The sequence below is a fragment of the Calidris pugnax genome, unplaced genomic scaffold, assembly GCF_001431845.1.
Source record: "Calidris pugnax isolate Ruff unplaced genomic scaffold, ASM143184v1 scaffold44, whole genome shotgun sequence".
NCBI classification, from domain to species: domain Eukaryota; kingdom Metazoa; phylum Chordata; class Aves; order Charadriiformes; family Scolopacidae; genus Calidris; species Calidris pugnax.
Window position 1 is genome coordinate 9,183,294 of NW_015094506.1, and position 72,089 is coordinate 9,255,382.

Genomic DNA, 72,089 nt, shown 5'->3' on the forward strand with positions numbered 1-72,089 from the left:
TTGAGAATTGCATCTGGAATTCAAGGGGGTCTCCATTCTCGTTCAGGTTTAAGAGAATAAAATCTTTGTCTAAGAGACTAACCTACAGACTGATCCAAACGGTTTTTTGCAAGAAATGATGTTACCTGTCTGGAGCAAGAAACACCATATATCAGACCCCTTTCAAGATGCAAGTGCAGAGAAAGAAAAGCATTCTAATCACAATGCTGACACTTAAAATCACCAAGGCAGGCAGCTTTTGCTCCAGAAAGCACGGGAGCGAGAGGGACAGCGTGGTGTACCAGAGCTGCTATTCCACAAACTCTGTTTTAGCTCCTGCAGGAGCCCTGGGACTGCCCCTGCCGCAAGAGCTGACCTGCCCTCTCCAGCCTGGTGCTGCCTTACAGCTGCCTCTCGGGTGCTGACACCGGGGCGTGAGCAGCCGTGCAGTCAGCTGGATCAGGTGATTGATCTGCCTGAAAACTAGCCCTACCAGGGAAAGAAAAGGAAGATTAAGTTTCAGTTGATCAGCAAGCTTTAGAAGTCATTGCTACAACAAAGAGGAGGCAGGACTGGCCGCTTTCAGTGGCATCGCTGGCCCAGGTCAGCTAAGCTGCTTCAAAGGTTCTTGCTTGCTCCTTCATGCACACAACCACCATGGCATGACCCTGCGTCAGGTGGTTCTCCATAACCATTTGCATACACACCCTTTTGAGAGGTATTTAGTTTAGTGGAGGGCAGCTTAGCCTGCAACTCAGAGTTAGATTACCGAGCAGCTGCCCAGAAGGTCTCCAGCGAAATGGGTGGAAACTGCTTCTTCCTTGCATTTTGCAGAGAGAACAATACATCACCCCATATTTGGGGCCTGAAAATATTTGATGTAATCGGTCAACAGTATCATTGGGATGACTGAAGATGATTAAATTGATAGAGAGAGACAAAGTGAACTGCTCCCGCACAGCCAGGCTCTGGCAGAATCTATTGATTTACAGCAAACAAAACAATACGGGAAACAATATTCAGGCAACCTTGAAGGTTTATTTTAGTTGCCACTTTATTTCAACAAAATGGATGTTATTGAAAGCTATAATTCTCACAAATTATAAATTGACCACACACACACACTATATATAAATATAAACATACCAAAATTAATCTTAAAGATTATGATAGAAGGTGTAAATATATCAGGCAAACAATAGGAGAGGTAGCAAAATTAAGGCTGATCATAAATTCAGGATTATTACCTTATGATGCTGTGTTTAATTGTACAACTAACTTTTCCTTTTTTTTTTTTTTTAATAGGACTCCTAGCTCATTAAGTGTAGGGGAAGACTGTCACTGAGTAACAGATTATTTCATCCAAATTACTTTGTTCTCAGGCACCTTTAGCCTGCACAGCGATAGGCAGACAATAGTAAAGATGGGAAAGATGTCCAGTGGAGAAGAGGGATGACATAGTGATGATACCTGGGTCAACCACCACATATTAAAAGGGTTTGTGCTATTACTCTTCAATATCAAAAGTCCTCCTCGGCAGGTAAAATAAAAACCACCAGACCCTGTTTCCACCTTTAGTCAATGAGACATCCCAAGAGAGAGACAAGAACATAAAGTCCTGTAGACAGTCAGACACTGAGGTATGGCAAATTATGCCAGGAAATTAAGAATACAAAGAAATGAATAGCCTTAGACCAGTTAGGTATATACAAATGCATGTATGATGACAAACAGTGAGAGATACAAATAGTTTGCTTGTGAGAGAGGATTGCCCCCAGATTCTGCTGAAGTGGGTGACTCAGTTGTCCCAGGTGAAGGCAACAGGAGCCAAGGGCTTTTTTCCCTGATGAACCACTGATATCTCACTCACCATTTGTGGCCAGGGGCATAAGCAGGCTGGGTAAGCCAGACCTTCTCTGGGAACTACCTCGTTTGCTGTCCCTGACACATGATCAGCACCACAGCTGCCAGAAAATTCAAAGGGGGGTGAAAAAAAAAAAAAAAAAAGTCTTTCGTTTTTAATCACTCCACACTGTTTACCTTCGTATGACCTACTGTAACCTGATATGGTGTAAAAAAACCTAAGTCAAAACTATGTACCTTCCAGAAATTTTATCATACACAGTTTGGCTTCATCCAAAATTCAAACAGTAATGGGAACTGATTTTCCATGTCACAGCTTGCTCACTCTGGGTACATGTGAGAGAACATACATACATCTCATGAAAAATACGAGGGAGAGAAAAAAAATCTAGATTTATAATTAGGTACTGATTTATATATTATATTATGATAAATTCTTCTAGTGCTCTTCCAAAGGAGAATATAGTAAATATTGTTAAAACAGTCCACAGTGAATATATCCAAAATATGCTCCCTGTATGTTACCAGCTAGATTACATGCGAACTCATGCATTTTAAAGAGCAAAAATACAGGTTTCTCCACTGTTACACCTTTATTTCAAAACCTGTACTATAAATTAGCCGATAAGGCAGCTGTTGACAAGAAAGAATAATGATTAACTTTATTCATAGATGACCACTGATCAAAATAAGCTTATAAATATCTCCCATTTCCTGCAATAATTTGCAATTTGATGGATCTTACTTATATAAAGTTTCACAAATAGGAAGCCTACAGCAAAAATTGAAACTGCAATACCAGTAAAGGAAATTTGTTTCATAAGCTGAAGGTAGTCCCCAGAAATGCAATGATGGCATTTTTTCTCTCACTTTTTTACTCCACTGAGGTGGTGGTAACACTTTTGCCAGTTAATCAACACTCTTGTATCATGCACTACTTGAAATACAAAGACATAATGTCTGGATTCTCTAAGTGGAATTCTGAAACTCTGAAGAAAGTATTTCAATTATCATACTTGCATTTTCGAAGACCAAAATGTAACAACAACAAGCACATGCTGTGTGTCCTGATCCTACAAACCCTTACTCCAGAAGCAATTGCTGCCTGTGTATGCAGAAACAAGGTGTGAAAAAGACCAAAGATATACACACCCTTCAACAGAATTTGTTTAATCGTTGTGCTACCAAATTAAAATTTTTAATAAGATTAAAGAACAAGCTATTTTTTTCTTACATTTGTAGAAACAAATAGTGAGCACTGAAATACCGTCATAGTCAAAATAAAGTACTTCTGATGAGTATATTTAAATGTTTTTCTAAGACATTTTTCTTTCAAAAACATTTCAAAAACAAGGTTTTTTTCCTTGCTAATGCTTAAATTAATATAGGGATATATCTCAGAAGGACCTAATTCCAAGTGTGCAGGACTGGTTTAACAATTTCTTACTCTACAAAGTAGCCAGTATACGAACATGGGACTATTACAAAGCACCTTTACAAGAAGAACATCCAGGTTAGTTCTGTAACAAGCATCTCAGACCATTTTTAGCAATAGCTACTAATAACTGTTACTCTTAAAAACCCTGAAGCAGTAGCACTATTGTGAACTAACCCCAAGGAACTGCCTCTGCAAATTCTGCTATCAATCTGATGCTGAAAAGCAGCTCAGTAGTTCCAGAAACCTTTGTAAATTCCATCTCTTTGAGAATTTTTTCCAGTAGCAATTATCATCGACAGTGTGTACTGGGAAAAATCTGTCACAGCTGTAGATTCAAATTCAAAAATTCACCTCAGGAAGACTAAAAATTGGCTCAATGGGCTCAATTAAAATACTAAGGCTCACTCTAGCCTATTATTGAAAATAAGCTATGAAAAACTCAGGCTTCAGGAAATGCTACCTTTTTCTTCAAGTACACTAGCTTAAAAATACCTACAATTGAAGAATTATTTTTGCTCCACATGTGCTTAGCTATACTGAATTCTATTACAGCAAGCTATTCCTTACATTTTTAAAAAGCAAGTTTAGGGGCTTTTTAAGCAATACATTTATAATACTATCAAGTACTGAGATCAACAATTGATCTGACTTTCCCCTCTATAGACTAGTAAATGTATGGTAGGCAATTTAGTAGAAGCCATATTAACATCCAGCTCCATATAGTTTTATTTATTTATTATTACTCTATCTTAAAACAAACAGACAAAAAACCCACCACCAACCAAAGCAAAAAAATATTTTGCTTCTACTACTGTGTATTCAGTATCACATTTACTTGGTGTATGTACAAGATGAATGACTACCAGCAATTTTAATGCAACAAAATTATTACTGCTCATATTATAAAAGCCACTTTATATTCTCCATTACCTCTTACTGAAAGAAATTCTAATAAACATGAAACACTAAGCACCATTAAGAACCACACAAGTAGTACATGTCTACTTGTAACAAATGTCTGATATTACTTGAATACAAGGAACTTGCCTAAGAAACTGGGAATTTCCTACAGCCAAACCACAGTTTATTTGACTGCAAATACATTTACAGTTAGTAATAATGAAGCCGCAGGCCAACAGCATAAGAAATTGTATTCCTGACTTTCTAATATCTGTACAGAATAAATAAATTCATAATTGATCAATTATATATTCAAGTGGGGAAGCACAACGCTAGCCTTTCATTGTCAATTGACATACAGTCTCATCACCAGAGAGCACAAATGAAATGCTAATGGCAGAGAAGATGAATGCCAATTTCCTTCACTTTGCTCCAAGTTTCAGTGGCTCTCTACAATAAAAGATAGCTGTTTGTGGAGACTGGCTTGTTCCATACCATTAACTCAGAACAAAACATATTTTTAGTGGGACAGCAGTGTTTACTTGTAAGAACTGATGAATTGTACACCACCATTTATCACTTGTAGACAAAGACATTCAGGCACAATTTTGGACATAAATCAAGGTACATGCTCCTAAATAAAAAAGGGATTGCTTAAGTCCCTAAAACTGCATAGATTGAGGTCAGATTGGCCATAGCAACCAAGAATGGTACTTAGGCCTCCAGTAAGACTTAGCAACCAATAAATGAGCTCAGATCTCTTTTCATCTCCACTGGTGTGAAAGCCAAAATTAAAAAGATTAGATCACGCTGCACCCATCACAATAGACTTCACAGTGAAAAAGTCATTTCTAGCCTTTGATTCACATCAAATAAATAACATTCATCCCTTCCATAATGAACAACTTTCAAAGTAAATTGAATCTCCATAGTGCTGCTTTCCCTCGCTGCACTATATTTACATAACAATATATCACAGGAAGCTCAGAGTGGGTCTTGCAAATGGAAGACTGAGTATAACGCATCTTTAGCGCTGATTACACTATATTGAGCTTTAAAATGCTTACCGTTTAAACATAATGCACTGCAGTTTATAATAAATGATAAACAGTGCCTTACATACTGCAGTATGAAACTTTCTCATTATTTCGATATGGAAATTTCATAGTAAACAGCTCCCTCCCCCTTTCCTTTCCAGTCCTTCCATTTGAGGATATTCAGCAAATTCTACTTTCCAGGAGCGCTGCTGATACTATCTGTCTAGCGTTTCCAGGAAAAGGGATAGGACATTATTTCATTTTTACTGCCTCTTTTCGCACTGTAGCGATTCTCTATTATATATATTTTTGAGTGCTCCACCAATTCTTTTTAACATTCTAAACGCATCAGTAACTTAGTACTCCAATCGCACACAAAGCATTAGGTATTGCTGTTTTGCCTCTCCCTAGAGCAGTAGTTATTTGTAAATAGGTGAAGCTGATCACAGCTGCTGGAATCTAACACCGTTCTAACACATGAAATCAGAAAACATATCCAGCAAAATGTATGTGTTGTATTGTCACTGTACACCCTGTATTTCCCACACTCAATTTGTCATTATTAAAAATGGATCTTCATTCTCTTCATACTGCAGGTTGCATAAACTGGCATTTAAAGTAAAGCGTTTGAAAGCAATATATTGAAACAAAAATTCTACACCTACATTAAAAACACGCAGAAATAATTTCAGCCCTCTGCAGCAACAACTCATGTAGATTATACTATTTGAACTCAGCAGGGAACCTCATTAATTTTTAAAACTCTCTGACCCCAGTGTAGTTAAGGGTGTAAAAATAATTACAAATTAGGGTTGAGGGAGCACTGTTTAAATATTGCATGTGCTATCAGCTACACGACATTTTATCAGATATGGATATTTATTATATCTAAGCATAATTTTAACATAGCCAAAATGAAGCTTCACGGTTAATTTTAAAAATGCAAATGTTAGAAACATTATATTTTCAGGAACGTAACTATAGTAGCCACCACTTCCCTGGAAAAACCCTGCCTGCTTTCTGCAAACATTCTCGTAACACAAAGCATGGCAATTACAGATTTAAAGCTAGTAACAGCCTGGATACGGCAGTAAACTAAAATATTCTATAACAAGGCACGTTTGCAACCTAACAATTTCTAACTTATTTAGAAGGCTATAAAATACTTGGCTGAGGGTATAAATATTCTCTCTTACCTAAAACTTGTCAGAAGAAAGATCCTTCTCCATTGTTGTCACCTCCAGTGCCCCCTCTTGCCACCATGGAGATTGGTTCTGCTATGTTTATTGCTCTGTGCCTCAGTTACAGCCGTGACACTAATCTGCCTGCACAGACCAGCAAAGGGGTGCGTGTGAGTGTCTGTGTGTGTGCGTGTGTGTGTGTGCGTGCGTGTGTGAGAAACGAGAGCCTGCTGACTTCAGGACTGGGAACCTAAACCTCAGGCCAAGTCAAGGCTGAATGAAAATGATCAAAGCTCTGTCCCTCATCAACAGAGTAGACAAGATTTCTCTCCCCCCTCCCCTCCTCACCCTCCCAATGAGAAGTAGGGCTGTCATTAGGGATTCCCACTAAAAAGCCTCTAACAGAGGCAGACCTTCTCCAGATTGCTAGTGCCTGCCCAGCAGTCCGTGCAGAATACAGGTAGCTATTGTTCCTGAGACAGATATGTAGCCAGCCACTCAGACTCTGACAGATCTCAACAAACCAGTGAGCCTGCCTTCAGTTTAACTCTTTATTTGCTAGCGCTTTACTTTTTACAAAGATCTCCTTTTGCTCTGAAGAGGGAGGGGCAGGCAAGGGAAAAAAAAATAATCAGGAAATTGTTCTGATTTTGTTAAGAAAAATGTTTTTGGTTTCACGTACATAGGTAGTAATCCTATGCAAATTTAGGAGTATTGATTTTCATTTTGAAATCTCTTTTAGTCTGGTGTTGGACCACAGAGCAATAGCACACTTCAGGAGTAAAACAGGATTCCAATTCTGTAAGGTAAACAATTCCTGCTCTGCCTTCTGCCAAATTCTCATAATTCGTGAGGAAATAAAACAGTTTTAATAGCTACCATGCATCTTTGCTCAAATATTCTAGTTATTAAGAAACAGAGCAATTTAGTGCAAATGCATCAGCAGTTTTTCCACCAGAAATCAGTTTTCAGCGTTGACTGGAAATTAAGTTAGCGTCTCCGACAGAAAACTGAGCTAGAGCAAGTAGACGGTTAGCCCATTAGTTGGCATAAGATGCAGCAAATACTCATTTCAGTCTTGCAGCAATTTTATATTTCGATAAGGAGATTTTACTTGCACAAAAGGAGGTTTTTCATTTTATATGTCATGGAGCTTAAGAATTTATTCACAAAGACACAGTCAATGAAGCTGTTAGAGAAAATATCCTGACATTTATGCTCTGTGTTTGACTTTTAGGAAGTAATGTGTTATTATATGAAAAGCTAATGATTCTGCATTCTGTATAAATATTGTATAAGTTCAGCCCAGCTGTAGACTTCAGCTTTAAAATACGTTTTTCCCTTTTTCTGTTTAAGTGGGTCTTAACTTCATTTCAAGCCGGTTGGAGTAGGATGAGTATGTGCATGGGTATACTTCCATTAGGGTGAGTGGGTTGGATTATTTTAAGGCACTTTTAAGGTGTAAAGGTAGAAGATTACAAGAAAACTTTTCACAAGGCCATAAAATCAGATTTATAAAAATGCAGGGTTTAAAAAAAATAGTCAGACTGCTAAGACTAGTGCAAATTAGAGACATGACATGAAAAACAGTATTTTAACCTGGCAGAACCTATCCAACTCAGAGAAGCTGCCCTACCCATTACATAAATAATCATTTTATCAACAACTTCAAAGCAACGTGTTAAAAAACACTGCATGTGACTTGTTTTGAAAGTTCCCAATAGTCACTTTATAGCATTTCAAAGCAAACTTTTCTACATGTTTGAGAATTTAATTACACTCCTACAAAAATCCCAGCCGTCCAGCGCCTTTCAAAATTCTTCCAGTGCAGCGAGGAAAGAAGCAGACAAACAGGAAAGCAAATCAGTGCCATTCAGTGTTACACACCCTGTGTGGCAGAATACCTCTAGACTACCCGATGTGTTTTAAAGAACCAAGATTCTACATTCACAAACCCTGTTGCTGTTTAATTCCGGAGTACCTTATTCATGTCATTTGGAAAATCAGTCCTAAGGACAGAGACATCCATTGCACTGTACTTTTTGTCATCAGCGTATGTAAATGCATAGCACTATGTAGGAAAAAAAGCTTTTGATTATAAATATATTTACAAATTAATAGTGTTAGTACATAAAAAGATGCATTTATTACAAATTCTGAACCATTCTGCACTGGTTTCCCTTCTGTTTTGAGCAAACTGGTAACAAACTGTTGCCAATAAATTGAATTAAAAATTTCTGGGGAAATTTATGCCAGGCAGGTCCTCTGCTGTTAATGCAGAGCGTGGAGGAGCTGTGCCAGTCCCTTGCAGGTGACAATGCGGCCATGAAGTCATAACACCAAAGGGCTGTGGAGTACATGTTACTGCCTGTAAATGTCTACCCCACCCAGCACCCGTATACCACTGTAAAATGGAGACCACTGATACTGCACTGTGGAAAGAGTGGTCTGAAGTGCCGCCGAGGACCACGTGACAAGCTCCTGAGCACAGTCATATTTGATTTCAGCCTCTGGTTAGGCCTCACTCAAGGTAATACTCTGGGACATTTCACCCTGAACCAAGCCTCCCACACGACTTCCAGCGCCGAGTTATCCTGGTACATCCTCAACGGCTACTGGCTCGGGATCTACACAAACAGGCACACCATTCACAAACAACACAGCATTAAAAAAGTTTATGGGAGGATGAAATAACAACATTCTGCAGTGAGATCATGTCAGAGCTGAGCACCATATGGGAAGACAGAGAAGCTGGCACTTGCTTCCTCAGAAACCCTCCCTGCTTTGAATGGAGCAATCATCAGGCCACATCCATGAGGTAAAAAACTTTCATCAGGTTTTGACACCAGAGTGGAGAGATGTTTTCTGCCCAAAGACTTTCTGCACTCTCTGGAGGTCACCTTTGAAAGAGAAGATGGCCACTCTTCCTAACCAAGTCTACCCCAAGTCACCGGTAATTGATGCCTTGCTATAAAGTACAAATTATGGGATTTTTGTAAAGGGTGATGTTTGTTTATACTGATTTGCACTACTGTTGGGGCTTTTTTGTTGTTTTTTGGTTTTTTTTGAAACAACAAAAACCACACAATCACAGAGGGGGAAGTAAAAGAGGGCAGCTAAGGGGGAGGAAAAGAAAGGCTTTTTTACCTTTTTTTTCTTTTCAAATTGTAACTCATCTAATAAAAGCAGGCATTATGGGCACAACATTGGATAACTAGTCTCACATACCGTAGGATATTTGAACAGTTTGAATTGATTTCCCAAAAGGAGAGCATAAAGAAAGCCATGTATAACAACCGTGCGTCTGAGAAATTTGCTTGAGAACAGACTGCTGGAGTCATTTCTTTCAGCTAAACCACGTAGCCCCACTTTGGTGAACAAAGCCACATACCGGTATCATGTATCCATTTTCCTTTGGAGATTCCATTTTAATGATTCTTTAGTAAATACTTTTGTATTCAGAAATTATTCATAGCATATATAATAAAAGCCCAGTGTTTCAGTAACTAACTGTGTTACAGAGGTAAAATGGACATAATGTATTCAACTATGTAACCTCAATTAACCTTTTGCCTCAGTTTGTAGACAAACCCATCTATAAAGAGTGAGCTCTCCCTGTGATCAAAAATCAGTTTTACAACTTCACATTGTTTGCGTCTAGTTCCCTATATAAAAGAATAGAACATGAGGAGATCTTTATAAGCTGCAATTCAAACTCACTGTTATTCTTGATCTTCATTTCTTTAATATAAAAGCTACTGTAAAACGTCATATGAGAAAGCACGGATTTTTTTTTAAACAAAAGATATTTATTTAAAATGTGGTAACTATCTCAGAAAATACTTATCCATCTCAGAAAATACTTAAAAACATAAGATAGCAAACATAAATATAGAAAAATATTTAGGCTGGAGCCAGTGCCTATTTTGCTTAGGATGTAGGCAAGTACAGCACGCAGTTTAGAAAAGAACTTACGATTAACATATGTTCAACTATGTTGATATACTGTGATATAAAACAACCAGGAACTACAGTTGGTAAAGTATCCCTAGCCTTCGCAAAATTTGATATATATACTATTCATGAAACAGCTTTTCTTTAAAATGCTGTGCTAAAGAGCGCAACTTTTTTTTCCCCTCAACTCTTTCACAGAAACATAATTAGGGTATTGCATTCTCCACTAGATGCTTTGTGAAAGCAAATGTCAGGGATTACGACTCAGCAAGATAATTACAAAAATTCTACAAAATAACATAGGAAACCAGCATCAGAGGTACATTTCACCAGTTCATGTTGCTCTTGCAGATTACACTTTTGATACATGATCTGTTGGGAAAAATGAGTAGAAGTTGACAATATGTTGGTTTTTTTTCCTCCCCCAATTACTTTAGAACTAACATCAGGAGACCAAACCCCTGTTCAAATAAATGCTTTTCTTTTTGTAAGGCTTCAGACTCTGAATCCCAAATACATACTTTACAAAACCTCCCTCCATTCAACACCGAGACGAAACACTTACCTAGCTAACTGGTAGCATCTGAGTTACAGCAACAGGGCATATTCACACGTTGTTGAGTAAATTAAACCATCTCTTTTTGAAAAGTTTACTTTTAAAATCAATGTTGTATACGCAGTTCCATACCAAGACAAGAGATAAGGAAATATCTTTTTCTATTTATTCTAGTTTTAAAAAAACAAACCCAAAGAACATAAAACAACCCCAAAAAACCCCTAAAACCACCCCTAACCCCCAAAACAATACACCCCAAAATGCAATGACCACGAATAGAATTTTTCCCCTTGGTTCCTTAAGAACAGTGGTTTAAGTAGCCAGATTACATTACAGATATTCCAGTTTGAAAATTTGCTTGTTAGCAGGAATTTATATTTATCAATTGTTTTCATCAGCCGAGATGGATTTGGACCTACCACTTTAAGTCCTGATCCACAGGAACTGCTGGTTTCAAAGGGCCGTAAGTAAAGTAGCTGGATGGAGAAAAACCAGTCAGGACTGCCCCTGTAGCTTCAACCTGCCGTGCATAGTTTTCTTCCTTGGAATCTTTTGATAAAAAGTCAGAATACAACATGATTTATTAATGTAGCAAAGTCATTACAATTCAGAGCTAAAAATGTTATTGGACTTCCCTCCAGCTAGTGCTGTTTAAGGAAGCCTTTAAAAAGCAATTTAATTCCATTCCACAAAGTCAAATTTTCTCCACAGATAATTGGTTTTCATTATATGTATAAAAAGCTGAAATGAAGTCAATATGTCAAACTATATCTTTTTTAGGATTTATATTTATTACTGAAAGACTGACCTGCTTTTGCAAGAATTGTACTGTCTCTTTTTTGCTACTGTTCACCTGAAATCTTTTAATAACGTAAGAACACACTATAGTAGCATTCACCAGTGTACCATGAAATCTGAATATAATCAAGAATTCTTCTGGCCTCTCACATTTATAGCCAAATAATTTCATGCTGTCATCTGTCATAGATTAAATCTTCATATATAAACTTATTCAATATGAGTTAAAACATCCACACTATTTTGAGAGCTTGAAACACTTAGTTGGAAAGTACTTGCCTGGCTTGGGTCACTATCAGTATATTTTAAAACTGCCACACTAAAACAAATTAAATCCTAAAGCGTGTTACTGTGTGTATATATACATATATATATAATATACAATAGTATGTATTACCACTGGGCACATTTATATTCAAAGGACCTAGGAACAACAGTGCTCCTTTGAACATCTTCAAACATCAAACTTGCAAAGCTTACACGCTAATTACAAATTACAGCAACAGCAACAAAATGAAGAAATCTAAAAGCTATCAACGTTGGAAATGCAAAAACAGGCATTAAATTTTTACATAATTAAACAACTTTACAAAAAACTCACACTCATTCAAGCCCTAATCCTGTTTATAGCAGATACATATAACTAAAAATAATGTTCAAGCTAAAGCAAGCAAATGCAATAAAAATACTTACCAGATACCTCATCTTGCTTAGAATGCATGTCTTTTTCTTTTTTTCTTTTTCTTTCTTTTTCTTTTTTTAATAAGACAAGGAGATTCAATTTAAAAGCTGTGTTAGCTACTGTCCTCCTGTTCCTGCAGCTCTTCAGTTGTAGGTACAGAGGAGCTTGGCTGGTATTGTTTTGAGATAAAGAGAGTGGCCTGTGCGAGCCAAGATATTCTGTACTGTCTGAGAATCTCTGCAGTGCTCTTAAACTCCTCCACCGAGACAGGTATTTGTTGCTGTCTGTTGTCCAAACAGGTTCATCAGAGCTCTTACAGTCATCTTCATTTTTCAGTCGTGGAGGCCCTATGTGCTGAGAGGAGAGAGGTTTCTTTCTCTCAGTATTTATTTGCTTTTGGATTGGAGGAACAGGCTCAGAGATTTTCAATTTGAGATCAAAGACAGGCGCATGCAATGGGACGAAACATAGTTTTCTCAATTGTGCTCAGAATAGTAGTCCCTGAGTTCCCACATGCAACGTTCCCAACTCCATAAGCTTCACGGGGAAAAAAAGATGGATAGTTATATATATATACACACACAGGCACACAGAGACGCGCGCGCACACACACACACACTTTAAATATATTAGTTTTCCCCCTTGCAGCACTGCAGTCTCTCTATTGTCGAATAATAACTGTATCTGAAAAGAAAGCACTTAATAAGGCTAAGGTCAGACTGCTTAGACTTGGCATTTGCTGCGATAACAAATCAGAAATGATAGCATCGTACAGATTTATGAATTTTTTGCCCCCGCAGTCACAAACATCAGACGTTTACTTTATAAAGAAAGCTTTTAGATTCTTCCTGCAGTTTCCATAGTGATTTCATTTTTTCCCTTTTATCACAGATTGGCTGAAGTACTGCTACCCTTTGTGCTTTAAAAGGCTTGTGCTACCAACTGTCGATATAAAGGCACTGTAGCTAAAGCACACATGCAACACACACTGTCAAAAATAATTGAAATAGATAAATGCTGGCTAAAAAATGTTTCAGTATTTTTTCTGCTTGTCCTGAAGAGTACAGTAGAATAGTATTTCATCTGAATAAATGTAATTAACTTGAGCCAACCACACTGCTGCTCTGTTTCCTATAACCTATGATACTTCTATCACTCGTCACACATAAAATAATCTCTTCACAAAAAGCTTTAAATACAGCTTACATCATGCAAAATGCCTGTGCTCATTAAATATAAATTAAAGCATTTCCATTAATTTTTTGAATCTTTTAAAGACAACACTTCTGCCAATGATATTTCTCCTCTTTCTAGTAAGTTTATTCTTTTAGAGAACATAATGGTTTAAGGAACAATTACACTGTTTCTGGCAAAGCAAACAATGCTCTCTCTTGCTGGAAAGATAACCACCTTTCAAAGTAAGCCTAAGGGATTAGTTTCTATTTAACCCCTTGCTAAACAAATGAGACCGTCAACTCCTGAACAAAACAGAACTCAGCTAAGTAAACACTTTTTAATTCAGTTATCATGCCTTTAAAAATGTACTCTTTAGACTGTAGAATGCAAGCACAGTATTTCACTACCCCTCTTTCAACCAGCTTAATAGAAAGTGGGTGCATGGTTAACCCCAGCCAGTTGCTCCAGTCTCATGAGAGCTTCTATTCTTCTAAGTCAGAGAAAGTCTAACTTATTCAAAATCCTGAATTCCTCTCATGTAGTGATAAATATATTACAAAAAAAAAAAAAACCTCTTAGAGCTGGAAATTTTCCAGGTGACTATAAAAATAATGAGATTCCTTATTTTCACACAAAGTTGGCAGAGTTAATGCAAAATTCACAGGGACAAATATTTTAAAATCCTACAGAACACAGTACCGTCAAACAGATATTTTAATTTAGGAAAAAAAAATAAAATTAGACAACTTTCTTTTGGATGCATTTTTGAAAATTAATGATTTATTTACAAACAGATTATCTATGGAAACTATCAAACTCCCTATTTTATTGTCATCTGGTTATGAGGGGAATTATACAATTGGGTTTTGCTGTTGCGATATTAAAATAAGTCATTAGGCATTCACATCCACTAAACAGGCAGTAACTGTGAGCATAAAGTATGTTAATACTGACTGTCAATAAAGTTTATTGGAGAAAAGAGTTTGCAGTATGGTGTAAGTCAAGGACTAAATATGTAAATTGAATACCAATAGAGATTTAAAATAAAAAGGTGACAGTTATTAAGATCACGTTGATTTCTGACATACTCCACAGGTGGTCCTGGCAGGTACAACCGATGCTGCCCTGGGACAAGAGGTGGGGGTAGCCGAGCTCCCGAAGGGTCCTGTTACCCCTAGGGTAAGCAGCCAACAAACCCATTTGTAGCAAACCTGACAGAATAAGGACCTACTCTTTGTACCTGTTTTCCACCACAGCCATCTCAAGGGTCCTTTAATGAGCCAATTAAGAACTGTATGCAAGTAATCAATGTCATTAAACTTATGATGATAAATATTGCCTTTGTGCAGATTTTTGTTGCCATTTTTTATTGTGCAGATTTTTATTTTATAACCCATGCTAAACATTAGTGATTAGAACCCCAAGTTTCCCTTTTTTAAACATTATAGTTATTTTAAAAGCCTGCATGTACATATACCTCAACATAAACCTGAATCAATTTCTATGCAACAAGGGGAAAACATTGTTGTTGTTTAAAAATAACTCATCAATAAAAAAATATGAAAAGGTTTTGTCCTAGAAGAGTAAGGATGAGAAATCTGTCTTTTACAATACAAAAATCATTGAAGCCAGTTTCATCCTACCTAGAAACACTAAATCGTGTTCTCACAGGACTTTCTTTCCAAACTTTACATATATAAGATGTTCAAACACTTCCTGCAAAATTCACAAGGCAACTGACTTTCTGGGGATTGTATAAAACTGTTGAATTTATCCACTGTCTTTCTCTGAGCCAGGGAACCCTCAGGAAATTATTTTTACAGAAGGAAAACACAAACCAAATATTTTTTTAACCATTAGGGACTAAACAGGGCATTTGAAATGAAGAGCTGACTAACAATCTAAGTTAAAAAAGAGTTTCATGCTCCTTTACACATGGCTCTGCATATTCTCCTTGGAGAAAACTCTTAAATACGGCAGGAATGTGCTAACTAAAGGAAGTAAATATTTGTTGCTATATGCTTTTTAGCTAAATCTATTCTAGTATAAACGATTCTTCAGTCATGCAGCTGATGGGTGCCCAGGACATTCACTCGTTCTCTTCATCAAATAAGAAAAATAGGTCAAGCTCAGAGTGTGACAGTTCTTACCTCCCACAGACCTCACTCTGCAGGTAGACCTCACGCAGACACTGTTAGTCTTTTAGCTTAGGCAGAAGAAGCTAATACTTTCAGATCTCATGGTTATCCATTAAAATATGTTTAAAAAAAAAAAATTAAAAGACAATTCTCCTTCCTCAACTCTTCTTCAGCAGTGAGACTTCTCCTCATCCTCCAGACTTAGGAGGAAGGGGCAGGGGGAACAGACTAGGTAGCCAAAGAAACAAACTACAAAATGATTGGTTTCCCCATATCACCCTACAAACTACCCCACAAAAGAAATGAAAAGTACTGTTCCAGTGTCATTCCTGGACACATAGTGAGGAACCATATTCCCCTTTAAAAGAGAAAAGACACATCCTTTGTTTCACTCACCTTATGTTTTCTTAATTTTTCCTTCTGGGGAAAAAAAAATGCTACTTCCTTAGATTTCCCAAGATTCTCCTCTACACCAAGTGCATTTATTCACAGACTGAAAATCTGCAACTTACCATGAGACATGAGCTACAAAATGTTTTAAAATTTGCAGTCCTAGTTCAATCCACCAAAAACTCTGCAGCCTTAAATTGTAGAATATCTGTTGCTGGAGGGACCTATAAGGATCATCAAGTCTGACTCCCTGCTCTCAGGACTACCTAAACTAAACCAATATGACTAAAATGATCATTCAGATGCTCCTGAAACTCCAACAGGCTTAGTGCTGTGACCACCTGCCTGGGGAGCTTCTTCCAGTGACCGATCACCCTGTCAGTGAAGAACTTTTTCCTAATGTCTAATCTGAACTTACTCTGATACATCTTCATTCCATTTCCTCATGTCCAAATGAACTTCTGACTTATTGACCCACCAGCTCTAGTCAGTAGTTTATTTACTGCCAGCCAGTGTCAAAGCCAGTGACTTACGTAGCATCAGGAATTCCCTATCTAAGGTATCAGTCACTTCCTGAGATAGAACAACCAAAGCTCTCCACTGAGATCTTGAAATATGTATTTGGGAAAAAAAGGCAGCCTTTTAGACTATCTTTAAGATCACAAAGATGTTTCTCTTGTACAGTAAGTGGAATCTTAGAAGTCAGTTTCTTCCTAACAATAAAAGGAATTACCAAAGTACAGGAAGTGCTATCTGAGGTGCCAGAATAGTCATTGGGGCCTGAAGCTAAACCCTCACTTTACTTGGGCCAGCATTAGAGAACACAGTTCTTCGCTGCTTTGTTTTCAGTGATGTCTCAACTTGCTAAAATATGCAGATATAAAGCTGTTCGCTGGAAATCTTCCTTAACGAATGAAAGCATCAGATGCATCTAGAAGAGTGCCAGCTCTGAATCAAAGGCATAACTAATTGTCTATGCCAGTTCAGTTGAAAATTTGCACACAGATTTTTTCCCATTAGATAGATGGAAAGACATAACTGTACTACACAGAAAATGCTCACACATGTTTTATCCATTCATTATAAAAAGCCCATTTTCAGACATTCCAAAATTTTGCTAAAAAACAACTAACCCAAATTCCACTACTGGAGAGCCTAACGACTGCACCAGGGCACAAGGGTACCTTCTCATCATTGGAAATCAACAACTAATCATAGAACCATAGAATCGTCTAAGTTGGAAGGGACCTTAAAGATCATCTAGTCCAACCATCAACCTAACTCTGACAAAAAAATAAATAAGAAATAAACAATAAAAAAATCACTAAACCATATTCCTGAGGCTCATGTCAACCCATCTTTTGAATGACTCCAGGGATGGTGCCTCAACCACTTCCCTAGGCAGCCCATTCCAATGCTGGATAACCCTTTCTGTGAAGAATTTTTTCCTAATATCCAATCTAAACCTCCCCTGGTGCAACTTGAGGCCATTTCCCCTTGTCCTTTCTCCTGAGACTTGGGAGACGAGACCGACCCCCACCTCTCTACACCTGCCCTTCAGGTAGTTATAGAGCACAATAAGTCTCCCTTATCTAATCATCAAGAGGTAATTTCTTTTTAAGCCATATCTATTTGCACATTACATGAGAGTGTGCTTATGCATGACTACTTCTGTACATGCATCTACCACAGCTGTGAATGCAACTATCTGTAGTTACTACAATGCATGCAATAAAAACAACAATAATCCATTTTGGCGTAACAGCAAGTATACACACATTAAACCCTTGCCTCAATAACAACTGAGCATTTTCTAAAAGGGCATCCAGCAATACAACCCATGCCTATCACATTGTCTGGTCCTCTGCCCTTTTTCATGGCTGAGAAGAATGTCTGAAGTATTAAGATGAAGAGATCTGGGTTTTATTATTTTGTTTTCTATATATTGCAGTGTATTTACACAGGCAAGGTCAAAAACATCCGTACCAATGAAAGCAGGGATTAAAACGAGATTTATGATGATTCTTAGCTCCTGGGAGAATCCCAGAATCTTGACATGGTCCTGTGTCCTACAGAGATGACTTTTAACACTACCAAAGAAGCTTATATTGCAGCAAAAGAATGACTCTTTCAACTGCACCTTGGAGCTTTAGGCAACCTTTAGATTGGAAGACTCCATGATAGGAACTTGCTTGGAATCCCTGACTGAAGTAAGGTTCATTTTAATTACATACCATAATAGCAAGAAGTGGCCTCAAGAAGAAGTACAAGAACAGTATTTAGAGAAAAAGGAAAATCACAGAGACATGGCTAACTTTACAGTAAACATAGATAAATTATCTGCAGTTTCTGGTGTCAAGCTCCTTCTGGAGTCCTCTAAACTTTGCAGAACACATATTATTCCTTGTTTCTATGCTGCATCTTATAATTCTAGTGATGAAATTTTTCAGTAATATCTCTTAATTTAAAAAAAAAAAAAGCAGGTCTCAAACAAGAAGAGAAAACAAAGAACTGCAATGGTCATGTTTCAAGGAATGCTGAAAAAGGGATCTTGGACCTAGTCTTTTATGATTGATACCAATCAGATTAAAAATGATGTGGCACAAAGCCAGGCACTCCAAAACCTAACATTTTACTCTTTGTGCTCTCATCCTAGAAAAACTGAATACATTTTTACTGCGTATTTGTTTTTACATATGAAATGTTGAAAGAATGCCCAATGAGTGTGATTTATACTGGAGCCTGAAGAAAATAATTTAAGAAAATATCTGAAAAAAATATTTTACATATGTTAACACAATAACAAGCATGTATTCTTCAGAAGGGGAAGACCTGTACAACATTTGCATTTCAAAGACTATATCATTCAAGAAAACTCTGATTGATTATGTGCAGAGCTCTACTAGTTTTATGCAAGTACAAGTTAGCTTTTTATTAGGATGAATCATAAGTGTTTTCAAGAAGTACTCTGTTAAATCCCTTATTAAATTCAGGAGAGGCTTCGGGAAAATCTAAGGTAACCAATACTGAACCTTACCCCATAAAGCTGCGAATTAAGATCCAAACTTGGTCATTTTAGAATGCAACAGATCTTTTAAAATAATACTCAGCATTTATTACCTACTAATTAAGCTTCAACATGCCTGTGAGGCAGGCAAGTAAAACCTCATTTTACAGACAAGAACATTTTGAGTAGACAGAAAGGTTATGTATATTGTCACTGATTAAAGAGAAAAATCTCTGACCCATAGTTGGAATTCTTTGAGCAAATTGTCAGCACACATCCACACTGTCAAGTTTCTCCTTCAACAACTTAAACAGTCTGCATTAAACATGGAACAAGGAAAAGTTAGACAAATACAGAAATATGAACATATTCTCAGGCCAAAAAAAACACTCCGGAGAAATAGTATTAGAAGTGGTAAACAGCATGACCTGGCCTACTTCCACTTCCTCAAGTTCAAGGAAATACAAAGTGGAAGGGAACTGGGGAGACATAAAAAAAAGTCTTTATAATTATGAAAATGCTGAATCCTGTCTAGATCTATCTGAGAGCTCGAGGACAATTTTATTATTAGGGTTCTGTGATTACCTGCAGGTCAGGAATGGTAGACAAGTGCCCACGGAGGCAATGCTGGATTCTACTGAGTAGAAAAACATCCCTCAGGGAACTAGTTTGCTCTTTTCTGAAGCAAAGCGGAAAGCACTTGCTGTTCTCTTGGATAGAAAGAGCGATCTATTTGCGGTGTTTGCTCCCATCTGAAGGAGTGACTTGATTACTAAGTCTTTCCAAACTCAGCTGTATGAAGAGCTGCTCCTGTTGTTAACTTCATCTGGATGTACCCTGTCTAGCACACAGACTGCTGCAGAAGTGATGAGCAGGTGAATGTGCCACTTTCAATGACAGATGGCCTCTCAGCTGAAGAATCTGAAAAACACTCCATTGTGGCAATTTATGTAACACACCCACAGTGGTGCTGTGCTGGAAAGAAAAGATTTAAATGTTAGTATGACAACTCTGTTTAAGTTCTTTTATACATAACCAGATCTCCACTTGCATGCAAAGCTAAACATAGTAAGATTAGCTAAATTCTCCAACATGTTTTGGAGGCATCATTTTGCAGAAAAATTGCAAGAACTAGAGTTTCAGAAAACATCAGCAATCATCTCTAACTCTGCTTTCAGCCACCCCCATCTCCCAAAGCAATCTTATACTCAGCCTGGCAAAACAGGACTACTAGAATTGGAAATAAACAAATATCCCTCAAATACACAAGGTATCTCAGGTCTTACAAGTCCAGGTTGCACAGTATCCAAGCATCTCAAAATAGTGCCTTGAAAGTTGGGATTGCACTACCTGAGAAGTGTGAAGACTAGACAAAGCCTTGGAGTCTTCTTAAAATGAAAGAGACTTAACCTGCAAAGAATCTATTGACATTCTGTTGGTTTTCTCAGCTAAGGTAAAGTGGTATTTCTTTCAATTTATTCACACGCGCTTAGGATTTAGAATCAAGAAGGTGTAGTCTGGGTTTTTTTCCTAAAGAAAATTATATCTTTTAATAATCTATGCTTTCTTCTGCTAAAGATATGGAAAACCTCATTTACTATGACTTAAATTTATTGAGTTGTTGTCTTATTTACTAAATATGTCAGGCAAAGTAAAGTGATGAAATGGCAACGTTTTGCATGGACTAATAAAGCTCAAAGCAAAAGCATACGTATTTACATACTGGTTTTGATTAAATCAAATCACAGGAAGGAAGCATGCTAAAATTTACTTGCCACCTCCTTAGGGCTGCTGTCATTGTGTCTCTTGCCTCCCTCTTACATTTGTCAGGAGAGCAAAATAACCACAGATGATCTTGTATAAAGGCCGTACTGAATGAAGAAAACTTGAAAGTTTACAATTCTAGCATGCTAAAAGGCAAATTAACATAATTTAAGACCAAGATCATTTTAATTTTCTCATATACATTTTTTTAACTGACACCTGCTCTGTTGCCTCGTTTGGTGGAAGCACTATGAAAGACAGCAGCAGGGTACTGAAAACATAATCAAAGCTTTAAGAGAATTTGAAATAACTGGCCTGCCTAGGCAAAGTTCATAGAGTTTGTAAAATAAACATCAGGTAGTTTGCTGATATCAGGAGGCAGAGGGATCTTCCATAACTCCACAGAGGATTGATCCCTTATTTTGGTCAGAGTCAATACAGAGTAACAGGGAGCAACACTGACCACTGGAAGGAGGGAAGGAACAGCATGACACGGTGCTCAGTCCCTGTCTGGGTCATACTAAGACAGTATTCCCTCAATACAAGGAAGATCTCTTCTAACCTACACTTTGTGATATTTCAAGGCTATAATTTGAAACGTGGTTCATTTTTTCCGAGTCTGACAGAGCCTGACTCAAACTGTTGCTTATGTCTCTAAACCAGTAATGATTCAAAATCTTCTCTCAACATTACTCGAAAAAAAGCCTAAATGAGATTACTGCACTTCTGTGCTGATACTTGTATATTCTGAAGAAGATTAATGCCTCAGCTTTATATTACATTTGCATTCTATGTACTCATTCCATGGAAATAATGCATTAAATAGTTAGCATATAATTTGAGTGCATATCAGCAAAGTGTGCATCCTACTCTCAACATTGGCTTCCCACATTAACATTGTTGCTAGACACTGAAAAGATTAACTACGTAAGTGAAGTATACTCATTAGCCTTAAAGTGATCATAACAGATCTACACCGTATCTTCAAATTGCTTTTCAAAGCCTGGTTTCTATTTTTATAATCAATTTCCTAACGGAACTACATTCGTCATTATGAAAACAAATCATGTAAGTCATATACACATTTTTGTCTCCTTGTGACAGACATTGATTGAGAAAGGAACAACTAGTTTCAACCTCCAGTAAACAGCTGGTATCCTTAGATAAGAAAATCTCTGCACGCGGCCAAGCTTCCAATATTGTGAAAAAATGATGCAGTAGGAAGAAAAAGACAACAGAAGCCCCAAGTGCTTACATGAGACAACATAATTTATAACCAATATTCATAACAAAACTTAATTATCACATTCCTTTTTATATTCTGCCACTAAAGTGCAACTACAGCTTCCTTTGGCATCACTGGATTTGTTCCTGGGAAAATAAAATGCATCACAACAAGAAATATCTGACTTTTGGTATGAGAAGATCAGAGGAGAATGGTTGAAGGATAAACTTATGCAATAATTAAGCTTTGATATATGATAGTTCACCCTTCATGACTCATTCACAAGATATGCATGGTCTGAAAATTCAGAGCCAAGCTCGATGCCACTACGATTTTAGCAAGTATCTTAGGGTGGAACTGGAGTGTCTGATTGTCATTTTAGCATAAATACTATAGGAGCAATACAAATACATTTCTCTGCTTAGAAATCTTATCAGTGTATTTAGTGATTTTATTTAAAGACATACCTTTTATAAAACAATGACTCAGATATCAAATTCAGCAAATACATTAAACAAGGGCAAATAAACACTAGAACTTGAACAGAAATAATTATTGTTCAAAGTCACATTCTGGCTGATTCATAGGGATGGCATATAAAAGGCCTATCAACCAGCTCGCAGTGACCATACATTCATTTCTTTCAAAATAAATTCAAAATACTACTTAGTGACAAAAGGGTAGAAAGTAGAGCATTTCTTTGTGAATAAAAACCCTATCCTCTTTTTGTAAGGAAAAGAAAAGGAGATGCAGGAGATGTTAAATGCCCTGCTTTAAAAACAACCAAAAAAATACTTTACATATCATTTGCCAATGTAAAAGGAAAACTGAAGGACATTTCACATACACTTAATCTAGATTAGGCCATCACAATTCTGCCTAAATAAGGGACAGAGTACTATAATCTCCTTGTTGGCTCCCCCCTTGCTCCAGGATGCCAGTTAAAAAGAAATCACCAAAGAAGCTGTTGTCCCTTCTATGCAGCGCACCATACTCTTGGCAAGCTAGGCAGGAACAAAAAAGCATGCACGGTCCTCCTTCAATTAAGCACTCAGGGCAGACAAAGTGGCCTTCAGCTTCCATAATTAAAGAAGAAAAAGGCAATTGGCTTTCAGGCCATAAACTTTTGCTGAAAGAGCAGCTAAGATATGAAAGAAGCAGGAAGAACTAAAGATCCAGATAACAAAGCTTCTAAGTAGAAAGGAAAAAAAAAAAAGAAACAAAAAAGGGGAACAAAGAAAAATCATGCATATCAATAACTATCAAGCAGGGCATTTTTCTTTTGTTTTTTCTTTAACTCCTTGCTCCTTTCCACCAAATGCAATTTATTTTGATTTTTAAATAAGCATAATCACTTTTCAGAGACTGTAGATTATTTTCTGTTTTAAAGCAAAAATTTAAGCTATTGAGCCATACACATCAACAATAATAAATCATACCTCCAATATTTTCAGTCAACGATACTCAGCATGATCCCAAACGTGTTTTTGATTAGACTGTATCTCATGTTATTCTGGAGGCCCTTATTCATTGGTATATATTGTAGTAAGATGGATGCCGGTTCGTAATGGCTGGCTGCAAGATATGTTTTCCATACTCTTCAGGATGATGAACATCTTTCCACTAGAACTATCCAGGAAAACCCATACACATAAAACAGCAGGAGGCGAAAGTTGGTTACTACTTCTGTAACTGAAGAAAAAAAAAATAAAAATCACAATCTCCTTTTCTTTGGGTTATTTATGAAATAAGCTGTTGATTTCACATACTATTAATCCAAAAAGGACCAGCTGTTGGGTCTGACATTTTTTTAAGGGGCCATGAAGAGATGGAAAGAAAGAGAAAGAGATTAAAGTCCTATGGAGTCATAATTTTTCTTTACCTATGCAGTAGCAGAGATCTTTAAAGAGAAGCTGCCTTTACAGACTCCCTATGATGATACACCAGTAGACTCATTTGGTCCAACACCTCATCTGGAAAACACCTAAAGCTCGCTGCTGCTGTTGTCCTGCACAGAAATTCAAAGGATGTTACCAGACTAAAAAGCCAGCATAAAGAAACTTATCCTTCATCTCCTATGCCTGATCCAACCAGAAGCATCTGCTCACACTGTCTGCCAGTCTGTTCTGCAGACCTAGTAAAAAATGTACAGCTGAAGAGACAGACTTAATTTCAAATGCATTAAATCATAGCCAGACTGCTATTTGGCATAATGAGAAAGAGCTTGCCCGCTCCTTTTCTGTTTATGTATAAAAATGCATTTGTATTTCCTCTTATTATTTGGACTGACTGACCTTGAGGGTTTGCATTTTTTTGTTTTGTTTCTGTTCCTTTTTAATGTGCATGCTAGATAAAAAACCACCACCAAAACTGTACACCATGACAGGGGAGAAGACTTGGATGAGTTCTCTAGTTTGTTAAAATAGTATGTCTTAGTTGTGTTGTCCATGATGGGCTGAATTTCTCTTTTACCGTGCTCCTTTCCAGCACATGTAAAAGGAATTGATTAATTGCTTTCAGTAAGTGACATTTATATGACATTCCCATAAGCATTTTAACATGTGTTCCCACAGTATTCCAATCCTTGGAAGTATTGCATGATTGCAGTGGCACTGCAGCTGGAAGACTGAGCAAAGCTTCTTCCAGAACATTATCTTTCTGAGGAATGGGAGCACATCACCTGTGAAGGCCACCTTCTGTCTGATATCTAACACCAGCTAACGCTACAGAAGGCCTTTTCCTGACGTGAACACAACGTATGCACAATATTGTTGAAACCAAAATGATAATAAATGCCTACAAGGATATGGGTCTCTTCATTCCTTAATGTTTAATGATCTTTATGAATGGTCATGGTTCCAGAAACCTCGTGTGGGAGAAAAGCTGCACCTCATGAATTAAGAATGCCACCACAGAGAAGTGGTGTGTGTCTAGGTGTGGGCACTTGCAGGCCATAACCAGAACTATAACCATGTATCTATATTACACAAAGATATATATACACACATACACCCATTTTGTTACAGCTCCTCAGAGTACCAACAGCCAATAAAATAGCCATGCAGCGTGAATTTGGAATGACTTGTCTCTGTTTTCACTGAGACCTCCTCCTCTGAAATGGAAAAACACTTCAAGAATTCTAAATCACACCAGCCAAAGCAAAGGAAGGAAAGTTGTAGCCAAAGTGTTTACCATGAAAGCTGTAGCTAATGTGTTTATCACAAAAGCAAGACAGTTATGAGTAACTCAGTATACAAGAAAGATGGAAATGAGCAGCAGTTGCCAAAGACTTGCAAACTGATGTAGAGTCAAAAAGAAGGATTAATGCAAGTGAATGTCATCACAAAGAGCTGTAACTTTTTGTTTGGAATAGTGACATCTCTTCCCCTGCTCTGCATGTACACGGTGGCAGATCGGGGAAGGCTGCTCTGAAAATAATTTCTAAATTATATTGTTTTACTTGCAGAATCCGTAGGGTAGAAAATAGTCTGATTGAGTTTATAATCCCTGGAGACATGCATTTAAATTCAAGTCAAAGGTTATTCCCTTGGCTTTAAAGTTTTCCATTGCTACATCTGAAAGGAGAAAGTTTTGACAACTGAAATTTAGATCTTTGAGAAAAGAATAAAAAGACAGTGAATAAATGTCCCTGAATATAACACTGCAGGGGTCCTCCTCACATACTGAAAGATACCCAAATAACAGTTCTAGATCTGTCCTTTTCTAATATTTTGTCTGGTTTAAAAAGGGAAATTCACATCTTTAGCTCAGTTTCAGGAAATAAGATGGATCACATTAAGAATATTGAAAGGAATCAAAAGTAACCATCCCACCTGATAAACTTGGGGGACAAAAAGAGTCCCAAGGGCACATTTTTTAACAGCTTGACCTTCAATTAGACAACCTTCTTTCATCCTTTGGAATCACTTTGTTGAAATATATTCTCTTCCATAAGCAACATTAATAATGCTACATCACTGTCTGTTTGCTATTCTTTTTCCAATGGAATCAAAGGAGAAAAACACTTCTCTCCCCTTTCTGGCACCCTTTAACAAAAATCAACAAATACAGGTCTCCTCCTCCTCAATTAGCTACTGTTGGCCTTCATATCCATGAGGGAAGGAAGTAAGGTCTCTCAATTAATCACTCCATATGTTAAATGACACAGCTTCCCAACTCCTACAGAAAACAGATGACAAAAGAAAGGTGAAATATTCAGGCTGTTTATTACAGTTCATGAAGCCTAAGACAGGAGAGGAAAATTTACTGTTTCAGGGAGCAGCAAAATTGTCAAATATTGGATGGGAGGTTTTCTTTTGTAATACAAGCAGAAGTTTTAGAGTTATAATAAGACTGTTACAAGACTCGAGAATCTTAAGGCATTCTCAGAAGTTGACTCTTCTCCAGCTCAGTTTTGCTTTCACCTCTAGTTTCAAGTATCCCACACAAGGCATCACCTCTTCCCTTTCCCCTGACAGCATTAGTCACTAAGATCAGAATTGCCATCAGATCTGCAATGCTCAGATCCACGCTTGCTCTGCTGGTGACAGAAGTCTCACTGTATGGGTTTCAAAGGTGGCTGATAGAATCAAATGTTCCTGGGAAAAATTCTCCACTTGTGCCAATTCCATGTGCCCTGGTTCCATTGCCACACTATTTCTCAGCAGAAAAGGCAGTATCTATTTACATAGATACACACTCTCTGTAGAGATAGGTTACATCAGAGCCCTGAGTGAGGTACAGAGGCACCCCACAGCCTTTCCTCCCACCTGTCCTGGGCTGTAGATGCCTGTGCTCAAGGCTAGCTCTGATAATGGTGCCACTGGATAACCTTGGACTGGCTGCTGGAAAAAGAGCTGCAAGAAACAAACCTGCCTCTGCCCCTTAGCTCAGGAGCTGTATTTCAGCTCCAGTCCTTGGCCCTTTCCTGTGCTATGCTGTAGGTACACCTGTGTCTCGCTGATCCCCACCCACTGGTCCTGGCTTCACCTCACCTCCACCAGCCCTGGTCTCTCAACAAGGTTCCTGGCCTGGGTCAAGGATGTTCACCGTGAGCAGAAGCTACAACAAGAAGCAGACGCAGCAGCAGAGGGCAGCACACTCAATGCTGAAGACACATCTTCAGTCCTCAAAAAGTGCAGAAAAATCTAGAGACGCACTTTAAAAAGCCCTGCTGCGTGAGCTCGCAGTCTAGCTTTGCACCAGCCAGCACAAGTCACAAGCAGAAATACACAGAACATAGTTGAACCGAGCGACAGTTTTGGTTTATAAACTTCAGCTCTGTAATTTCTATTAAGTATGTTGGTAAATCATAATTTGATGTGAGTGATGAAAAAAAGGACTGTTGCATAGAAGGGTAAAGATAGGTGAGCTGTGTGTGATAAGGCTGAGGTGCAGACCTGAGTGAAGCACAGAATATTGAATGACTTAGCTGCTGATTTCTTTGCTTTTTGTGTTTTGCATAGGAGGGATACAATCTAGCATATTTCACTCACGCTTGATGACTTTTCAGATGTGCTGTTTTGTATTTACATTTCAAAACATATACACAGTTAAAATTAAGGTTACATCAATATCATCGACAATCAAGACTCAGGAAATGAAAAGCTACTTCTACTAATTGAACTTAGCCAAGCTGTGCATCCCATCCTTTAATCATTGCCATTAGCACTGTTTAGCTATTGACAGCGTACAGGAGGCAATGTATACCTTGCAAGAAAGGCAATTTCTTCCATGCAGAGCAAAACAAATGGTAATATAATGAGCATTAGAAATCACCAAAAAACATTTTTTAAAAATCTATTTGTCTAAAGCAGCTGAGCTGGTGTTACCATGAGAACATTCACTTTTTCATTTCCTGACTTCAGAGTGTCAAAAAAAATTTACCTTTATTAGAAAAACTAATCCAAATGTTATGAGCTCTCCCAGTTTTATTTGTTTGTCTTACATAATGCAGACAAGCATCACCACAGATGACTAGACTCCTAGCCTCCAACTTCTGGCTCGGCTCAAACAACACATAAAAACAGATATCTCCCCAGTTTTTCTAAATAATTAAGATGGGGATTGCAACCAGAGAGAAAACACCTGCATCGTCATACCTTTATAAAATGAGTCAAATATTCTGTTCTTTCCAAAAGAATTTGAAGGAAAAAGGGATGAGACTTCTGCTCTTGCTTTAGGTTCAGCTTCTACTGTATCACTAAAAGAAACAAATAAGTGATTTAAAAACAAGCTATACTATCAGTGTCCAAGTTCCACCAGAATTTTGCTCATTCATTACAAGAAGTTTTCTATGAATCACTACAGTACAGCCAATCTGGGGCGGTACAATTACTTAGTAATAGGCAGCAGTGAAAGCCAGCCTGCCCACCTATTTATATCACACTTATCATAACAGCATACATTTTCCTTGGAACTATAACTTACTATGAGTGATTCCCACTTCCTATACCACATGACAAGGAAACATTAGAGGTTACATTTAATTTTTATCGCTTTTTTAAGCAAGTTTCATAGCTAAACAGGTTTATGCAGTCAATACTATCTGCTCTGTCAGCCTGCTTACTACCCTCATTCATCACTTTCTGAACTGTTAGTTTTGCTGAAATCTAACTTGGGGATGGAGAAGTTAAACACACTGCTCCCATAGGTATTGTCAAAAGAGACTTCTGGTGAAAGGGAGAGACCTCCAACTCACACCCCAAAAGAGGGTAAGGCTGTGGCATGAATGTAGGCACCAGAGAAGCCACCATGTGAAAGAGCTCAGGCACAAGACCCATGAAAAGTTTCAATTGGTGTTTGTATCTTTCCAAGGCCCCAAGGTAAAATTAGCCACGAGATCAAATCAGTAGAAGAGATTTCATTAGCACCAGTGCTCAAGGAACTAATCGCTTTTATTATTTTTACAAGATGTATGAAGAAGAGAAATGGTCTTTTCACATAAGAAATGCTCTATCTAGTAGTGAGAAAAAAGGAAGTAAATGGTAAAATGGTGGTATTGTAAACAACTTTGTATTTCTTTTGTATGTGCTGAAAAGAAATAAATTATGTCATACAGTTGACTTTGTAATGATTTTTCATTAAACAGCAAGAAAGGATATTGCCAGCCTATTCTCTCTTTCTTTCCAATTCCTGTTTGCCAAAAAAAGCAGAATGAAAAAAAGCAAAGGCGGCATTCATTAGTACACAACTTAATAATAGCCTTCTATGCATTGAATGGGGACTGCTACTTGCATTAGTATGGACGACTAAGGGGAATGCATAGCTGAAGGAAAATAATTTTTTTTAAAAAAAGTTGTTGCAAAGTATACAGTGAGAACTACGGTAAAAGCATAAGAATCCCATATTCTACACAAGAAGAGAAATATTTTTTTTTTTTATTATTTTAGTCCCGTATCATTAACAATTGTGTTAATTGTTAAAAGGAATGCTGTTGCCCCAGCACCCATGTGGTAGCACGTGGATCACACAGATTTTTAAGGTAATCACAGAGGAAACGAAACGTTCAAGGAAGTTAACAACTCTGCACCTGAGTTTTGTGGACATTGAAAAATGGCAAATTCCAAGGAAGATTTCAGTGATCCAATCTAATACGCAGCTTCTCACGTTTATTCCACCAGTACAAGCCCTCTCCAAAGACAGAAAAAACAGTATATATAGGAATATCCCCATTGATGATTTATAGCATCTTCAATTACATGCATTTGGAGGATGGGATTTTTCAAGCTTAAGTTATAACTGCACCCGTACGATATATCAAGGAATCTCATAGAAAGCAAATCAAACTTCCAGATGAAGAACAATACTGCCTGTCAACAAAAACAGACTTGACAGAATTTATAGATGCACAAAACGTTGCAGAAAACAGAGGACAGACCTAAACTAGAAAACAAGCTTTTAAAAAAATTAACGTTAATTTCAGCAGTTTTAAATGGTGCTGTGAAATACTATTCTCCTCTCTTTAGCGACTAGTATTACATCTATTTTAAGTCATTGAAAGAAATTTGCTTAACGTATAATCACAACAGAGCATACACCCAGCACTGTTTTGTCTTCAGAGAGCAAGAGAATAAATGGAGCAGGCAGGCTGCAGAGCAGACACTATGCTTCCTTCAAGCTTATTAAACTTCTATAGTGAAAAACAGTGCTTTAGCACACAGCAGACTAACCTTAACAAGCATCATTTCCAAGGTGTGCTATTTCTTTGTAAAACTGTGTCTGTTCTCCAGGAAGCTCCACACCAAGTTGCTGCTGTTGCTCACATCCAACTCCTGCGCATTGTTCACATCAGCAGTTCCTCAGTTAGGGTCCATGCGCTGTAAGACAGGGCGTACTTACAAATAGGGTCACCAGCCCATGGGATATTCAACTGCTGCAGGTGAATCACAACCTAGATACATGTCATGAGCCCCTGAGAGTGAAACTTTGGGAACAGCTGTTATGGTCATAAAAATGAGAGCAGTAGTCAGGAGGGCTGTGGGCCTAATGCACCAGCAGCAGGCGGTACGCAGTTCCTTGACTAAAAAAGGCAAAGAAGATAAAAGAGGTAAAGCCCTGTAGAATATGGCTCATTTCCTCAGAAGGCTCACTTTTATTTTCTTAAACCATGTGTCTAAAAATTGAAAAAAATATGTTTGTATCAACTCTGCCACAACAGTCTGTAAAAAATGAAATTCAGTTTTCTTCTGTCCACTTTCCCCTCCACTGACTTGATTTAGACAGACTGATCTGCCTTACTCATATGGGACTACCATGGCACAAACCTTGTCTTCCCTGGGAAGGAAAACCAACTCCATCAACAGTGATATGGTTCAAAAGGCAATTCAAGGTATTGTGCAAAAGCACCTCCAAACCACAGCCCTTCAAAACCCCACACCATCATTTAGACATCATAACACTTCAGTTATTCATGAGCAAAGAAACCAACACAGTGTATATACGTGGAGGGGGTATCGTCGTCCCCAGCCTGTTAAAACAAGGAGGCTGCAGGACCCGTCCCTCCCAGTGTCAGGCACAAACCATAATGCAAATGGTCCCTTCAGACACCTGGGAACTGCCATAACTTCACTCTAAAAGCTGTTGAGATGACAGTGGCAGGGAGAGAGAAGGCAAGTCCACCCAAAGTTTACCTAGCTGACTTTGGAAGCAAGATTGAAGCAATATTCAGAGTGATTTGAGACTGACTCAACGCAAAATAGAAGGATGCATCAGGAGTGCAATATGCTAATAGAGCATCCCTTTTATTTGTATGCAGATGCACAGAATTATAGGCATAAAGACATTGGAAAGCACCTGAAAGAATGTATTTTCTCCCTATAAAATATTTATGGCTGATCTAATCTTACATTAAATGTTTCTTAATAATGGCAAACATTTGAATCATTATAGTGAGTGAATTGCTAGGGAATGCCATGAACTAAATGCTTAAAACGTAGAAATTACCTTTAAGTCATCTTATTTGAATGAAATTATAAAACAGAAGATGTTCTATTCATTATTTTATGTAGGTTTTATTATAATAAACAATGCGTTTTGGTTTATATAACAAAAGTATCCTAATTAGATCTTTCTTAAATAGATACAAGTTTATTAGTTAATGTATCCCGGGTAAACCATTCCAGCTAATGCAGCTATCACAGCTAATGCCGTGTTTTAATTCTTGCCAGTTGCTAGAGGAGTTATATATATGCACAGCATGGAAGCTTATACTTATGCTTCTTTGACTGCACATAACAAACAAAGGACATTCAAGTAAAGACAGACGGTAGAAAATTAAGGATTTTAAATCTCAAACTAACCTACATTTTCAGTAAGAAAAAAAAAACATGGCATGATAAATAAAAGAAGTACTTTTGCATTTCCTGGTTTTAGTAGGCAATTTGATTTATATCTCTCAAGTAAGACACAAGGAATACTTTGTTTTTTAAAACTGGCACGTTACTTAGAAGCCAGAATTGTTTATTTAATTGTGATAATTGTCTTTTAATATTCTAATGCATGCTAAAACATTAGAAGCTTTTCCTTGCCTTTTCTCTTTCCCAAGAATGACTTTCCTTACGAAAGAGATAAATTTGTCCAAACTCCCTTCCTTCCAACTCCTTTCTGCCAACACAGTTTAAGTTAAAGAAAACCAGTGAGAAAAAGAAGAGGAGGAGAAGCATTTTGTTTTAAAGTGTCATCACTTATGTTACAAATTCACAGGTATCAAAGTAAATGAAGAAGACCAACGAATTATAGATGAGATCAGCCAGTAATCAATCCCCACTCCCACTCCAAGAAAAAGCTGTAGTTCTCTTCAAAAACACTGATCTAAATACTGAACGTGGTTCTACATTTCCTTATTATGAGCACTGTATCTTTTTGTCTTTTAACACTGCTTTGGCCTGATTTCTGAAGAAATAAGGCTTAATGAGATCACATTTTTTCCAGATACAGTGATTCTATTAACTTGCTGGCCAAAATCCACCAAATCTGGGTGCAGGATAGTGATCTCAAGTCTAAACAGTAGTAGACGTATTTTATGATTTCAATAGCTTAGTGTGGTAAGTACACTCAGTGCACCTTGGCATACAAGCCAACATCTCCTCAAATGCACAGCCTGCTGAAAACCAACAGTAAGCCCTGTCAAAAAATCCCAAGGAGAAGATTTTGTGTTGAACTACTTCTGTTTTCTCCTTGATCTTCCTTTTAGTGGAAAACAGCTTTCCTGAAATTTTGACAATAAAGAAAATGGTGAAAGAGTAGTTCTTCCACCGGAATTTTAAAGACAAAAATTTTAAAGACAAAAATTCACCTGGGCACTCTGGAATCTCCATTGGAGTTCTAACATGTCTCGTTATCACATTTCATGATATAAGTATTATATTTATCACTTATTCATGATATAAGTATTATATACATAAAACTATATTTTACATATATGAAGACGTATATATACATGTGATATATTGAATGCATAAATATGTTGAATACATGCATACATACTAATATGCATATATACATATATATATATATACACACATGCACATAAATATGCACCAGTTGAAACATTTCATTTCTTAACCAACAGATCTTCTGTTTGTACTATAACATAAGAGTTTAGCATTTCTAGAAACAATCAGATTTTTGAAACCTCTGTGAAAGGAAGCTTAAACCCCAAAAAAACCACAGAGCACTATTATGGGTTCTTGGAAAATTGAAAACAAAACCACATGCCAAATGGATTTTCCTTGTGAAAATACACACACATAAGTTTGATACGCACAAAACCCCCGGAACTTGAATAGTTCACAACCCAAAATATACACGGGGAAATGTAATCCACATAAGTGTGTAAAAGCCACAGACCCAAATAGATAAGGGAAAGCAAAATTAGTACTGTTCCTCATCACGTTATACCTTTAAATTGTCACTCACCAGTTTCAGAAGCAAGCACTTCATTGCCAGTTTAAGGATAGTTACTTTTCTGCATTGCATATAGATATAACGTAATACTGTTCAGCTCTCTCAAGCCATTGGCCTCAGGTAGGCAACTCCCTTCTTCCCCCTCTTGATATACTGTAATCTCACTCTGTGTCCTCTCTATTTAATTGTAGCCTATACAAAAGATGGACTGTCTCAGCTACTACAGCATAGGAAAATATAAGAATTTGAAGAAAAAACAGGTAACAATATGAATCATATTCTATTTAGATATAAAATATGAATACATAAAGTAATATAAAGATTTTCAAAATCCAGGTTACAGTAGCAGAAGCAGTTACATAACAAGATACTTGGCCAACAAGTTTTGCACCTTTTCATTTTTTTACATTATTATTTTTATATAAAAATCATTGTCCTCTGAAGACTTCAAACTCCTATTCAAGCAAATGACACCATGTTGTATGTGTAGACTACACAGATTTCATTCTCTAAGGTGTAGTGTACACCTGACATATCTGATAATCAGCAAAACTATTTATTTTACACAAAGTATTGAGATTATTCAATGGTGGTCTGAAAGATTTTATGTAGGCAACTATAAAAACATTTTTATTAGAATTTAATCAAATATTTCAGTTTTGAAATGAGGATATGAGGAGAGGTTTAGGATGAGGAAAATATGAAAAAAATATACACAATTTTAAAGACTGATATCAGGAAAATCTTACATGAGTAATATAAAATGTAAATTTCTGTAGAATTAGGTAAACACTATGACTACCTCTTTGGATTCAGGACCCATTTATGAGATGTGGTTTGTTGTAAAAGGATAAAGAATAATAGAGAACATGCTAAAATAGAAACCTTTGCTCAGTGTTTAATCTCCTCAGCTTCCTCCTCCTTATAATTGCACAGTACAACACACCCAAATAATGATAGGAGGTATTATCGCTTTTAGTATAAGGGGTTATAATTTAGCAACATGAACACTCTGTTAAAATTCAAGAAATTTAATTTGTGGTATACCTAAATAAAAAAATCTCTGCTTATGAAAATAGCATTAGCAACCATACTACCCAATTATGAATCATGGGTTACACATTTTAAATAGATTCCCAAGGGTAACAGTGCTGGTATAGGAAAAACTATCACCATGAAAAATATGATCTTTCATTTGTCCCTAAAAAAAAGTCAGAAAATTATTTTTTTTGTGTGTGTGTTAAAGCAAAATGAACACGTGGTATGAGTACATTTACCTTTCCGTGGGCAATCCATTTCTTCCTCTTTTTCTTTATATGGAGAAGTCTAAAGCAATATTCCACCTTGATCCCTCTGTCTATTTTGATCACTTTTTCCTAGACAGAAAAATAGCAGAAGTAATGAACCGAAAAAAAAATCACAGATCTCAAATTAAACACCAGAGACCTATTTAAAATAAAAAAGTTATCCATTTATCACTACAAATTTGGCACTACTGTGCCAATATGGACTAGAATTTCAAACCCTGTGGTCAATGAAGCATAAAATAGATTGTCAGAAATACTGTCTGATATATGAATCCACTGAAAAAAAAATGCTTGAAAATACCTAAGATAATTTAAGAGACTCCAAATTGGTTGAATATACCTCTAAAAAGTCTCTACACCCCTTTCTTAGTTCATAAAGCACTTTCTCCTAGGCGACCATTTCATAGAAGTAGTAAAAATAAGCTTCCAATTTCTACATTTCAAAATGCTGTACCTTTTTGTGGTAAGCCAAAGCACTTCTTATCTGGAAACTGTTTACCCTGTGATACAAACTAATAGCAAAATAGTAAGCTTTCCCTCACACTGAAGCCAGCTTCTCAGAAAATTCAGGAGGCCCTCTGTCACAAAGCCCATGGTGTGCTAACCATGTTGTATGAAGTAGAACATTAGTGCAGAAAAACACAACTTCTTGTCACGAAGAGACACACTGAAATGAATTTTTTTGTGGCACTAACTCAAAATAGAATTAAAAGAGGACTTAAAAAAAAAATATCATATTCCTTATATGCCAGTTGAAAATAATCATCCCTCAGCACACATCTGAATTTTGGTCAGCCTGAATTCTACCATTCTGTATTAAAGCTCATTAAGGATAAAGCTAGCTACTCCAATTCACGATGATTCTCTTACCAGCTTGGCTAGATAACCTCCTTAGGCCTACTTCCAGGGTACCTGCATAAAACCAGTTAAATGAAGTGCTGTGTACCCCTCTTATTTGCCATTTTGGCTGAGATGGTTTTGGCTCTGCTGACACTGTTCCATGGCTGGGCTACTCTTTTGTTTGCGATAATCCTTTCGTTATTAAACAAGGATGTTGCAGAACTAAAAAAAATCCAACCCCAAAATAAGAGCAATTGTGTAAAGAAGGAAAAGGGTAACAAATATCTACCTAGCATTATGCATTCACTTCTACCAATAATGATTAAAAATAGAGAGTGTTTAGCAAGCTTTGAGTTCCTTTTTATCCTCACAGTTCATTAAAAATGATCACAAGCTAATCTGTTGATACACTAAATAAGGACAAAGAAAATCTATATATTCTCACTGTATTTTTCTCCTTTAAGAATAAATAGAATGGAACAGAATAAGATAAAAAGATTGAAGCATGCATGGAATTATCTTTTAATAAGCCCAAATTCATAAGGAACAAAATAGCAGCTGCACTCATATTGAAAAATTTCAGTGTAGACTCAGAATACACAACTATGGCTTCTTTCAAAACACTGACAGTCTCCAGCACAGAATTCCTGAATTTTGTAAACAATCTCTCACCTTTGTTTCAGCCAGTGGAGATGAAGGGCTGGTGAGTGAAACATACAACCAGGCTGCAAAGAAATTGGTGTCACTGTCACAGAAAGATGGCAATAATCCAGGATTGAACGAACCCTGCCTCTTGACACCAGCACATCGAGGGAAGTGTTATTTGCAGCTGGAAATGGGGTCTGTCTGACTGCTTACAGAAAAATAGCTGATGGTCAGGCAGGAGGATGGTAAATTAAATGATTTGCCCCTTTCATCGTGCAGTTACCAGAAGGCACTCCACACGTCAAGCTTTTTTTTTCATATTTCCCCCACTTCTACCCCAATGCATTCAGTCCCTGTAATCACACAATCCCGACAATGCTGTGGTCCAAACCATTTCCCAGATAAGGAATCAGGAAAGATTGGGTTTGGGGTTTTATTTCTTCACTGAGCCCAACTGGTGAAGATCTGGTAGCTTTCTGCATTATTTACGGTGATGCAGAGGTAGGGTTGTAGGAAACAAGATTAATGTTGATTTGAAAGTCTGAGAGGCAAGCCAGGAATGAGTATCCCACTGCAGCTTGCAGCCCATACTCAGTGGCAAAGGCATCCAATAATTCTCAGCAGTAAGCCCCAGGACTGTAAATATAATGGCAATCTGAAATCTTCATGAGTTTCCATTTAGTATTCTTACATCGTGAGTAGAAACACGATATTTACCAGTGATTGATATCCAAGGAACATAATCTGTCTTAAAGCAGGTTATTTATTTATACATGAAGAGTCCTGCAGCCCTGCCTGGAGACGGAGCGGATGCCCTGTGAAATGGAACTGACACGTTTGTATGCGCCGTACTCGGTGCCAAACTGTGACCTTCTATCTAAAATTCCTTAGGTGGTGCATCTTCACTCAATCTTATGGACAAAGCAATGGCTTACTGATGTTAGTAAAAGAGTGCAGCCAAGAACTTCTGTCTCCTCCTCCTAGTTCAGATTCCTTCACGGCTGGGATTCTTCTTGCACACAAAAACAACCGGCAGCATTTAAAACATATCTTCTCGGTTCTCGCTGCTGTTATCTGCAAACAAATCAAACCATGAACTCAGGAACACCATGCAGATGAGCATGCTCAAAGGCAACTCTTACTCTTTTGCTTGAACAGGAGATGAAAGCATATTAGCAGCGTAGTGCAATGTTCATTATTTGTATGAAAGGAAAGGTGAGGGAAGGTAATTTATGAATATCTGTAGCCAACAGCATTTCAAAATTATTGGCTGCTAAGAGGGTAACTGGGTCCATTCCGAATAGTAAAACTTTGTTATTTAAAATGTTATGACTTTTAGATTAAGGGACAATTCCTCAGTAAGTTCCTAAGCAAACTGCACTAGTGGCAAGGATTCACCCTGAGTTTTCTATTCCTTTGATGAAAGCATCTAACACAGAATTCCCACGCATCCCTTCTCAACATACGAAAGGGCAATATCCACAGAGATGTTGTTGAGGGTTATTTGTTAATGTTTATAAAAAATACTTCAATGATGAAAATAATTATATAAATTCATATTCATATATGCCATGTTATCCTTCCATTCAAAGTTCAGAAAGTTGCAGATCTGAAAGGCAGGAAAGTCTTTTCTTTCTGCATCACAGTAATTCCTGGGAGAATCACAGCAATAATTAAAATAAATAAATAAATAAATGATTTAATCTTGAAATATCTCAGACTTCAGAAACATGCCAGTCTACCTGAACTCACATTAATATATTTGGCACCTATGAAATTACCATCAAGCTCCTTCAGGGCATGCTGCTGTATGGGGTGTCTTTATATGCACATCTTCAGGCAAGGACTTGATCTCCCTGTGATTGATAGAGGCACTTACCGCAACAGAATCATAATCAAGACCGGGGTCCTCTGGAGAAATGAGAACAAATAATAATGACAGTAATGCTTTAATATCCTATTATGCAAGAATCATCTCTGCTTTCTTGTAACTTAACATTTTTTCCCCTACAATTTACATCCATAAAATGTTGAGGCTAACTGGTAACACTATGACCACACTGGTCTTCTGCAGAATACCAGCTATAATTAAACAGCAGCATGATGAAACAGCATATTCATTCAACAAGTCTGTTGGGTTTTTTTTAATATAAATATTTCTGAAGTTTAAAAACTTACCTACTAAGCAGAAAGGAGAAGCTTGAAAGAGCAAAGGACAATTTTATCCCTCCTGGAAAGCAAGAATCCCAGCATTTCAGACCACCACTGTATGTGCTTCTTGAAAACGGATGCATTTGTGAATTCTGGAGGGACAGGGGGGTTATGAGAACCTGCAAAGATTTTTGTGTCTGGAGGTATGTGAAATGTGTTGTTTTGGGCCAGCGTGGAATGGCAGAAAAAAAGCTAGTGAAGAAAGGCTGGGTAAGAGGCTGGATTTAGAACAACAAGGGAGGTGAATTACTGGGGGCAAGGGAGAAGCAGTTAACACTGATGCAAAAGAATTTGCACTTCTCTCAGATCTGTGTTCATTCTGGAGTTTACGGGCATGAGAGGCTGGGAAAAAATGAATCTTATTCCACCTTTGGATGCTAAGCATCTTGAACAGAAGGGAAAAGAGGAGAAAAGGAAGCAGTACAAATGGGCATGGCAGACTCTTACATGCAGTAGTAAACAGAGAGAATGCAAGAACAGCACATCCTACCAAACAAATCAGATTATTTGTTGTCTGTCTCCTCCTCTGAGGTCCATAAGACACCCACGTTCCCTATCAACCCCTGCAAAATGCAGGCAAGACACAATGTTTGATGAAGATAAACTCCAGATCTTTCAAAATAAAAACATACCAACTAAACAGATAAATATTATATGGCAAGGAATATCTGTACGGTAAACAATTCTGTTGATGCAATGCAATATGTAATTTTATTTGTTGATTTTGGAAGAACATGTTTGTTCAGAGCCTGCAATAAACAACCAAATGTTCTTTCATCAGAAAGCACAAATCAACCAAGTTAGTTAAGAACTATTCTAAGAACACTTAATAGTATCCAGGTTCAGTGACTGATTTTCTATTTTAAGCAGGAAGAGAGGTGCAGCACAAACAATCTGCAGGATAAAAGCCTGACAGCAAAAACTCCACACATACCAAAGAAAATAACATGTCTATGACAGCTACAACAGCAGCAATTTTCAGCTTCTTACACTACTCATGCAACGCACTTTGCAGTCATCCCTCTTGCATAAATCTGTACGTTATAATTTTGCGTTCCAACGGATCAGTTTGTATACTCCATATCTGCAAATGAGCCAGATAATACAGAATGTGAGAAGTGATTTGTGCTATCAGTGACATCAGGAGTTTTGCAGCTGTAGTTATTAACAGATATTTTTTCATCCAGCAGCATCGACTAAAATCAATCATTCTGATAACTAGGCATGGCACGAGCTGTCCGCCCTGTCATTTCAATCTGATTAATCACACATACACAGACCTTTACCTTAAAGGAGCAATTGTTCACATTTAATCACGAAGATACATTCAAGCATACCATCACAGATTACTAAATTTAAGTGCAATTTATGTCTTATATTTTGGCAAATACGTTTATGATAATATGGCTTTGGCATATAGATGTATTGTTTCATTCATTTTACAAACATTAAAATCTAAGCTAATGTGTTGTACTTTGAATCATTTATCACACTAGATTTACAGCTTTTGAAGCTTCTATTATACACATATCTTTAGCTGCAGCTTTATCCTAATAAACCAGGTACTGATAAATTATTAGTTATTATGTCTTCTTCAGACTGTGTGTGCTAGACGGTAGGTATCTTCTTCATCATAGAGGAAAAGTGACTTCATTTTACCTGAACAGCCTACATTTTATTATCCTTCTTTTGTTTCAATTTTCCTTTTTAACCTTGGAACAAAGCACAGCTTTTCCCTTAAGAGTTATGCAGCACTTGTTCTTTCTCCTTTGGGTTGTTGAGTGGGTTTTTTTTAATTTGTTTGGTTTTTCTTTTTAAGAAGAAAGGCATACAAGACAGTCCTTATGCAATCAATCATAAAACTCTACAAGTCAAAGCAGACTGCTCCAGCAAAAACACACTGCTATACTAAGAACAAGTCGAATTTGAGATCTGTCAAACCGATAACACATTTGACTGTGCTAGAGACACCCTACATTGCAGATACACTTTTTGATTAGGCCTAAGTGCACAAAAGCATTCAAGTGTCCCAGGGTCCACCACTATTCAGCCAACCACAGTGGCATATGCTTCACTTTCAGCTCAGAAGTCAATGAAATATAAGTATGTGCTGAAAATTTAGAGTAAGTCTAAGTGTTCTGCTGATACAAGTGTACAAACCCCATAATCTTTGGCTCTGCTGCTAAATTGAAGTCATACGTAGCAGATAACTGCATTATTTGCTACGTGTATCCAGCAGTGACTCCTTAAGCTTTTAGATTCTTCAAAAGTATAAATTCACCAAAATCTCACAATCTGGTATTTTTGTGAAGACACAATTATTTTATTATTTTTTTTTTTCTATACTAGATAACACTTATACTTTATAATAGGTACTTTTTCAGACTGTTGCACTTGAATATATATTAATTGCCTGATTATCGCTTTTAGTTTTTACGTGTAAATAAATACATTTTAAAAAATTTAATAAATATTCAAATAAAGCAAAATACTATTAGTCAAAAAATATAACATAATGGATATAAACTGGACCTTTCCTTTATTTTGTAGCCCAGTGTGCAGGAGCCCCCAAACAACAGGCTGCTATTTTGACTGCTACCCAACCAGGCTCTCAGAAAATGACAGGTTAGATAGGTTGACAAGCAACTGATCAGTTGCAATAGGGGAGAATACATTCTTCTGCCAAAGAATTTTGAAGAGAAAAACCAAAGTGTTGGAGGGAATCTGAGAGTTGTTTATGTTTAAATAAATTGCAGAGATCTAGATTCATGAACAGAGTGCAAGTAATTACTCAAAACCACACAGTCCATTTATTTCTTCAGTCCTGAACTGGGATATAGAAGGATATTGCTTTCTACCACGTATCATGCACCAGCAGTACATACATTATAACACTTCCAGAGGTTCAATCGTCATTCAGTAATGCAATCAACAGCAGCTAGGCAGGATGTAACTGGAGTGTAATCGCCACTAGAAACCTTAATGTAAGTGCCCCTTAAGATACAGAAAGCTGACTTTTCAAACCATTCCTCCTCATCACACCCTAAGAACAGTTGTTAATTTTATTGTACCCACCCTGTAGCACAGCAAAACACATGACTTTGGTCTTGATGTTGCAATGCACCTTTATCAAGTAGAAAACAGGTACCAACAAACTGCACAGCAACCTATATTTTATGCTAAGTACCTTACAGGGATATATACTAAGCAAGTGATTTTGGGTCTTTGTTAAGCTCTAGAAAAAAAGATTAAAATGAGGATTTTTGTCCATATAGCCATATACAAACGGGGAATCCAGAAAATGCAACCACAGATCAGAACATTAGTCCATCCAGTATGTAACCCATCTCCACAGCTGCTAGAATCAGGAACATGCAAAATACCTGTCATTAAGTAAATGAGGATACTATTTCCTCAGTCACAGGTTGTGTCCACGCCATTGTCTTTAACAGCTACTCATTAACCAGTTCTCTGTTGATTTTCCAATCTCTTTTAAATCAGTTTGTACTTTTGACCTTCTGAAAATAGTAGAGATGCATTCCACAGTTTAAATTCTGTACTTCCAGGGGAAAAAAACCTGCTGGGTGGTTTTTTTTTTTTCTCCTGTCTAAGCCTACTAGCTCATAATTACACTGGATTCCCCTGGTTCTTATAGAAGATGGTGAACAGCTAGTCCCTATTTATCCCTTTTGCAGCAATCATCTTTGTATTCACCTCTGTCACTGCACTTCCCACATATGTAGCTCTTTTATGCTTAAAAGTTCCAGCCTGTTCAGCCTGCCCTCATATAGAAAGTCATCTAGGTACACTTTCTTGGGTTTTTTCTTAAGATAATTTGGCAAAGAACTTGATAAAAAAATAGTCTAAAATTCAAAGTGAGAATTACGTTTCCCTCTTCAAAAGCTGAAAAGCTTTGTTAACTATTTCCCACTACATCCCATTTTATGCATTTAATTTATTTTCCGTACTCTACCACAGCAGCACTCTGGAAGAAGTCTTTCAAACATTTGGAATTTATCACCTTACTGGTTTACTGAATATGCTGTTATGAAAAAAAGGCTAACAAGAACTATCAAAATCATCTTTCTGAAGACAAGAAATTTCAGCATTTTTTAATTTCACCTTTTAAAAATGTTTTTCATGCCCAGATTATTTTTATATTTTCTCCAACATTTTTGTGTGAAACAGGTTGATACAATATTGCGCTCAGCATTTCAAAAGCCACTCCTGCCACTGATATAGAAATGCATACTGACAGGTTTTGATTTCTTCCTTATTCCAACTCCTTATGCCTTATGCAGTATCCGTGACTTTTTACCCTGTAATTAGAAAACTGACCTGTTCTGACTGATGGCAAAAAAGCAAACAATACAGAATACAGGAAATGACAGCTCTCCCTCGTTACTTGAGATTTCACAGTTGGTCAGAAGCCTCTTAAGTTAGAGTTTCCTTACGTAAATATATATATATATATATATACACACACACACAGAGGAAAGAGGAAACATGAGTAGCTAATTCTTCTTACCACACACAAAAAAGGTACTTTTTTAGTGAAGTGATGCATTTCCAGGCTCTTGAAAAGGAAAATTTGCTTTCATTATACAGATTTAGTTTAAAGAGTTGAATGCCACATGACATCATAGAAGCCAGGAACTTCAGTGGGCCTTTTCTTTTTTCCCAGATCATCAAGAACATCCTTCAAGAGAGGAGCCAAATAGGTATCCGTTAACTGGGTAGGAGGAATTTCTCTGAACAGTCAAATTACGTTATTGCCATCCAATAAAATATCTCTTGTATTTTCCTATGAGTAACATAATACAGCCAAAACAGAACACTAAAGACAAAGCAGAGGCTTTATGGATTATGAAATATGTTACTTACACAACAAAGGCCCTTGACTTTACAAGGAGGAATGAGCAAATTTGCCTGGTCATGATTTTCTTTGCTGACTAATTGGATTATACTGTGAGGATTTGGTGGGTTGTTTTTTAAATATGTTTTAACCGGCCAATGTATTCTCAAGATCAATTTCTGTTTCTTAATTTTAACTTTTAATAATAACAAAATCAAGATAAAAACCAATACAGTACATATTCTCAGTTGGATTAACCCCTTTTGCAAATTCTGGCATATGAATATAACTTCACCTGTAAAAAAACATATTTTGCTTCCTCAGAGAAAAGAAATTTACTGATAATTAACAATGTTTTAATCAACTACAATTTGATATGACCCAAAATGTAGAAGGAATATTTAAATTTTAAAAGGATTTCTGTGCAGGGAAAATTTAAAGAAAGAGTTTTTCAGAAAACTAATACATAATATTTCCCTAAATTTCTAACTGGAAAGGTCATTGTGAGAAACAATGAATAAGGCTAACACAATATTCAATATATCCATGCAAATAAGGCCTTTGTAAGACTATAATGTAGTTTTTCAGTATACTTTTCTGAATGTGCCCAATGTCAGGTTGTATCTATTTCTAACTCATTTCAGAAATAGGAGTACATTTCAGAAGCAAAGAGATTTCAGTTTATCAGAACTGAATCCGATACATTAACATGTTTTAAGCAAATAATTACCATTCTATTTCAGTCCAATGCTGATCACATAGACTCTATGGAATCCTTAGAGCTTAAACATTTTTTTTTCCTATTTAGTGTATTTCAGGAAGTCAACATAGTAGCCATTTTCCAAAAAGAAAGAAGTTGAATTCTGTCTGTCTGTGAGCTCTGAATTCTGTCGTCATGCCCTATCATACCAAGCCCCTTGACACGATTCAGAAAGGAAGGTTCTTACTGATTTAATACAATTACTAGGTGTAGAAGAAATTTAAACAGAATGGAGAAAAATTCACAGAATCTTTAATCAATATTAATAATGAAAGAAAAAAAAAGAGCTGATTGAAACCAACATTTTAAAATCAGGTCTTTAAGATACATTTTGTGCCTGTTGTATTATTAACTGATATGAATATACACCATAACCCCTACTAAAAGTCTAATATCAAAAAAGCCCCAAAACTGTATGGTGTTTTCTAACTGCTTTCAACTGTCAAGTGAGACACTGATGGCCAGATAGGTCTGAGAGCAAATATGAACTTTTTTTTTGTTTCTTTGTAATTTATTTGTAATTATGACTTTACCATAATTCAGTCTTGATAACACAAATGAAATCACGACACTGTGAATACAATATATTGCTATATAACAAGAAACATAGGAGCTGAGCAGGCATTTCCTTTTAGTTATGTAGCAGTGATATGGTCATAATTGACATTTTTGTCACGTTGCTGCATAAGTCCCAGTTTGTGCTGCATAAATGCACAGAAATTCACCTGCATTTCACCACTCTCTTCCCCTATCTGCCATTTTACTTTCTGGTCTCTTCCTCTCTGTCTTTCCCTTCCAGTCTTTCATCACATGTGAGAATCCAGTGTTTTTTCTTCTGCTTGTTGACAGGAAAATAAGAGGCTATAGTGTCTGTAGACTACGTGGTCCTAAACAGAAATCAGCAAAACTACAATCAACGTCCAGATAAGGTCCTCTAATTTCATTCGGAATGAAGCATAATTTAAATCACAACACTGCTAATGCTGAAGTTAAAAACAAAACAATATACACAATACACAGACACACAAAAAAAAACCCAAACCAAACAAAACACCACACCACCAGAACATGTTGCAAAATGACAGAATCAGATGTGATTTATGCTGTACGTCTAATTCTAATTTATATAGAATAGATTTAAGATAGGACACATCAGCCATATTAATATTCAAGTCTACCCCTTTAAGTATCACACAGTCACTAATCAGAGCTGAAGGGGACTGAGCTTTTCTCACAGTATTCATTCTCATTTTAAAATGACTTAATTTTGAACTATTTTATATTCAAAACACTTTTCTTTATCTGGCATGTAACCCCTACAGTTCAAGTAGTTAAACAAACAGCATCTAATTTGATATTCTGTAAAATTAATTTCCATAGAAAAGCTGATGAAAAACAGAAAGGTTTTCTATTTTATAGGTATTTCTAAAGCTTTTCCCCCAGAATTAAATCTTCACAGCAGCCTTCATAATCTTCACAATCTCTATAAATAAGATTCATTTTTTTATGAGGTAGAATGTATTTCAAAATACACCTCGTTGTGCTACTAACATATAAGCATATCTTAAAAAAATTAAAATAACACTTATTGAAAAGCAAAGATTTTATCAGAGAATTACAGCGCAATTGTGGTACCCAAAACCAAATGGTGCTCCTGGCACCACAACACTCATACATGGGCTCTGTTTAGAAGCAATGTTTGCTTCACAGAATTCTCACTTCTCACCCATTTGAAACTCTCAGCTAAGCTTTTGCATTACAACAGGCCCACTGAAGCTGCATCTACTGGATTTTCAAATCACCACCATTTACTGATTCCCTTGTATTTTAGTAGTCTTTTTTTTTTTTTCCCAATAATTAGATTCATAGAATCATAAAATCACAGAATCGTTCAGGTTAGAAAAGACCCTTGGGATCATCGAGTCCAACCAGCAACCCTACTCTGCAAAGTTCTCCCCTACACCATATCCCCCAACACTTAGTCGAAACGACTCTTAAACACATCCAGGGGTGGTGACTCAACCTCCTCCCTGGGCAGCCTATCCCAGTATCTGACCACTCTTTCTGTGAAGAATTGTTTCCTAATGTCTAGTCTAAACCTACCCTGTTGCAGCTTGAAGCCATTCTCTCTTGTTCTATCGCTAATTACCTGTGAGAAGAGACCAGCACCGACCTCTTTACAATGTCCTTTCAAGTAGTTGTAGAGACTGATGAGGTCTCCCCTCAGTCTCCTCTTCCTCAAACTAAATAGCCCCAACTCCCTCAATTACTCTTCATGAGATCTATTCTACAGGCCCTTCACCAGCTTCCTTGCCCTTCTCTGCACTCGCTCCAGCACCTTGATATCACTCTTGTATTGAGGTGCCCAAAACTGGGCACAATACTCATGGGGTGGTCTAACCAGTGATGAGTACAGGGGCACAATCACCTCCCTACTTCTGCTGGTCACACTATTTCTAATACAAGCCAGGATGCCATTGGCTTTCTTGGCCACCTGGGCACACTGCCGGCTCATATTCAGCCGCTTGTCAATTAGAACCCCCAGGTCCTTTTCTGCCAGGCAGCTTTCCAGTCACAGCTCGTCTTGTCACACTTGAATTGCCCAAGATAATCCTTACTTTCCTAGACCAACACTGGTTACAAAACAGAATTATTGGAATGCCAAGGGAGATTTTTTCTAAGTCCTATCCAAACATCTGGACTAAGGATTTTTCCTTTTGCATTCATGTAGAAATTTAAAGCATCTAGAAGGAGAGATAAAACTTATTATCACAAGATGGAAAGAGACAATACGAATATTTTAGCTATTTTTAGCATTCCAAAAGCAATTATTTAGTCTTTTATGTATACTGGGCCCAGCTTGAAGACACATCTTCCCATCAGCTTCACGCAGCTTTGCACAGGGCCCACAGGAGTGGTGAAATGGCCTCCCTTCTGCCTCAACCACAGCAGCACTCTGAAAACATGTTTGCACATATGTGCAAGAGAGAGCTCTTATTCATCAGCTTTTCTTTTGTTCACTCAAGTGACTCAGCAATACCACATTGCATTCAAAACAGTATGAGGGCACAGAATGAGAAAAGCTTGGGCCAATGCTACTAGAGAACAGAACCTCTGAGGATGGAGATGGCCATGAGAGCAGTTCAGACCAAACCTCTTCCCGCTGTAGCAATGTCTAAATTAAACCTTCCTACTCATCCAGTCCAGAAAAAGGAGAAGAAATTCACAATGCTGAGCTAGGGGGAAACTGAGGGAAGTGTGTTTTCAGGCAATCAATACATACGGCACTTATATTAAGAGCACGAATGGACCCTTGGCGTGTGTACCAATGCACACAGAAGAAGGGCCAGCTTGTCCCTGAAGTAACCTTTCAGATGCATTAAAATCTAATTGAATACATCTCCCCATACTTATCTCTGCTTCTGCAAAAAGCCAAGTTCTCATGGCAGGTGTGTCTCCCTCCCTACTTTTCCACATTACTTGTCAAATGACACACAGCCTTCACTGTGGCAGAAGGAACCAGCAGTGAGATCCTTCCAAATCTGGACAACAGACAAAAAGATCCTTCAATATGGCCTATAGTATTGCCATTTTGGCATCAATTTCTGATGTATATGTCTGCTCTCTTGAAACTCATCTATTTTACCCACGTTCTCTCCTTTTTGCTAAGTCTGCTTGACCAAAAAGCACAGCACTCCCTGAAGCCCCTTAAGACTGTAGGAGGACAGCAGTGACAACAGAATACATTGCAGAATTTAAATGAAAAAATAAATAAATCTTTTCTCTCTGAGCTTTTAGAGGAAGTAAGAATTCAGAAGGGAGAAAAACTGTGATACAAATAAAAGCACTTACTGCTTTTGAGCATGTCTTTTACCACATTTCCACCTTAGACTAATCTGGTCGTCATACTTCTGCTTTTCATTGAAGCTACAAAAGCCTCACATTCCCATTCCCCAATCAAAGGTGCAAGCCTGCATGGATACACTGGCACTCACTTTGTTCCATGAATTTGGACATTGGTAACTCTCCCTTCAGAAGCCTGTGATCAGTGCTATGTACAGCCTTTCTCACAGCAACAGGAGTAAATTATTTTAGGGGTTATAAAGCATTTGCAGAAGAGAGAGACTTTCCTAACAGCCCATGCAGCTGCCCATCTTAAGTGCATTCCTGTGATTCCACCCACAAAAACAGTTATGAGAGGTCAAGTTTTCCAGCCAAACCTCGTTTCTTCCACAGGGAACCCCCTTCTCCTGTTAGGAAACCCTGTTTTGTTTAAAAACAGCTTCTTCAACCTTTGGTTTCTCATGCCTTTGCTGTACCAACGTTTTCTCTTCAAAAGTTAGAAGTGTCTCCCTTTGAGTCACTTTTCCCATGCTATTTTGTTCCCTTATAGATTGTCTATTAAATTGTCAGCTCAGTCAAGAGGAGCAACTTTGTGAACAGTTGTAGCAACAAAATCACTCCAATGCCAGAGTTCCCTCCATATGCATATCAGTGGGGTTTATGTTATGCTTGTAAAAATTATTGGAGCTTTCCTGTATATTTTCCACAGAAACTGCAAAAAGACACATATCATGTAATCCAATAAAACAAATATATATCCTCCACAGGATGTCCCTTAACCCATCTTACAGTTTGACTGCTCTGGTTTTTATGCTGCTTTACACTTGTCATCAAGGTGGTCTAACCCTGTGTGCCATTGGGCTGGTGCCAAGTACCTCTACAAGCCACACATGGATGCACATAACAGCAACTTCCCCGAGACTGTATGCACCACTGATTAACAGGGATCAGTGCCCAAATATGCATAAGAATATCGAGAAGCATCTGACGACTTAGATTTCACAACATTTAGGTGATGACACTTCCCACCCACCTTCCTCACCTGTGAGAGATCAGAGCAGAGAAGCAAGGCTGGTTGGTTAGACCACATTGACAAGATAAATGCACGTCCTTGAAAGAGCCACAGTCTTATTGACGTCAAAAAGCAATGGATTGGGTCCCCTGTCAGACACAGAAAGCAGACATCTGCTTTGTTGCGAATGCAAAAAGGAATTCATTAAGTCAAGCATAGTCTTATTCCAAACCAAACACTATTAACATTTGAAGTGCTTAAAATTTTTAACTAATGTAAATTCTCTTCAAAGTCTCCTGATTTCCTGTGTTAAATAATGATAAATGTTCAAATCATGAATTTTATGATTCCTTATTATTTTATTGTTTAATTTTGTTGAGGCTTCTTGATACCTTCCCTGTGCTGCTCCCCCGCCCCTTTCTATGCATATCTCCCCCCTGCTGTGTGCATCTGCTGTGTCTCTCTCTCACTTGCTCTCTCCCTGCTGCGTACATCCACTATTTCTCCCCACCACTCCTATATGCATGTTTGCCATCTATCTCTCTCCCCCTCCTGCTGTGTGTATTCACTGCCTCTTCCCCTCCCCCAGTACACGCATCCATCCTGCATCTTCCTCTGCTTCTGCTGTGCACATAAGCCTTTTTTCAGCAACTCCTATAGGCATTCATGAATACCTTCCTCTGTCTGCCTGTCTTCCCTCACGCCCTCTCCTCTTTTACTCAGTCCCCCTTTGCGTATCCTTTATCTCTGCTTATCTTTATCCTTTTCTTCCTTCCGTCTTTTTGATATTCTGGTTCCTTCTCCCTCCTTATCTGCACCACCCTTCTCTCGGTCTCCCCTTTGTACCATTTCTCTCCAATTCTCTCTGATCTGTTCTCGCAAATTGATTCTACAGGAAAAATGTTCTGCTGTCGTTTGCAGAGGTGTGCCAGCCCGCATTGCAAACCATTCAGCACTGTGTCAAATCTAACGGTATCAGCTTAATTTGCAGAAGAATCTTTGTTTCCTACCAACAGGAACACAGGGTGAAGTCTCCCAAAACACTTTTGCTGTCCTTTTTTCCTCATATTACCGCACTATTGGGCTCACTTCCACATAAAGCAAAGCAGTTCAGGTACGCACACCCATCAGGTTCTTACTGGCAAAAGAAAAGGATCTCTTATGACACTGAGCTTAGCTGTTGGAATTTAGGTCACAACAAACTAGACACACGCACTAATTACTACAAAATAGCCAGATAGATATGAAATATTTTGGATGCTTATTGCCCTTGTGAAGGAGCAATCAGCAATCCATAGAACAATACAAAACTATAGAAACTTGGTTGTCTCTGCTTCCCCTCTCCTTGCTGGGAGGAGCAGAGGTTGTCAGAAGTCGTGAGGAGCAGGGTATTACAGGCATTGGTTCTGGCCACGCAAGCTTAGTCCCAGGCATCCCTGGGGATCCTGAATGGACAGATGTCCCTGTGGTGACCAGGCTGCATTGGATGAATTTTATGAGACAGGCAGCATCTCCCAGGCTGGTTGACCTTTTCTGGTTGGTGACTGCTCCAAGCTGCTGCTCATGATTGGTGTAGCAAGTCGCCAGACAAATGTTCTTCTATAAGTTTAGTTCTGCTATTTCTGCCAGTTACACGTTTTTCTTCATAACAACTGTCTAATTGTGTTTTATCTAACAGAAGTTACATCCCTAACAATTACATAGCAACATACAGGTCAAATTCTGGGCCTCCACAGTCAATTCGACTACTCTAGTTACATCAGCTCAGAAGGCCAAGACACTGACTCCAAATGCAAAGATTTACATTTTCCAGCTCTCAATATAATCAGGGTCAACAAGGGTGGTAACTGTTACATGCACACACCTTATTCACCATTTAACAAATCACCTCTTCCAAATAATTCCTAGATCAATTACCATACCTATCCTGATCAAAAAAAGGATGAAAGTAGCCTTTCCTTTCTTCCTCTCTTCCAAATAAACCTGGAAACTACCAGTTTTCTTGAAAGACAAGTTTCCTTATGCAACCATGTTCATGTTTTCATCCTTCCTAAACAGATCGAGGAATCTTGGTGGCCCAGCATCTCCTGGGCTTTTACCTAGCCCAGTTCTCTGCTATCGGGAATAATGTTTTGCAATTATTTTTTTTCATAAAGTTTTCTTCCAGCACCATCTTCAAACTATTTCATTCTTTTGCACTGATCAGGAGGTAAAAATTTCCTAGTCTGTTTTTAGAAAGCTTCCAGGTTTCTTCTAAATTTCCAGGTTTATTCTAAATTTATCACATCCAGGTTATACCAACTTGTTCACATGTTAGTCTTATCTTTTAGATTAAATGAACTGTCCTTTCCCCTGGAATGAAAAAAGAATATTCTGTTTCAGATTTTGCTAAACCAAATTTAAAAGTTTATTTCCTGAGAAGTAAACAAAATTGTCAAATAGCCCTTCTAAAAGACACCTCTCCTTTGTGTCGAATAATGACAAATACTTCCTCTTTCTGTACAGAAGAAAACTTGAATTCATTGTCTTTCTGAAGCTTTGCTTAGATTTTTCTTTTTAAAACGATAGATTTGCTATATGCCCACACCTATCTCTTTTATTGGTTGTACAGTAACATGTACTAGTTTATTTTCCAAAGTCTAGGATGGAAATTAAACAATCTTTGAGGAAAAAAAATAGTTACTTTTCACTCTGGCTCTGATGACTTCCACTCACATACCTAGGCTCCTGATTTCCACTTGTGTAACTGGAGGTTTAGTCAAGCCACATCTTTTTTGTCACTTTTGTTCTTCGTGGCCACCTCCACAGTTACCTCTTTGGTTTGGGACTGAAGTCCTAAACAGCTTACTAACCGGCCCTAGACCTCTGCTAGTGCATCCTTCTCTTCTGCTCCCTGCAGGTGGTTACACCTGGAAGCCAGAGTGACATCATGGCACAAGCCTGACTGGAGCTCTTGAACACTCTTGTCATTCCAACGCCCTGAAATATGACAGAGTCATTTCACAGGCAAGGAAGGTGTTCTTGGTTATGTTACTCCAGCATGTCTGTAGTATGACAAGCCTAGAAGCACTAACAAGATGCTACCAGCGACTGGCATTTGAGAAGGCATATATTCATGTTACAGGCTTGCATATGTATTCCCACACCTGAGTATTACTTAGGATCTTCTGCATCATCATCTACTCAAAAGTATATTTAAACTGCAATGTTCCCACCTGTCAGTTCTGACCCTAAACTTGGCTAAACAGTTTCTGTTCCAAAACCTGCAGCCAGATCTATAGTTTTTTGTCCAAGTCTACTATTATGGTGGTACTTTACCAGACAGATTGGAAGTACTTCTGCAGCTCCTGACAAATTTTATTAAACCCTATGTGAGTTGGTAAGACAATCAGTAAAAATATTCCCTGATAGTAAATTCAATTTACTTTTCTTCCATCACGGAGAGCACTGCTAATCTTCTTCTTTTTTTTTTTTTTTAAATGAGGTAGAACTTTATATTAAAATGCATAATCAGACCTTTACATTTTGTATTAAATAAGTAAATTTTGTTTTAAGAGTGAATGATCAATGTCATTGTAGCAGGAAGAAATTTTGGCAGTTAGACAGAAAAAAAAGGGATGAAGGATTTAGTGCTTCAAAAATGACCTAAGATTGAGAAATAGGCTCAGTTGCTGAATACCTCTGTGAAAGTGATCAACACAAAAATGAATAACATTGCCACTGCCATTTTTATCACACAGTTTGAGTGTTGACACTCCAAAGAGATAATAAGAATGGTCCAGAAGATCAAAGTTCCTGTTGCAGGGTTTCTGCACTTTCAAGGAGATGATGGTATATCAATTTATACTTGGTTCAATATTTGGAAATGTTCTTTTTCTTTCTTTATTCAAAGAACTTTAGGACTCATCTACATGACTTTGTGCTGATGAATACATTCTACAAAGAATCTCAAAATAGGCAGGTCCATACCTAGACACAAAAGCTTAAAAAGTGAATTAGGGTATTTCTAATGAAAAGCACTTTATAAACATGAAAGAACAGTGGGAAAATATTAGGGATATTCTTTTCCACATAAAAATACCCACAATATTTTTGTTACCTTTCTAAAGTTAAAAACTCCATTTGTGTTTTAAAGAATACATATCCATATCCCAACTAGGCTACAAGTAATTTTATCTTCGTCATCTAGAAAGAGGTCAAAACAGTTCTGAATTTCCTGCCTTTTTTGCCAAACAAACGTTCTTCATCTGAGAATAAATTTCCATGCCCTGACGGAATAAGCTGCTCACAGGAGAGTGATCTAACAAAAATGACTGAGGCTCAGGATATGAATGTAAAACTGATTGCTTGACCTGCTCTGTAACACAGCTCATATCATGCATATGCACCTGAGAAGCTATTATGATTTGCACATCTTCTGTCTGAATGACTGCCATCCTATCTGTAATAACTTTACAAGTTAAATCACCATCTGTTTTACTGGCTTCCTAATGTTTATATCTCCCTTTTCTGTCCTAGAAAAGGAACAAAATTGTTTTTCTGTATTGTAGGAAAAGAAGTATCCCTGCACTCAGCTGGAGAGCTAAGCTAATGTATCTTAACTATCTCTATCAAATCAAGACACAGATTTTAGCATTCAGATAAAATGAAACAAAATCCATGCTCCTACTTCCCATCTAAAAGGAAAGATAGACCAAGAAACATGTTATATATTTTCCTTCCTCCTTCCATCCCATCTGGTAAAGTTTCTTAAACACTAATGTAACAGGTGATAATGAATGCACAAGAAAGAGATCCCGGACATGCACCAAAAGAAATGACACAGCATTTACAAGGATGCCATGTAGGCCCTAGGTCAATATAACAGAGGAAACTGGGATGCTCCCAGTTAAGTTATAAACTTCAGAAACTATAGGCTCTGTCCTCCACAGAATCATCAGCTGGAGATTAAGTAGCTTTCATACTGCTATTCAAATTTTCATTATTAAAAACAAAAACAAACAACACAGCAAACCAACCTCCCCTCCTCCTCCCAAACTCAAACTAACTCCCAACCAAAATCAAAAAATCCCAAAATCAACAAAGCCACATTGACCTAACCTTGTCTACAAAACTCAAGGAAACAGGACACACCCCCTCCACCATCAGGGGAGCCTGTTATCTCGTTCCTTGAATTTTTACTACACAATTATAAATGCAGACAATGCTGTTGTCTGGTATAGGTGGCACAGGGATGATACCGTGCAGTTAAGATACTTAGAGGTCTGACAGAAGAGAGCTCAAAAGGAACTTTTGCAAAAGATGTCTCAATATGGATTTGCAGAAGCTTTTTGGCACAGTCAGAATTGCTATTCAGCTCCCAGGACCCCGGATTAAAAAGTCAGAGCAGAGATCATAGTGACTATATATAAAATCTTTCACACTGGAGAAGATTAAGATTAATCAGTTTGCTTCTCTTTATGCCTCTCTTGGACATAGTCAGAATCTTTTTTGGTTTTTTTGGTAATGCTGAAAAAAAGTGTTACTCAATTAAAATGACAAATACACATTAGAAACTGACCACTTACAAAAGCAGCTTCTGCTATGCTTCTGTATGCTGCTCTATTATTCAATTTTCCTGACACAAAGAAAAATTACTTTCCACTAGTTGTTTGTCATAGTCTGCTCTCTTCCCTCCCTGTGACAAGCAGTTCAGAGAGTTAGCAATATGGTGCCATCTATCAGGAAGCACAGAGGCAAAACAGTTGTGAAATCATTTTCCTAATGCACATCCACCCCTAATCCTCCCCTCCCTCTCTCTCACACACACCCCTCTTTTGTTAGAGAGATTTAAAATTTGCTGGGAACTGCACCCATATTGAGCATGGATAAACTTGTCAAAAGATCCCCAACAACTGAGCCACAAGCCCTTCCTGTTCACACCATAGTTCTACCCTCTTCAAACTGATAAAGAGTCTTCAGAGCATTGAGTTTATAACTTAGAAATGTAGGCTTAATGCTCATTAATGTAACACTGAACTATGCTGGCAAAAAGTCAGTAGCTCAAGAAAACCCTTGCCTGATCCCAAGTAAAATGGGGCAAAAATCACAGAACAGCATGACAATGGCAAGGAGTGGTCCCAGGAGTGTCCTTGGTCCTTCCCTTGCCACAAGGCAGGGTTACCTACATCAGCCCTTTCCCCAGCCAAAGGCAACCTAGCCTTTTATTGAAAGACCTCCAACAGCAAGACCTTCACACTCCCTTTGCACACACAGCTATCTAGCAACAGTAACCTCTACTTCCAGTCAGCTTTAGTGTAGCCATTAACCAAAAGTGTTTCCAAGTAGTCAAGCAGGAATTAAAGCTTTCAAAAGAAGTCTGATGGGCAGCAGTTGCAAAAGTTACTGGCACAGAACGGAGATAACAAGATGGGTACTATTGCAGAGCAAATTTTGACCAAAAGGATTGAGAAAAGCAAATCTACTCCATTTTTTAAAAAGAAGAAAAATAATCTCAGGGAAAAAGAAAAGGGAAACTACTATCACTCTGAAGTTTCTCAATACACTGCTGAAAAAAAAATATGGAGGCTGTTAGCTACTTAAAAAGTGGCAGAGCATTCTCAATGGAGAGTTTCCTGGGAATCTGAAACCAAAGCAAGGCTCCCACACTGGTATTCCAGCATGAAAAGCAGGGCTCTGCAAGCTTTGAGACGTTAACCTTTCCTTTTATTTTCTAATTCTTTTTTAATTGCAAGACTACTAGCAGGGAGATTATCTTGGGCATACAGACTTTTAACAGCTCCAGATAAAAGAAGTTCCAAATGTTCAAGGGGAAGCCAGAAGCTGGCAATGCTACACTGTCTTCTCACCTGCAAAAGGAAAGAATTCATGTACAAAGTCAGCGTCTTCTTGCTGTTAAAGCAAGAAACAGCTGAAAAACTCTGCTGCATGAAGCATCTCTACTCATCTTCCTTGTAGTCACCTTCAAAAGTCACCTAGGATTTTGAAGTACAGGGCACTGAAACAAATGTTTAGTGTCTTTTAAAGTGTCCAGAAATGAATGAGCTGCCAGACTCATCGATTTCTAGAAACCAAGGTGACAGAACTATCAAAGACCCAGAGAAGTAACCACTGTGTTGTCTTGCCTGACCTTCTGTGATGATGTGCAGAGGAATGCAGGAGCCACAGGCCTTATTACAGGGAAAGAGTGCTTTGTTCTTGTAGCTTTCAAAACAAAGTAGAATGATCTTTTCCAATGCAGCTGAAGTAATTCTATCACCAGTGTCACTTTTTCTGATGTCTGAGCTGCCTCCTTCAGAACCAGTTCTCTACCCAAACACAAAAGACAGAATGTGGGTAGCTGGGCTTTCATCCACAAACCCAGTGGCAATCCTTGTTAAAGGAAAGATGTACGCTAAAAATAACAGCGATGGTCTGCATATAGTCATTACTGTTCATTTGCTGTTGGATACAAGTCCAGATAGAGCAGTAGCTCAGCACATAGTCCAGGTCTCTTGCAAGGATGAGAAGCCCACTGCTTGGAAGGAGATGATGTGATGAACGGACACTTGGAAAAGCAGACTCCCTGAAATCTGCATACCACTTTTTTGGCACTCAGGTGCCCTGACTGATTATCCCAGCTTGTTTTCACAGTCTCACAGGACAAACACTGTCCTAAAACCTGCTCTGCCCTTCCTGCTGCCCTTCCACCTGCTCCCTCACTTCAGTCTTGGCCTTTTTACTCCTCTTTTGTTTGGGTTGGTTTTTTTTCCCCCTCTTCTTTTGTTTCTCCAACATAAAAAGAGAGAAAGAAAAATGATGGGTGACCTGAGGAAAGGATCAATCTAGACACTGAAAGAAAAGAGGCCTGACATGGTCGTCAGTAGATTGCATAAACATGATGACCTATAGTGCTAAGTGCCCCCGACTACCTGTCCTGCAACAAAAGAACAGTTCAAAAATAATTATTCTGAGACAGAGAAATTCAAACATGACATCCAAGCACAAATATGTATGGAATAACTCAAGTACAGGTTATCTGATAACAAACTCACTTGTTTTACCTATTAAAAAATAATCATTAAACTCCTTAATAAACCTTCTACATTATATGAAAATTTTAGAATCAATTCTTACACCAGTCATGTTCAGCTACAATACCAAAATAATGTAATGCTTAATCTATGATCAGACTGTCTGGTGGTAGGCTTTTGCTTTATGCCTGTGCTACAGAAAGCTTAATTTAAGCTAGTTTAAATTTTAAACAAGAAACAGGTAGCCAGGGAATTAGTATTGACATATTTTGCTTCCTGAGATCAGTAAACGAAACATAATCTCCAGAAGGAAATTACAAAAATAACACTTTTTATGAAAAAAAAGGTTCATATAATAGGTGCTAATATAAAAATAAGAATAGTTATGGTTAAGGTTGCAACTTAAAAATCTGATATAGCAATGAAAATTAGAGCTAAGATTTCAGCTGCTTTTTTAATTAAGGCATTTTACCTCTTAAAAGACATTTCAGGAGCACAAAAGAACTTGAACTGCATTAGCTTCTCAATTACCTGACATAACCTGCCTATTCACAGTGAGATAAAATGAAATAGTATCCATAAACACTGCAACACTGGACCATTTATTAATCAGTCTGCTTTTTGAACTGAGTTTCCTGTTGATATAGTATGAAATCTGAATTTATTTTACATAGAGAAGCATGTATTAAGTCAATAGCAAACACACTGTAATTGTAAAACCAGTTAGTGCTTTTATATGCAGTATAAACTGCTGTAGAAATTAAAGGAGCAGATGTACAGAGTAACAACAGTAAAACAGTGCAAGATATTAAAAATCCTAAGAAGAAAAGAATCTTACATATGCACAAGATCCACAGTGTTGAAGTCCAGTCTTCCCTCTTGTATATACCTGACTATCTTAATCCTGTAATGAAAAATCACGATTTCCTAAATAATATCACTCATATATTATGCCTACTCCTCTTAATCTCCACCTAGATTTGTGCAGGTACAACCCCCTCTATATTTGACAATTATAGTTCATATTCATTTGCAACTCTTTTTGCATACTTAGATCATTTTATATTTCATTCATTATAAGGTTCATTTTACTTTATTGACAGAGGAGCAAAACCTTTAAAGAAGCATTGGAAGCATGACTGCTGTTATGCTAAAATGGTCCTTCACCATGTGCGTGCACCCAGTTGCATGCTGTCCCCTGCTCCTCTACTGACAACCATCTACTTCTCCCTTGCGTCTATTAGACCTGCTATGGAAGGCCCCTTCCAGGTTCTTCATGAGACAATCCTTATTCTGCATAGGTGACCTGGTAAAATGGGAGACAATAATCTGTTTTAGGTGCTTATTTGCTTAGTTTCTTAAAGATTGTTCACCTTTCAAGGATGCTGAGCTATTTTTTTGCTTTTCAAATTGTAAGCATGACCACAGACAATGCTGAAGCAAAGGATCTCAGTGAATTCAGAGTGAGTCAGTCATCTCTTTCCCAAAATATCATGAGTGGCTCTGAAATGACCCTACTGTCAAAGCTTCCCGTATGTCACCTTTAACAGGAGTGCTGCAGGCTGTTTTTCCCAGCCTGACGCACAATGCTTGTGAGGTATCCAGGCAGCAACTTCAATTAAATTTAATTTCAGTAGGAAAGACCTCTCAAGTGTAACAAAGAAGATATTACAATACCTACACTTAATCCTTTTTACCAGATTGCCCTGCATTGCTTCGGGTTTATGACTTGGAGTAAAAAGTGACTGCATGCAATTTTCAGAGGATGCAAAATGACTGACAACAGCATATAACACCTTAAGTAAAAAAAGTGAAAGTCCACCATCACATTATCAAGACAAACAGCAATGCTCTTCCCTTAAAAAGAACAAAATCCCTTTGCTAAGCAGTCCTCTCCCTTCCTGATGCCTCCACCCCACTGAGGACCTTTATTTCCCCCCTCCCTCTGGGACTGCATTTTTCCCACTGCTACCTTCCCATTGGACATGAGGAGAAGAGGGCTTTTTTGGCTGAGATGTGGCAGATGGCACCCTCAGAGCTGAGATGCCCCAGGATTCTCTCTCCTTGTGGTTGCCATAGCTCGTTAAAGCAGGCAATAGCAATGCCAGTGCTCAAGGACTGCCTGCATCCCTGTCTTTTTTTTTTTTTTCTTTTCCTGCAGCAACAGCAAAGGCATTTGAAAGGAACAGCCATTAATAGCAGATTTCTTGATTCGCCCTGACTGGCTGTTAGGAGCTCTGAAGAATTGATACCACAGCCATGGAGACAGCTCCAGAGATGCATCACATGGCCCCAGTCACTGACAGTCTGTGGCTTTTCCAGAAATGTCAATGATCACAACATCTGAGCAGCAGGAAAGAAAATGTAGAAGCTCCTAAGTTATAAATAACAGGAGGGAGCTTTCCTTTCCTCCCTTTACAGCAGGTAGATATAATACTGAGGTCATGTAGAAAATCATGCTATTATACATTAAAAACATTATTTGATGCTTCTTTAAGCAACAAGAAGAACAAAAAAAAATTCAGGTATAAGTTTTCTTTTAAATACTGTAATATTTACTCAACTTCCGAAGTGTATATAAACGTGTACGTGTACCTCAACTTACCAGAATAAGCATGATAAACTACAGAAGTATGCTTAAAACTGCATTCACCACACACCTCTGACCTCTTTACTTATGATTAATATACTAATTTACATTGATTGATACTAGTTCTGTGATGGCAAGCTTCACAGCTTCAAATATCTGTCTCTATGGGGAAAAAAGACCCCCAAAAATAAAAGCAAAATCTAAAACATTAAGAAAGAATTTTTCTTTTATTCTCAAATACAAAAATACCCTTCAGATTTTGGATGGTCAATTGGATGATCAATTCATCTTGGATGGTCAATATTGATTCAAAGTTGTATATTTTTTCATTGTGTCACAGACGAATGTGGGATCTTTCATTCTTTCCTCTGCTCTTCCGGATATTAGATCTAACAGATTACAAAATCCCAGACCTTAAACCCTTCAACACTGCATGCCTGTAGTTTTGCACTGCCTCTCAAACCAGCCTTTGGACACACAGCTCTCTTCCCAGTCCTTAACTTCATCAAACAACAGTAAACCTAAATAATTCTATTGACTTCAGAGTTCAATTTGGGGATTCAATGCATTTCTGGATGAGGGCCCAGGGGTAAGAAGGGGGAAGGAGGGGGCCTACAAGGCAACCTGGGAAGCACAGTACTCAATACAGCAATACTGCTTTAGAAAGCACCACGAGCAGAAATTATAAAGCTCTGGGGACCTTTTTTGCACATGTACAAGGAACGTGCTTTAAATAAAAGAAAAGCTGAATGCCAAAATGCCTAGAGGGCCAGACAGGCTCTTTGTGAACTGCCAGACAGAACCAAGACACTGGAAAAACAGTCAAGTGCCACTGTGGATCTTGCTGTCAGTTATTAGGCAAAGAAATAATACGACCTGCACAGCAGAAAAGGCCTTGCTTCAAAATGGATATAGTGACTCCAAGTATATATGGGTACCCACAGACAAACCGTCTCTCAGCTTGTTAACAGAGGGTTATATGTCCTGGCAGGTCTCTGGAGACTGTGTTGCACAGACCGAAAACATCTTTGTAGCAGGTTCAGCTAATAGGCCTTTCTGCTTCCTAATGACTCCAAATATATCTTTTGTGATACAAGCCTCTTGCTTTTAGCTAGCCGAAGTTTGGCTAGTGACTTATCTCAAAACACCAGCACAGATTATTTGTAAGTGCCCGGTTCAGGAAAGCAGTCAATACAGGCTTTCTTAAATCAGAACAGGTCTGGCAAGAAGTTACATCAAACTACAGCAGTTCAATACCAAACTGCAGAACAGATAGCTGGGTCTGGGAATCATCGGAATGACCCAACTCCCAGTGGCAATTACCAAGGCTGTTTTAGCATCCTTAGCATTCTTCATACCTCATTCAGGAATTACAAAAGAAGTTAACATTATTCTAAGCAGCATTATTTCACAGTCTTAAAAGAAAAAAATTAATAAATTCAACTATCATTAATAAATTCAACTATCATTAAAAAAAAAAAAAAAAAAAACCACCAAAAAAGCCCCACCAAAAACCAAAGCACTCCAAACCGGCTTACTTATACATAGTTCTCAGTGGGAAAGGATTGAAAAAAAAAAAAATCTGCACTTTAACTAACTTATTTTGTAATAAATAATGGGAGCATAGGTATGCCTCTGTCTGCAATTAAAAAGCCCCAAGAAATTCGTCTCTGCTGGCATTTTGGATAAAATTTTAGCAGAGTCTCCAGTCTGTCTAATTGCTATGATATCGTACACAGCCTGCCTCAAAGCACAGAACATATGGCATCCTCAAAGGATTTGGTATCATTTTTTCTTTAAAACGTGCAAGTCAGTTGGTCATTGTTACCCCCCTGTGGAATTACTCAAACAGCTGCTACCTTCCAACTAAGAGGTAAGAAAATCTTTGTCCTTTTTGTTCCTGTTAATTTCACTGACACACTTCTGTCATATAATGAGAGTCAGTAATATGCCTATAATGCATTTTAATGTTGCATATTTGATCCATGGTGTAAACAACACTTTGTTGCAGACTGACATCTACAAAAGGATGCTTTTCATGTTGCTTGCAAAGTAGTATGAATCACGAGGCACACATTTTAAATTGCAAGAAATTAATTTAATAGCTTAACCTATGTGAATAATTATACGCTGTTGATGTTTACTTCTACAGAATCACAATTGTGACACTTGAGCCCACTTATAACTCATAAAATGTATTGTCTTTAGAAAAAATTTAAACTCTTTATCACCAAATAGAGCATTTCTTTTAAAATTGTCCTTTACTTACCAAATAATGATTTGCTAAAATATACCTTTAGTTTATGATTGGAAAGTATATGTGTCTAACAATACCTTATTCATTCAGCAGGGTTATGAATTTCATAGTTTTCTGAGTTCTTATCTTCCACGGTTCACAGATCCCATCTCTCCTTGATCATCAGGGTATCTCCCCAAATTGAACCTTTTTTTTTCCTTTCTACTCTTTCAAACTGACAAATTTTTCATTCTCTATCAGAAGATTAATGAAATAATAACTAAAGTGAGAGAAAGAACACAGCACCAAAAGATACAATGATAAATGACTAAAAAACCAAATCTCACAGAGAAAAAAGTAGAAATGAGAAGAGATAATCAAATCATAATCATGCATCATAGGAACCATATATGAACATCACATCCTCCCACATGTGAAGGGAAAAAAAAATAAAAAGAGCTGTCCAAAATATTTTTTACACTAAATCAGAGACATTCTTATAGGGATCATCCTGGATCTAGCAAGATAGTTGCCCAAGCTTTGTTCTCCCTATTTTTTCCCTTTTTTTGAGTTGTAGTTGTAACTCACATTTCTTCATAACACACATGACCTTCTCTTGTAGTGGAAGAATACTAGCAAAAAACAGTTAACAGTTAAAAGTTTTCAGAACTGGTATATGACAGGCATTATTTTTATGGCCTGAAGACTGCAGTTTTACTATAGTTTACTAATAAATAATTTATACTATTATAGACGAAGTGCATGAAGTCCCTCCTGATACTTCAAAGTATCAAAATCTTTATGAATTCCAGCACACCTCTACAAAGGGCAACCTATTCTGAAAAAAGACTACCTTTTTACTATATGTTAATTGCCAACAATACATTCTTGGCCCTGTAACAGATGCAAGTAAGCAGGCAATAAATTACTGAAGAATACTAACTATGCAAAAGATATAAAATGACACAATAAAGTAAGAATTCACTGATCCACAGTATACAGCCAGTGGGAATCTTTCCATTAACTTCAAAGACTTCTAGATAGCTCCTAACATAGACCAGTAACGACTTTGGTTTAATATAATTACCTACCCTCTTGCCCTCCCCAGCTTCAGATGTAATAGGAGAGGCAGACAACATACAAGTTAAATATGTAATGTATTAAAATCTCAGCAAACATAACTTTCAACAATCCCAGAAGTACCAATGATTCAAATAAATTATTAGAATTTACAATACCGTGGCATATGTCCTTTCATGTTTAGGTCCTGCCCAAAACTCAAAAATATAAAACACTTAAATATATACATATATATATACATATATATATATATATATATATAAAGTCATTGAGCTATGACATGCCATTCTTCCCCATTCCTATACTCTCATAAAAAGGCATCCGTCATCCTTTTTATCAGAACTATCTTCTTTTTATCATGGCTCCCTCCCACAAAAAATAGTTCTATTAAGTTTTTCTTTTACTTTTATGAATGTAGGGGATTGTTAAAAGAGTATCAAAATCTTTTCATTGGGATCTAAGTTACCTTGAGAACAGGCACACATTTTTTTGCCAAGACATGAAACAGACATTTCTCAATTATTTCAAATTTCAGGAGTTATAAGAGATAGTTGGATACGTGCACATGCACATTTACATTACACACACTGTACTGTAAGGATATATTCTTGTCTATAAAGCCCATCATCAGCTTGAAAATAAAATTACTAGTGAGGTGACACTATCATTCTCTTATGGCACAGCCAAAAAGTTCCAGATAATTATAATCATTTTACAATTTTCACTAATGGAAGTCAACAGTTTCCATGGTGCAGAGAGAAAGATTTTCTTGTCAAATCATTTGTGAGATCTATTTGAAAGAAGCTTTACTACATACTTTTCCAAGCATTATTTGCACTTAAGCCTGGTAGCGTAGGGAAACCAAAGACATTTAAACAGTAATACTTGAAGTAGTTTGCCTGCTTATTAGACAGTGAAGTTTAGTTAACTTTAAAAAAAAGTAACCACAGTGCATCTATGCAGCTCCTGGAATTAAGAGCTGCATAACAAACAAAGCTTATTAATCATTAACTTTAATGCCTTGATAAGCTAAATGAGCTCTAAAGTGAAAAAGATCTTACACGTAACACATGGTTATAGCTCAAACCTTACACAAAAAATCAAAGGGAAGAAATAAGCACACATGCACACGAATGACAGCCCCATCCCCAAGGTGTTCTCTTCTGCCCTATGAGGACATGTTAGATTTTGGTCTCTCATGTTAGAAGTCATAGTTTTCATTTTCCACCTGCTTCTAAGCTTCTACTCAGAAAATGTCCCTTCTGTTTAAGAAAAAAAATAAAAAGGAAACAAGATCCTGAAGTATTTTGACAACTATTCAACCAATAAGTCAAAACTAAAAAGTTCCATGCTCCTCCAACAGTGGCACCAGACTGGGATGGGGTGAGAAGAATTTCAAGACTTCAAAAGACAGTTCAAAAGCCGAATCCCTGGTTCTCCCAGCGAGTGATAGCCTTTCATTGCTGATGACAGTGTAATGGCCCTTTCACACCTTTGTGAACTTTCTTCATTAAGTGCTAGCAACCTGCTAAGCAAATGGATGATCTACTTCAGTGACTCTCAGAGCAGGGGACATTTCTTTCAGCAATGCCAGTTGAAGCAGCTTCATACCCTTCACCATCCTTCCCTCATTCCCTCTTCTGCATTGCATTCTCAGTTTAAAAAATCGTCCCTTACTGCCATATCTCCATATATGGTAATTCTTAAGACAAAAAAGAACTCCTAAGGACGGCTGTTTTGACTTATTACAGATTGATCTCTCAGCCACTTCTGTATTAATAAGTGAGCACCATGCAGTTAACGTAATACTGTAGCTTGAAACACAGTTTAATGAACTTGAAAAAAAGAAACCACCACCCTTGAATGTATGAGCGATTTTAAAGCACAACATTCAGTGAGGAAGAAGATGGTAGGGTAGGACTCTTAACTAACCACCTATATGCTGTGAGATTGCAGCACAGGACTCCAGCCTGCTCTGACCACACACAGACTGCAGTCGGGACTCCACACGCATATGCAAGGCATCACCCACAGCTTCCCAGGTTACGCAGGGAGAGAAGGGAAAAGCTAACACCTCCCTTTCTCACATATGGTGCTAGCATATGCTGAACAGACACCAGAATTGCAGAGCTGCAGACGGGAAAGTAAAAACCTCTGCTCCAATCCACAGAGCGAACAGGGTCAATTCCAGCAGTTTAATACCAGAAGCATGTCAAAATACAGTAGACTGAGCTCTTGTGGAAAAATGAGGTAAAGATTTAAGTGATGATCAGGTTGACAGCCTACAGGTCACACTGTTAGAGCAGTTACTGGTAGGATTACACAGAGCTGACAGAATAACTGGTCTGGTCTTTTTATTAGAGGAAGCAGACAGAAGGAATGTTGATGTCAGTTTATAAAACCATATAAAATTATGAAACCTAGATTATAAAACTGGAGTATTAGAAATTAAGGAAGTGCTTCTGATTTGTGTTTCTGAGAAACAAAATGACAAAGTAGAGAGAGCGAGTTCCAGACTAGCTCATGGCATTGATACAAAATATTAAGCAACAAAATATTTTCAATTTTAATTTTTTTTGGCTTAAAGATTTCAACTGTTGGCATCCTTTTTTCCCTAGTAGGAAGAATTATTCCACTGTTCATCTAGTGAAATGAAAAATGATATTTTACTGTCACATTACTGAACTCTGGATTTTTACCATGGGGGCAGAAAACTGTTAAAAAAATTTCCTAGTGCAGTTTATACCACTGCCAGTATTTATTGGCTACTCTCAAAGAGAAAGCACATTTGTTCCCAAAGAATATATTCTCAACATACAGGAATAGCAGAGAGTTCTGGGCTCCAACCCACTGTGTTAGGAGATACTGATTTTGTGTGCTCAAATCACAGCTGTAGGTCTGGTTATCTGCAATCAGAGAAAATCAGGCAGTTAGCAAAGCTACTGCAAGTGCAGTGCCAAACCTAAGTACCTGATAATCATAGTCAGCATTGCCTAGCCCATCTTGACATATCTGCCACATTAAGCATCTGCTGAGGAAGAGCAAGGCTTTACTAATGCTCATCAAATAGCTCATAGTCACTGACAGGGGTGGTCTGTCCTTCCTTGGTGCTCCTCAGCTCCCAGAATTTCTCCTTTGCCCAGACCTCTCAAGTAAGCTGGTGCAGGCTGTTGAACAGGAGAAAGCAATTCTTGGTTTTTCCCCTCTCTCCATAGGTTAATTTTCTAATAGTGCAGTCAACTAAAGTGATTCATCAAGCATCAGATGAGCATCAGTGCCAGCAAGGACACAATTCCTGTTAAGAGACCCAGGATGCAGAAAGCCACTCTCAGCCACGAGCTCACTCACGTCACTTTGTGTAATCTCAGCCTATGTCGAAAGGATCAGTGATTAAAGATGTTAGCTGTGGCCAGAGAAGAGGGGCAAGGAAGACAACTAATAGAAGCTTTTTACGCAGCCTTTCACAGCAATCAGTGTAATATTAATTCTGCCCATCTTTTGCATAGGCAGGCACAGAAGTGCTTTTTTATAGCTACAGACTAGCACTTAAATTTAAAAGCACTACAGAGACACTTTAGTACAGAGCACTAATTTGGCAACTTTAGAGCAGCAAGTGAGTTCAGACACAGAGAAAGATTTGAGGCTATATTACTAACTTGGCTGGGAAGCTAAAAAAAAAAAAAATAAATAAAATTGAAAGCAAAAGCAGTCTGCAAGATGCCAGAAAAGCAATTGATCTAAGCTAAACTTGGAAGTCCATTCTAGTTGTATAAAAAGCTAAGAACAATTTTATCCCAATCCACTGATACCATGTTCACCCAGAAGAAAGCAAAAAGTTTTGAAGCCCTGAGTCAGGAAAACCAGGGATCCAACCACAGAGCAGCTTTAAACCCAAAAGGATTAAACAAACTGGCTGTAGACTTTGCTTCAAAACCCATAAACTGTGTTTTCCAGGCCTCACAAATAACACGGTCTTTACATTATAAGCAATGCAGCTTACAGAAATCACCAGGCCACCTAGCTCAGAGCTTCAAGTGAAATAAATAAATAAATAAGCTTTTAAAAACAAGAAGAACAATCAGAATGTAAGATCTCACAGAGTTAAGAATCCTGCCAAAGATCAGCTTTCGAGGCTTAAACACGGTCCAGGGAATCTACAACGCTATAGATCTCTACAGGATATGCAGTTTTGTTTGTGATACCCTGTCTTGAAGTGCACTTCCCATATGAATTCTAAAAAAAAAAAAAAAGGCAGCAAGGGTGGGATTCTGTGTTTATTGCCTCCTAAGAATCTATCCTTTCTAGATGAAAATACAGTATTTGTTAAAATTAAGCACCAGATCCTTCAACTCATCTCAGGCTCTTATGCAGAATGGCAGTTCCTTCCTTGCATCATTAATTAGCGTTAGCAATAAAAGGAAGCACATCTCCAAAGATGATACTCTGGTGCAGCTGTCTAGTAATTTCATCATCTTCAAACTGTATTCTCTGTTTCACGAGCACAATCAATGAGCCTCCAAAGATTTTGCACAGGGATAACTTGCAGCTATGTATATGTCAATAAAGGATATACCAAAAAATGAACAAAAACAGCTCACTTGCTTTCAATTACCCCTCATTTTTTTAGCTTTGGACAGGACTTTTTTTTTTCCTTCTTTTTTTTTTTTTAATAAACTAAAGCATCCAGATACAATCATGATTTCACAAAATAAAAACATTTAATGGGGAATAAAATACTTTATGGGATTGCATACCAGAGTACAATTGCTTTTCAAAACCAAAGTTATGCCATGACCATTCTCTGTAAATATATATGACTGCCTGGAATCCATGCTTCTACTCAATACAAATGTCAAGCAACTTGCTTTGCTGTGCTCTGATGATGCCAGATAACAATGACCTAAAAACAGGAAAAATTGCATAAAGGGAATACTGGTAACAGTCCTGCAGAAAAGGTGGAGACAACTGATGGTGACAGAGAGAAAAGGAAAATTTAGTAACTTAATTTTCCCCTTCAAACCAAAATTTATAGTAGTAGCAACAAAACCAGACACAACTGAGTGTACTTAGATACCTTAAAAATTTGATTTACCATTTTATTATTATTTGGGATGTCAATATCATAAACTGAACTGGAACTGTGATAAACTGGAAGAGTGATAAATTCAGCATCAGTAGTCCACAGAAAAATGTGTATATACACTGTGCATACATCTCCTCTTACTGTTTCCATGACTAAACAAATTCTTGCCTAGTTATATGTAGCCACTAGTCCCAGTTGCTGCTGAAAAATCCACACACCATCAATCATGCTCAACTGCTCACATAGAATGTATTATTGGAAAGTCTAATACAGGACAGCCAAGGTAACATTGATGAAAGTAAGACTGTAAAGTAAGTTTGACACTTTTACACGAAGTCAATTCTGAGTTTTATGTGAATAAAAATTTTTTTTTTTAAATCCACAATTTATTTTTTTTTCTTCCAAAGTGATAAATTACCACTGCTTCAATCATTGGACGAGACAGTCTGAGCAGTTATCCTCACACTTTACACAAAGAATTTCTGTCCTTCCATAAGCTACACATAACCCATTCTGTGCAGAAAGCAACTTCCCATACCCTACAGCTTGCAAGTGGAATAAATCAACCTCAAGTTTAAGCTGATAACTGTTACATGAATTAAGCATGGATCCCCACAGCATTCAGAGAGTTATTAATACCATTCCAAAGCACAGAAAAGCAGTAATCCTACTGCAAGACTTTTTAAATAAAAGACCACTAAAATCCGCATAAGTATTATCTCTTTACTAGACAAACTAAACAAGCTCCAAGTGACATGAAAAACTCTCTCTAGGACTATCTGAATACATACTTTATCTCACTCTTCTCCATGGCAAATTGCTATTGCATCAATCTTATGTTTACACTTGACCTGCTATTGTGTACCATGGGTCTGCACCACCTCTCATCTCAGCTGGAAGGTCAACGAACAGTTGAGAAATGATGAAGAGCAGCCTTTTGAACCATCTTCCAGCACAAATGGACTGGCATTTTTAGTCTGTTTCAGAACTTTGATAGGTATCCTAAACAGCCAACTGTAGTTAAGGCTTGCTTCACCTTGCCCTGAGACAGACATCAGACACTTCACAATCAGATGTTATATCTCAGATGGGATGCCATAGCTATGAAACAAGCACTGGACATAATGGCTACATGACACACAGTTTATACTCAGCCAAGGGATCAGGTTCCTGTTCTGTTATCTCCATTTTATTGTTCTGCTCCAGAATAAGCATGTTCTGGTTGACCTCCAGGTCAATACAAGGCATGACAGGGTCCAAGATCTCCATATAGGCACAGTCAAAGTCTGTTTACATCCCTCCTTTCATATGCAGTTTGCTAAATCAGTGTGTAGATGCACTAAATTAGAGAGAAGATAAAAATATTATGTTGAACAATTATTATTTTTTTTAATACTGCTTACAGAAGATTTTTCTCTGACAAATTGCAGTCTGTCAAATGTGGTTTCAGTTATTAATTTACAATATGAAATAATCCCCCAATAAAACAACATATCTATAGAAATATCACAGAAACATACAAATGATCTTCTAAGAGGAAAAAAAAATATTTAATTTATGAAGAATATATATTGTACTGAAACTAAGGCATGTTAGTGTCAGCTCAAGAAAAGGCAGGACTCCAATGATGACCCAAAAGGGGTATAATTCACAGGCTGAAGAAAGTGGATTAGGAACTGATCTTTATATGACATTCTCCAGGAAAGAGTGCTAAAAACAAACAAATGAAGGAACATAAACAAACAAAAAGCATTCTTAACCTAGATAGATGGCTCAAGTAAAAGCATAAAACAGGATGATCAAAACATAGAGTTTCTGTTACCAGAAGTCAAATACTTTGAAAAAAAATCTCATCTCATCAGGTGAATACTAAAACAATCTGATTTAAGAAAAAATTTACTCTGACTGGCAAGACAATCATACTGTCTTGACTCACATGAATATAACTTATTTTCTCGATGGGAAAGGAAAATGGCACAGAATTTCTGAAAGCCTCTTGGTAAAACTGGAATTCCCGGGCTTCTCAGGCTGCTTGCTGCATCACAGGGAGATGCAAAAGCTTCAGAAGACTGTAATTAAGACCAAGTGCTGATGATTTTCAGGCACTGAGCAAAGTCAAGGAAGACCATAGTCCTCATGTAGCCCACCATACCCTGCAGCAAAGCATGCGCTTTGGCAAAAGTTTGTTAAAATTGAAACATTTGCACTTCTCTGAGCTAGCATCTTCCAATGTAAAATTATTTCCTTCAGCTTTCAGTAGAAGTTTAAAAGAATTACTAGCAGCAGGAAAATGATAAATTCAAAGTCACTCAACTATTCAATGGAAGAGTTAAGAATAAAGTGCTACAGTCCCTGCCATCTGTAGTTGTGGTCTGTTATCACAAAATCTACCTTCTAAAATCTCCACTTGCAGCTTCATCCAGTCTCTCATGATTTCTTAATTTTCCATGAGGATACACAAGACTGAGGTGTGTCGGGTGTAAGAAATGTAAAAGATGGGGAACACTTTGTTTCATTTCTCTACTCCGTTTTTCAGCTGGATCAGTCACTTAATTCAGTCACTGCAGTGACCACACCAGCACTTCTGCCAATACAGCTGAATAGTTGGAAGTGGGAATGGGCATCAGGGAGCAGCAACATCCATCTGATCCTGCCAGAACATTTTACAACATCAAACCACAGTCTTTTCACTAAATTAATTAACCTTGATTTAATTAACAAGTGGATTAAATAACTCCTCTTTATACGAGATGGAAACCAACAATGTCAGTAAGATCCCAGACTCATGACAAGCTCAGATCCTAATGTGCTACATCTGCTCTTGAGCAGACAGTGTAGGCAAACACTGGAAATATTTAACAAGATCAGAATCTGTCAGTGTCATGAGGGCTTAGAAACATTTTACATCTCTGCATCAGAAGACCTCAGGATGCCTGATCTGAAAAAAAATTTCACATGCTGCATCCTCCTGCTGTAGCTACATTGCTTTTCAGGTCTGGAGCTAAGTGGCCACTATGAGCTCAGAAGAGATCTGTATGTGTTCTTCTCGTGCAGAGTGAATATGCCATTGCAGTCCCAAACAGCCCCAAATCTGTTTTCTACAGTAAGCCAAGAGGTGGAAATATGTTTTTGAAATTTAAGCTAATTATTAATATAATCTTTTCTGAGAACAGAAATAGTACAGTTTCTCAGTGTTAGAGTTGGTAGATTGCCTCAGGTGAGAAGTGTATATCCATATATCAAGTCTGTGGATTCTCTTTCACGTCTTTAACGTTTATCTTTTACATTATGATTGCCTTTTACTTCTTAGCAATGCTTTGCTTGGGGAACGTTATCATACATCATCAAGTACCTTTTAAGCTTGTGCAAGTACTCATATCCTCAGTCTTAAGTCTTCATTAATATGTCTATCAGCTGTTGTTTTGGGGGATGTAGTTTTTAAACTAGAAACAAAATGCATCAAAATGATCTCATGTTCTAAAACAACAAGAGTGGTGTAACTAAGGAAATCACTTATCCAGTATTCTGCATTCAATCCTACAAAATCAATAGTGAGAAACATCACTAGACAAAAGGATACAATGCTGATAGATTATGTGTTGATTTACATGAACGTCAACATATTGGGAAGCATTACAAACCATTTAATCTACCATCCGAGTAGAGAACATTTAGGAATGAAAAAAAAGACCAATAGTGCTTCATACACAATTTGGCTTTAGGGACCAGATGTATTATAGCTTCCATATGTCTCAGCCTACTAAATGCATTTTTAATGGTAAGTTCTTGCAGAGCAAAATCTGCACAGTAGCTTGAGTAGTCTGTCAAAAGGCAAAAATCATCTTATTCAGATTTCCCCTGAACTTTATTTCAATGATGCTTCTGAATGTTCTGGGAGCCCCACAGGGGTCACAGAAGGGACTGAGGCTTCAGAGTGCTTTATTTCCTAACACAACCCATAATAAGCCTTTTTGGATATTCTACCAATGTTAAGGGCATTAAATCTAGATCATTGTTCTTATGACTCAGTATCTCATGCCGTAATGACTAAGTACGTTGAAAATTTCCACAGATACTGATAGATCATTAGTACTGGAGCCAATTATCCATTTGCGTATAAG

The 72,089-nt window shown here is 37.5% G+C and overlaps 1 protein-coding gene and 2 long non-coding RNA genes across 4 annotated transcripts in view; all 3 read right to left on the reverse strand.

Moving 5' to 3' along the window:
* Positions 1-10,024: 10,024 nt before the first annotated feature.
* LOC106900974 lies at positions 10,025-20,036 on the reverse strand. Its single transcript, XM_014963296.1, has 6 exons — positions 19,950-20,036; positions 19,685-19,828; positions 12,400-12,742; positions 11,328-11,457; positions 10,918-11,005; positions 10,025-10,724 (listed from the first exon to the last, which is right to left on the reverse strand). Exons 1-5 carry the CDS (start codon positions 20,034-20,036, stop codon positions 10,960-10,962), a joined length of 750 nt encoding a protein of 249 aa, XP_014818782.1. The 3' UTR covers positions 10,025-10,724; positions 10,918-10,959.
* Positions 20,037-39,094: 19,058 nt separating this feature from the next.
* Positions 39,095-49,112, reverse strand: LOC106901130. The gene is made up of 3 exons (XR_001414249.1): positions 48,998-49,112; positions 43,026-43,196; positions 39,095-39,581 (listed from the first exon to the last, which is right to left on the reverse strand). It is a non-coding gene; the product is annotated as an uncharacterized LOC106901130 (long non-coding RNA).
* An 18,653-nt stretch (positions 49,113-67,765) lies between these two features.
* Positions 67,766-72,089, reverse strand: part of LOC106901131 — an 81,180-nt gene continuing 76,856 nt past the window's right edge. For both annotated transcript variants that reach the window (XR_001414250.1, XR_001414251.1), the window contains exon 6: positions 67,766-69,307. This is a non-coding gene — a long non-coding RNA (uncharacterized LOC106901131). The remainder of the gene's footprint in view (positions 69,308-72,089) is intronic.

Coding starts and splice junctions, on each gene's coding strand:
- LOC106900974 (XM_014963296.1), bottom strand. CDS start 20,036: ATGGAGTGTTTTTCAGATTCTTCAGCTGAGAGGCCATCTGTCATTGAA. Junction 19,829..19,949: donor CATCACTTCTGCAGCAGTCT/GTGTGCTAGACA, acceptor CACCGCAAATAG/ATCGCTCTTTCTATCCAAGA. Junction 11,458..12,399: donor TAAGCAAGATGAGGTATCTG/GTAAGTATTTTT, acceptor TTTTATCAAAAG/ATTCCAAGGAAGAAAACTAT.